General features: G+C 41.5%; 1 protein-coding gene across 2 annotated transcripts; it reads left to right on the forward strand.

Moving 5' to 3' along the window:
- Nucleotides 1-28,148: 28,148 nt before the first annotated feature.
- LOC110738077 (NEDD8-activating enzyme E1 regulatory subunit AXR1-like) lies at nt 28,149-53,054 on the forward strand. Of its 2 annotated transcripts, XM_021918445.1 has the most exons (14): nt 28,157-28,524; nt 29,391-29,563; nt 30,135-30,298; nt 33,208-33,318; nt 43,181-43,260; nt 43,627-43,777; nt 43,953-44,046; nt 45,740-45,828; nt 47,909-47,982; nt 48,071-48,233; nt 50,146-50,231; nt 51,916-51,999; nt 52,081-52,261; nt 52,647-53,054. In XM_021918445.1, exons 1-14 carry the CDS (start codon nt 28,487-28,489, stop codon nt 52,728-52,730), a joined length of 1,572 nt encoding a protein of 523 aa, XP_021774137.1. In that variant the 5' UTR covers nt 28,157-28,486; the 3' UTR covers nt 52,731-53,054. The 2 variants fall into 2 exon arrangements, with proteins under 2 accessions (XP_021774138.1, XP_021774137.1); XM_021918446.1 differs by lacking the exon at nt 51,916-51,999 and having other exon boundaries at nt 28,149-28,524.
- Nucleotides 53,055-72,089: the final 19,035 nt, after the last annotated feature.

Below are 72,089 nucleotides of genomic sequence, written 5' to 3' on the forward strand. Positions count from 1 at the left end.
CCTCCAACGGTCAAGTTAGTACTTGATTAAGGAGTAATTAATGCGGAAATTAAAGTGATTGGGTCTCTCTAGGTGAGAGTGTTTAATGTAGGTAATCTGCTTTTTTAGCGTGATCAGCCTGTTATTCATGTAATCTCCCTTAATGAGGATTAAGGGAGGTATTTATAACTTTGGGAAACGTGCTAATCCTAGGTTTAGGTTAACCTAGGGCTGATTGGGCTTCCCTCGGAAGTTGGGCATGGGTGGCCGGTTTCTCCATTAGGCATGGAGTATGCCACGTGTCATGACATAATAGGTCCAAGGTGGACAAATAAGCGGGTGCCACGTGGCAAGCCCTGACAGTTCCAACTGAGGGACACTTGGCAGGACCTGATTGGCCCACGTGGCGCATTCCGATTGGTGGGAGCAAAATCCCGTAATCATTTTCCCCTCACAGGTGGCACGTGACTGGTCACGTGTTACCTGTGACAGGTGTCGCACTGTAACAGGCGACGGCTTGCTACAGGTGTCACTCGGCGAAAGGCCGAGAGATTCTCCCGCCCAAATTATGAATTTTGGAAGTGACCCTTCGCCTTCTCACTTCGCCTATATATAAGGGAGTGTTGACTTCAGTCATTCACACTTGAGAACTTTGTGAGAGAACATTCGGACCCCTGAACTTGCTCTGACATTTTGGACTCTTTTTGCCTACCGCCTGCTCTGACAAGCCGACTGCAAAGGATTTTCAGAACTTCATCAACCGTCACTCGTTCAGGTAACCGTCGGTTCTCTTACTCTTAATTTTCTCTTTATTCTTTTTTGAAATGGCACCACGGAAGCACACGACACGACCTAGGTTAGTGATCAGCCGGTCACCGGGGACGGCTGAATCTAGGACTAGGAGTGTCGCCTGCCCTTTTCTGGACCCATCTTTGCCCTTTATACAAAGTCCGACTGTATCTGTGTCTATGCAGAGCATGATGGCCAGAACAAAAAAGACTGCCAGGATCTCAAATTCAGACGGCTCCTCCCACAGGGTGCCGATTAGTGAAACATCTGACAAGGCGCCAGATGCGGAAGTGAAACAAAGCGGCTTGAAAGCCGGCAGTTCTGAGGGAGGAGTCAAAGTGACCCCTTCCCTTTTTACAGTTGACAATTCTTCATTATCTCCTGCTCCTTTTAAAGGAGAGGAGGCGGGCCCCTCCGGGAGAGGGGAGGAGTCGTCCTCTTCGGACTCGTCAGAGGACGATTCCGAGTCTAGCTCTTCTGGCCATGCTTCTTTGTACACAGAAGAGAAAAACAGTCGCCTGCAAGAGGCGAGGCTTTCTCACGCAGTTGAGAAAGGGGACGATTGGGCGGAGCCATCCGCCTCTTACCGAGAGCAAAATACCCCCTACTACTGCACGGTACCTCGGGGCCGGATCACGGCCATGCAAGAGAAAGTGGAGAGCTTTATCGCAAACCACACAATGGGCCCCGGCTTTTTAGTGTTTGTGCCGGATCCAGAAGACACAGTCGTCTGGCCGGCTGGTACCAATTATGATAGCGCTTGCTTTGGCTGCTACGAGGCGGCCATCAAGGCTGGGCTGCGCTTCCCACTACATCCGGTTGTTCAGCGGATCTTGGATGGGTATGAGTTGGGGTTATGGCAGTTAGCCCCGAACTCCTAGGTCAATGTACTCGGCTATGTGGCCGGGTGCGAACTGCACGGGGTGGAGCCGAGCTTCGAGGCTTTCGCCCACATGAACTACCTCAGCCGGACCCCTAAGGCATGGCGGTACCGGCTGGTATCAATTGACGAGCCACAGGGGCTACCTCATGACGAGAGGTAAAGCAAACAAATGGAAGGACTGGCGGAGCACCTTCCTCATCATTGAGAGTTCAGACACAGAGCAGAACAAGCGCTTCAACAGGTGGAACAGGAATCCGCCCCTTCTTGCAGGCGGCCGCAGCATGCCGCCTTTTCCCCCCAAGGCTAAGAAAGAGATCCTAGATAAAGGACTCTTCAAAGTAGAGTCGAAGGTGAACTCTACTTCAGGGGTACGAGAGCAAGTACCCCTGCACTGCGTCCCGAGCTTCAAATGGCTCTACGACGAGTACTTTTTGGCCGCCTGTGGCCTCAGCAGTCGGTGCTCAAGAGGTAGCCGGCCTGTCGAATACTCTGTTGTTCCATGCATTTCTTGTTATGACTTTTATTAACTTTGTTATTTGTTTTTGCAGCGGACGCCATGAGCAAAATTACCGCCTCCAAGACTGCGGCGGCCATGTTGCGGGCCTCCATCATGCAACAAGCTTCAACCGACTCCCCCAACAAGGGGGCACCCTTGGTGGGCTTCGAACCTTTCACCCTCTTTTTGGAGTTGTTTATGCATATACTGACTTCTTCTTTTTTAGACGGGCGCTCCAAGAGCTTCTTCTTCCCAACAGCCGGACCCCAAGGCCCGGAGGACGACTGTTGCGAGCTCTCCTGGTTCTGCCAGGAAACATGCGGCGGCTGAGAAACAGCCGACCACTTCTTCTAAAACTCCAGCTGGGCCGCCTAGATGTATGAAGTTGTCCTTGTAAATTTTAGACTTGCTCCCTTTTTTACTAGGTCTAATCCGTTTGTTTATGCTTGATGCAGCCGGCCCTCAGGGGCCTGACTTGGTCGAGGTTGCCAAGTCTATGATCAAGGCCGTTCCTCCAGCTGAAAGGGAGGCGGTCAGGGGTGTCGGCACCCTTGACCTAGACGGGATTGCAGGGGTCCTTGCATGAGGTATACTTAGCATATTTTTGAGTATTTGAATTCAGGACGCCTGTTTTCTTTTTTGTTTGGAAACTGACGCCTGTTCCCCTTTTTACTTAGGCCCTGCTCCGAGTGAACGGCCTTTGCAAGCCGCTTGACCGGAAGAACAAAGAGGTAAAGGCTGCAAAAGCTATGGCCGCCTCTGACTGTGATAAGGCAATGTTTCAAATTGCCCAAAATGAAGTTCTGACCATTGATATTCTTTATTATCAGGCGCAGGCTACCGCCGCTATCCGGGCTCAGTTAGAGGCGGCCCAGAAGAGGAATAGCGAGCTGGAGGCGACCATCAACAATCTCAAGGTCGAGCTGAGACCTCTTTGCCAAAAGATGTCCTCATACGAAACCTTGGAGAAATCCTTGGCGAGCGTAAAGGTACGCCTGGTGACCCAGGAGAAGAGTCTTACTCAGGAGCTCTCGAAAAAGGCCGAGCAAGAAAAGAAAGAGCTGGTCCGGGAGATGATGGAAGACTCTGCTCAAATCCAGCGCATGACTTGGGGCCGCCTCTTCCCCAATGCCGACTTTGCCTCATGGGAAAAAACGTACCGCCAGTGTTCAGATATATATAATCAAGAGATCCTGGCGGCTGCTGAGGAAGATGCGTTGGAGGAGGCGTTGGAGGAGGAGGAGCCGGTAGTGGCGCTTGTGCCGCTTGGGGGTAATGCATCAAAAAAGGATGCAGCTGAAGCCGAGTCCAGCAAGAAGAGTGCTGACCAGGCGGCAGCTGCTAATATTGAAGATCTGCCCCCTTCTTAAGTTTTATGTCTTCTTTCCACGGCCTGCGTGCCGTTTGTTTTGTATTTACCCGGCCAGGGGGCCGGGGCTCTGAATATTTTGCCGGTCTTTAATGACCGGCTTCTTTTTAATGAATTTTTTGTTTTGCTTCAAATTTGTTCAAGTATTCTGATATCCAATTGTACACTACACCGACTGTTTTACATGGCCGATAGTTGCAGACAGGTACGGATAGTTAGTCACGCCGCCTATGCCCCTGGACGACTGGTTGTCTGTTTCTAGGCTAGACGATCAGTCGACCATTTATCCAATCGGTATTCGAAACCATTTTAAAGACTGGATTCCCTTTAGGCAGGCGGTCCTGTCATTTGTAAAATTAACCAAGTAGGAAAGTGGTTTGACCAAGTAAACATGATTGTTACCTAGTCGCCAAGTAACTGAGTAGTAGAGGTATCAAGCGGTGGGTACCGGTTGTTCCCCTTTATTCGCCAATGTTTGTTGGCTTTTAACTCATAGGTTGTTAACCTAGCAGGAGTAGTGGTTGAGAGCCCCTGTTTGCTAAAAACAGGCGGACGACTCATACCTTTTAGGCTCCATACTAAGTTTGAGAGAGTGACTATGAGTTAACTTTGGTGTTACTCAGTCGCCGTCACTCCTGCTTGAGTAGTAAAGGTACCAGGCGGCGGAGGCCGACTGAACCTTTTGATTCGCCAATGTTTGTTGGCTATTAACTCAAGAGGTACCCCCTGCATTTATCCCAAGTAATACAGGCGGTCATCTGACTCAGATGTCAACTGCTACCACTGGTTTGGTTAGTGATAGAGTTATCCTTGTCTCATAAACGGCTACGTGGTTGCCCTTGGGGACAGTCGTATAGGTGCCATGTAATTAGTTTATAGAGCAATGTTCCACCCAAAAGGGAGCTGCTCTCTGCGACGAATTTCATCCGGAGGGATGCCGCCGGACGCCTGCTATGATGTTGGGACAGGTCGTATTAGTTTTGAAGATTTGATCAGTTGGCTTGGCGCCTGGTCTGATCATTCGGCCTGTGGCCTTGGTTAGTTCTTGGTGAACGTAGGTGCTAAGTAGAAGGAGGGTAGCCGCCTGTTAGGCACAGGGTCGGCCAGGCCCTGATCATTTTTAGTTAAGGGGGGTGGTCGTGTGTTTGGAACCAGTCGGCCCTCTTTTATGGAGAGTAGCCGACTATATGTCTAGACAGCATGCCCCTATGGAGAGTAAAAAACTCAATGGAGAGTAGCCGACTGTAAATGTACAGACGACATGCCCCTCTGAAAATAGAGTAAAATACTCTATGAAGAGTAGCCGACTGTAAAGGTACAGACGGCATGCCCCTCTGAAGATAGAGTAAAATACTCTATGGAGAGTAAACGACTGTAAAGGTACAGACGGCATGCCCTTCTGAAGATAGAGTAAAACTCTATGGAGAGTAGCCGACTGTAAAGGTACAGACGGCATGCCCCTCTGAAGAGAAAATTAAACATGGAGAGTAGCCGACAGTTTGTTAGTAAGCGTGCCCCTCTTAGTACAAAATTGAATATTAAGTACGCAAACTTTTATTAAGTAGCCCTTGACTATTTACATCATTCAAAAGAAATATTTCTTAAGATTATCTACATTCCAAGTTCGAGGCAACGGTTGTCCGTCTGGTGTTCCCAGACGGTAGGTACCGTCCCTGACCTCTTCACAGATTCGGTAGGGTCCTTCCCAGTTGGGAGTTAGTTTTCCAGACTCATTAGCCCTACCAACTGCTTCCATTTTTCTAAGTACAAAGTCCCCCACTTTGAGTGGACGCCTGTGTACTTTTTTGTTATATGATCTAGTCATTCTCAGGCGGTAAATTTCATGGCGCAAGACAGCATTGCCCCTCCTTTCAGGAAGTGAGTCTAATGTCAGGCGCATGGCTTCCCAGTTTGTCTCTTCGTCATATAGCATTACTCGAAGAGTCGGCTCGTAGTGTTCTATTGGAAGAACAGCTTCCGCACCATAAGTTAGGAGGAATGGAGTTTCTCCAGTCGCCCCTTTTTCAGTCGTCCTAATGGCCCAGAGAACATGTGGTAATTCATCCGCCCATAGGCCGCCTGCTCGTTCAATCTTTTTCTTGAGACCGTCTGAGATGATTTTATTAAAGGCTTCTACCTGGCCGTTTGCTTGTGGACGGCCGACAGATGCAAAGTAGTGTGCAATTCCTTGGTCACCCAACCAGCTTTTGAGAACAGGCGTCTCAAATTGGGGACCATTATCAAAAACCATAGACATGGGAACCCCGAACCGAGTGATGACATTTTTCCAAATGAATGAAATTACATCCTTCGTCTTGATTCCCTTTACAGCCTCCGCCTCTACCCATTTAGTGAAGTAGTCGACGGCAACAAGTATGTACCTCCTTCCGCCTGTAGCAGGCGTATATGGACCCAGAATATCCATGCCCCACTTAGCAAACGGTAGTGGGCTATGAATGGTAGTGAGGTCAGTAGCCGGACGGTGAATTAGCTTGCCAAACCTTTGGCACTTGTCACATTTTTTCACCATCTCCATTGCATCTGCTTCTAAAGTAGGCCAAAAGTAGCCCTGCCGCCTTGCCCCTTGAGCAAGCGTCCTACCGCCTATATGGGAAGCACAGTAACCAGAGTGAAGATCGTCTAGTATCTCTCGTCCCTTTTCTGGAGTAACACACTTTAAGAAGGGTTGAAGGTACCCCCTTTTGTGAAGTTCTCCCTTTATTATTTCAAAACCGGTTGCTCGTTTTTTCAGTGCTGCCGCCTGTTGATGATCATCCGGCAGGGTACCATTTGCCAGATATGCCCTGATTGGATCCATCCAGGTTGAGCTTCTGTCTAGGATTCCAATAGGGTCTTCCTCGATGCTTCTCTTCTCCATTACTTCCCAAAAAACAGTTCGAGGAGTATCAGAGGAGGCGGATGATGCTAATTTTGACAGTGCATCCGCCTGGTTGTTTTCTAATCTCGGCACTTGGATCAGATGGAAATCCTCAAGGGAGCCGACTTCTTGTCGGACCGCCTGTAAATACTTGATCATGGCCGGATGGGTTGCTTCGTATTCGTCATTGTACTAACTCACTATCAATTGTGAATCGGAACAGGCGTCTATTTTTTCTTGCCCCTGCCGCCTTGCACATGCGGATTCCGGCTAGTAAAGCTTCATATTCTGCCTCATTGTTTGAGGCCTGAAAACTGAAGCGTAGAGCATACTCGTACCTGTCGCCCTCCGGCGATTGACATATGACGCCTGCTCCACAACCATTTGAAGTAGAGCTTCCGTCCACATATACCTTCCAGACTTGGTCTGGAACTTGAGAGTCAGGGGGACGAGTCATCTCAACAATAAAGTCAGCAAAGGCTTGCCCCTTCACTGCTTTTCTAGGCTCGAAAGAACTTCGAGGCTCTGAATTTCTATGGCCCATTTGATCATTCGGCCTGACGACTCCATGATGGTCAGTGGCCGCTTGATAGGTTGATTTGTATACACGACGACTGCATGTGCCAAAAAGTAGGGCTTCAATTTTTTAACAGCCATGAAGAGTGCAAGACCAAATTTCTCCACTAAGGGATACCTCAACTCGGCATTTTTCAGTACGTGACTGACAAAGTAGACCGGAAGCTGACAGCCGTCTCTTTCAGCAAGGAGAACAGCGCTTAACGCATGATCAGAGACGGCCAGGTACATGTAGAGTACTTCTTTGGGCAAAGGGCTGACCAGCCTCGGCAAGGAATGCAAGTGAACTTTCAATTTCTGGAAGGCGGCCTCAGCATCCGGCCCCCATTCAAACCTTGCCTTTTTCTTAATTGCCTCGAAAAAGTATAAGCATTTGTCGCCTGATCGGCTTAGAAATCTTCCCAAGGCCGCCAGACAACCTGTTAACTTCTGAACCTCTCGGATGGTACGAGGTGATTGCATGTCAATGACCGCCTGCACCTTCTCAGGGTTCGCCTCTATTCCTCTCTGATTGATAAGGAATCCGAGAAATTTCCCAAACTCAACTCCAAAGACACATTTCTTGGGATTGAGCATGACATGGTGCCGCCTGAGTGTGGCGAAAGTTTCTCGGAGGTCCGACAGATGATCTTTCTGAAGTTTAGTCTTGACAATCATATCATCAATGTATGCCTCGACGTTTCTCCCAATCTGATCAAAGAACACAGTGTTTATCATTCGCTGGAAGGTAGCCGAGGCATTCTTAAGACCAAACGGCATGACCGTGTAACAGTATAACCCCTGATCAGTGACGAAGGCCGTCTTCTCCTGATCTTTCTTCCATAAAGGAATTTGATGGAAACCAGAGTAGGCGTCCATAAAGCTCATCAAAGCATGGCCGGCTGTTGAGTCGACCAGGTTATCAATTTTAGGCAGAGGGTAACTGTCTTTAGGGCACGCCTTGTTTAAGTCTGTGTAGTCTACACACATTCGCCAGGTGTCATTCGGCTTTTTAACAAGCACCACATTTGCAACCCAATCTGGGAAGTAACATTGCCGAATGAACCCTGCATCAAGTAATTTTTTAACTTCGGCGGCTGCCGCCTGACTTCTTTCTTCGCCATGGTTCCGCTTCTTCTGCCGTACCAGCTTCTTTTTCGGATCCACAGCCAGTTTATGTACCGCCAGATCAGGACTAATGCCTGGCATTTCATGGACTTCGAATGCAAAGATGTCCTTGTATTCTTTCAATAGTTTGTGAAAGTCGTCACCTAGGACTCTCAGAGAAGTCGTCCCAACTTTGACTGTTCGGTCAGGACGCGAGTCGTCTAAGATCAGGTCCGTATGCTCACCAGCCGGCTGAGGGCGGAATTCATCCGACCGCTCCTCTGCCAATGATTGCTATTTTCTGTCTTTTCTTGCGGCCCCTGTCTGGGATGCCTTTCTCTTCTTGCCGCCTGCTTCTTGAACAGGCGCACTCTCCTTGACATTGTCAAGGTCTAGTTTTCCACCACTCGACCCAGTGGCCATAACAGTGGGCTTGACATCCGAGAGATAGCACTCACGGGCCATCCTCTGATCTCCCCTTAGGGACCCGACTGTTCCATTATCCCTCTCAAACTTGAGCAACATAAGAGATGGGATTATAACAGCCTTGGAATTATTCAGGGTTGGTCGTCCCAGAATCATGTTGTAGGCCGAGAGTTCTTTTACTACCAGGAACCGGACTACCTTGTGTCGTCCTTCCCCTTTTTCGCCCAGGCGGATGGGTAAATCCACTCGTCCCACTGGGTGGACGACTCCTCCTCCAAACCCTACTAAAGGGTGGGATGCCGGATGTATGCAATCAGTCTGATATTTTAGTTTCGACAGACATTTGCTACTGATGAGATCTGAGGAGCTTCCGGTATCTATGAGGATTCGGCCAACTCTCTGGTTGGCCACTTTACATTCAATAACGATAGGGTTGTCATGCGGCCCCCTTACCCCTCCTAGATCTTCTGCAGTGATGACAATCTCAGGAAATGAATATTTGGAGGGTCGTTCTTGGTGAACGGAATTTACATCTAACTGTCTGATATTGTCTTTGTCGCCCCTAATAGTGGGGCCGCCTCCTGAGAAGCCGCCTGCAATGGTGTAGACGACTGCATCATCTGTATCGGAGCTGTCGGCCTGTTGATTCTTTTTGGCCGACTGCTTTTTCGAGGAAGTGTTCACCGTAGATTTCTTGACATAAGTGTCAAGATCACCTTGCTCAGCCAGGCGGTCCAGATACCGCATGAGACTGATGCATTCATTGGTGTGATGACCAACATCTTCATGATAAGCACATAATTTTTCTTGGTTCCGATTGTTTGCAGAACCCTTCATGGGGACCGGCTTCTCAATTGAGATTCGTCCCTTGATTTCCTTTAGGATAAATTGGCTATCCTTGTTAAACGCATACTTTGGGGAGTATGGTTTGTATTCTTTTTTCTTTTTCTGGGCCGGCTGTTTAGAGGAATCAGCCGCCCAGACCTCTTTTCTTTTCTCGTCTTTGTTTGACGACTGTTTCTGTCGTCCTTCTCTTTTGTTGAACCTTTTCCCGTCCGACTGTTTTCCCGTACTACAAAGATCAGTCGCCTGTATATAGGCTTCCGCTTCAATCAAGGCCTCTTGAAGAGTCGCCACCCTCTTTCGGACCAAATCAAATTTGAAGGTCGACCCGTCTTTGAGACCTCTGAAAAAGTCAGTATAGGCTACTTCATCCGGTAACCCTTGAATCTGTATTCTTATCAGGTTAAACCGCCTGATGTAAGAACGAAGCCCCTCCTTCTCGCCCTGCTGAATTGTTCCTAAATCAAGGGTCGTCTTCTTCGCAGGGATGTTCATGGCGAAGTTGGAGGTGAATAAGTAAGCAAGCGTCCTGAAGTTATTAACACAACCAGTCGGCAGGTTGTCGAACCATTGTTATGCGATTCCTTTGAGAGTCGCTGGGAAACACTTGCACCAGGTGGGATCATCCAACCCTTGAAGGTACATCAGGTTGGTGAATGCCATCAGATGGTCTTCTGGGTTAGTAGTGCCGCCATAGGCGCCTACTAATACATTTTTCACTTCGGCCGGCTGAGCGGCTTCAGTAATTTCCTTGGAGAAGGCCGACGGCTGTTCACCAAGTCTAAGCAACCGTAGCTGCCAGTCCATAGGTTGGACATTTTTTGCTGCATGTCCACCAAACGGAGGTGGCTGTAAGAAATACTGTTATTGCGGTACAAACGGTAAGTTTGGTACCGCCTGGTCGCTATGATAGCCGGACTGACGGGAGGTGCCGCCTGACGGACTCTGACAATCGGTCACTGTTCACTGTTCTTCTGCTCTAGCAGTAGCCGAGCCTCTGTGTATGTTTTTCTCGACCCGTCCGCCTGAATATGACGAACAGGTTTCCTAGTTCCTGGAGTAGGAAAACGGTATTTTGTGAAATCAAGGGCAGTCGGCTCCCGCTTCCTAGATTTAGGATGAGGAGTCGCCTCTCGCCCTTGAACTGGCTTCCTCTTCTGTGAAGTGGAGGGTTTCTTAGCCGACTGCTCCTTGTCCAGAACAGGCGGCTTCTGTTTGATCAACTCTTGAATTTCTCCCTTGAAGTCCCTCATGAAGGTCATGAGTTCGTTCCTTGTGATGGGAGCAGACCCATCAGTCGGCTGCTGCCGAACAGGCGGTGCGCCTGCTGGCTCACTTCCAGTTTGAAGATGTTCCCGTTCTCTCCTTTCGGTCTGACGGGTACGTCGGGCCCTTAGGGTCCCGTCTGAAGCTGTGTGAGCTTTAACTTCAAATTCATTCTCAGTATCGTGGTCCGACTGAACTTGAGGGTCGTCTAGGGGACGCCTCTCTTCAGGAGTCGGTACAAACGTGGATGCCATCTCAGAAGTACTCTCTCCACAGACGGCGCTAAATTATTTCGGGGTTTTCTGATGTCCTGCGGGAGAGTTACAATTCCGAGACTGGAACCGGACGCCTGTACCTGCAAAACAACGGAGACTCCTGGTGGTGGGAGCTCCGCCTCCAACGGTCAAGTTAGTACTTGATTAAGGAGTAATTAATGCGGAAATTAAAGTGATTGGGTCTCTCTAGGTGAGAGTGTTTAATGTAGGTAATCTGCTTTTTTAGCGTGATCAGCCTGTTATTCCTGTAATCTCCCTTAATGAGGATTAAGGGAGGTATTTATAACCTTGGGAAACGTGCTAATCCTAGGTTTAGGTTAACCTAGGGCTGATTGGGCTTCCTCGGAAGTTGGGCCTGGGTGGCCGGTTTCTCCATTAGGCATGGAGTATGCCACGTGTCATGACATAATAGGTCCAAGGTGGACAAATAAGCGGGTGCCACGTGGCAAGCCCTGACAGTTCCAACTGAGGGACACTTGGCAGGACCTGATTGGCCCACGTGGCGCATTCCGATTGGTGGGAGAAAAATCCCCTAATCACTAAGTAGAGAGAGAAAGTCTAAGAAAGAAGGTAATCTAATAATTCCGTACAAAATCGTATTTAAACGTTTTCTTAAACAAGAATTAAAACTAAACTAAATCAGGTCTTCCATAAACGCACGCCTGTAGGGAATAATTTCAAGCCTTTAAAATCCCACTAGCTTGAACCCCATTGTGATCATACACTAAAGTACAGTGGCGTCCAAAAGGGAAGAAGATAAAGCAAACGAGTCGCCAACAAGTTTTTAAGGAACTTGTAAACCGTTCACGAGGTGAAGGTTACACCCCTTAACGATCCAAGAGATCGTCAACTCCATAAGGTCATGAACCAAATAAGGGTTCGGGGATGATGGTACAAATCCAACCTAAAAGAGATTGAACCTGCCCTAATAATAGGCCTCTACTTTATTCTGCTCGTGTTCATGTGTGCTTTCTGATTAACATGCAATCAATAGGATTAACCCTAAACCTGTTTAATCTATGTTGGTTGAATATAATACACAAATAAACTATTATTGGCGATCACTTGAATTATAATCATATTAACCCTAAACAAGATTATTAATTATCTTATTAAGCGTGATTACAAGTACCAATTCCCTTTAAACATGCATAAAAGGCGTGATCAAGCAATAACAATAAAAATAATGTACCAAGCAACATAATCAATAATAATTATCAATAATTATAATCGTTATCAAAATAATAATAATAATGATATTCACAATCATCATAAATTATAACAATTATAATCATAATCATGTTCATGTTAATATTAAAGCATAATAAAAATAGCAAGATCCTAGGCATGATACTAACAATATTAATAACAAACCCTAGCATGTCACTAAGCGATAAAAATCAAATCTTTAACCCTAACTTGATACTAACATGAATAAATATTAGGAAGAGAATAAAAGGCATCATAGCAATCATATTTAACATTAAAAATACCTTAGACATGATACTAGGAATATCATAATAACAATATAAACATGATTTCTACATCATAACATCAATTAATCAATTAAGTACTTACTTTGATGCCTCGTACCTTTTTCTAATAACAAAATACACACGTTAGTAACTTCAACGAAAATAATAATCAAAACAATTAAATTAAATAATTGAAAGAGAGATTTGGGACCAAACCCTCAGAAATTATAACCTTTCACGTCTAGGGCGAAGGCAATTTCGAATATGGCTAGGTGTATCTAGATCTTGTGAATGCGGAATTTTGTATGAAAAAGCAAGAAAGAATTGAATGCTAAAGAGTACTTGAGAATGAGAGAATTGGTGAATTGGTGAATGTAGATGTCGATGATAGATGATGAATTCGTGAATGAAAACGGGGTTTTTAATACGATATTTATAGAGAAAATCAGCCAAAAAAGATAATTTAAAAAAACTGGATTTCAACATGATATGTCTGTTTTATATAGTGTTTTACCCCGTCCCGTGGTCATTATTAGTAGTGTTTTCTAGTGTTTTCGTAGTTTTGGTTGAGTTTTGCAGGGAATTGCACCTTTGGAGCATTTTCCCGGGATTTTTATGAAGCAACTACGAGCATTGGAAGAACACGACCACTTATGGAGCCCAAGGCCGGTTAGAGCCATCGAGCCGGTGATTAAGGGCTCGGTTATTTGGATCATGAAACAATTGGACCACGTATTCGAGACCCGAGAGGAAATATGGATTGGGCCAAGAAATCTAGCCCAATCGAAGTCCAAGCCTTGGAGATGAAGACCGGGCCCGATCGGGCAAGCATACGCCCGATCGGGCGGATGCGTGCAAGGGCAGGATGCGCAGCAAGCCGAGGCGCGCCCGATCGTGCGAGGCTTAGCACAATCGGGCGACGCAGCGAGAAGAGCATGCGAGAAAAAAGGCGCGCCCAATCGGGCGCGTGTTTCTGGAGAAGTGTTTTTGACGAGTAATTAGTTTCTAATTAGGAGTTGTTTTTAGTTTTGTTTAAATACGTTTTTGTACGAATTAATGGGGACTACTTCTACTTCTTCTTCCTTAATCTTTCTCTCTATACTTAGACTTCTCTTTCTAAACTCTCTCTCAAAACCTTTGTGTTTGTTTCTTTGATTAATTCCAGATTATTTTGGTAACGATTTCTCTTCCCTTAATCTTAGTTATTTATTTTATTCCTTTCACCATGACTTATTTTATTGCTTTGATTGGTTTAGTTTTTAATATGTGTGAGTAGTTTAATTTCTAGGGTTTATGGGGATCTAATAAATAATATGAAGGGGTAATTTGTTGTTGTTGATTATCAATGTTAGATTAATTTCTTATTGATTGGATTAATGCTCTGTGACTAGATTAGGCCTATCTTTTATGCATGAGTTTGACAATATTGATTCAAGAATTGAGAGATGAGAATTAATGTGTAGGTCTAGTTTCAATAGGCAAGTTAATTTATAAATGGTTAAGTCAAGATTCGAGAGATGAGATTTAATATCGGTAAATTAATTGTGTGATTGTAATACGTAGCGAGAGCCCTTTACAATCTGGTTAATTGATGCATTGATGATTGACTATTATTGATTATTGGTATTGCATGATAATTTCTTATTGGATTGTTTTAATGTTTTACAATTGCGGCTTGTAAAAGTATAGCAATATTAAATTAATGAATCGAGTAGATGTTAATTTGATATTAAAGGCTATTTTCAATAAGAACTTAGATCTAGTAAATTGCGAGAGCCTGTTAGATCTATGTTGGTTAATAAATTGCAAGAGCCTGTTAATCATGTTATTTATGCAATGTAAATGATTGATTACCCTATTTTACCCCGGAGTATTATTTATTGGTGAACCTATGCCCTATATCCTTTATATATTATTTTCTCCCTATTCCTACTCTTTTTAGTTTAGTTTCTTACTCATTCATAAATATTGGTTACTTAAATAATTTAGATTATAATATTTAATTAGGAGTAAAAAGACTTGTTTCCCTGTGGAGATCGACCCTACTTCCCTATCTTCTTAGTTAGTGATTTAGGTAATTATTTTTTATTAGGGGATACGACTTTACCCTGTCAAAAATTGGCGTCGTTGCCGGGGAAACGATTTTATTTTTATTTCTGATTGTTTTTGTAGTCTAGATTATTTCTCTTTTGTCTCAGAGAGCGTTAGTTCTCTGAGACAAATCTCATATTTGCTTCTAGTTTTTGTTTATGCCCAGGTGTTCCAGATCAGGTTATATTCCATTCGATCCTGAGATTGAACGTTCCTTCCATAGACAGAAAAACTTCTACAAGCAAATTCTGGCGGATTCTGGTGATACTAACAATAATCACCGTGATCCTCCAACTGATTCTAGCGATTTAGAAGCATCATCAGACACAGAATCAGAGATGGCGGTTCCAAAGAAGCTTAGTGATTATTCACAACCAAAGCTTACGGATTTTCCACATCTCACCCCTACTCCGGCTCTTGATGGGGTTCAATTCGAAATCAAACCCCAATTTATAACGATGATAGAGAGGAAGCAATTCAGTGGAGCCAAGGGTGAAGACCCGAATCTTCACATTGCCGACTATTGTCAATATTGTAACACCATCAGGCAAGCCGGGGTCACTCAAGACCAAATCAGAGAGATTCTCTTTCCCTTTTCTTTAACTGGAAAAGCTAAATTGTGGTTTAATGGTTTGAATATAACTACACTTGGTATAACTGACTGGAAAACTCTTGTTTTAAATTTTTATAACAAATATTATCCTGCAGAGAGAACAGCAGTACTACGAAGTGCGATTCAGAACTTTGCCCAGGAAGCCGATGAATCTTTATATGAGGCTTGGGAAAGGTTCAAGGATTTACAAAGAGAATGCCCTCACCATAATTTAGCACAATGGCAGTTAATCCAAGCCTTTTATAACGGCATTGGAAATTCTTCTAGAATAATTTTAGACTCTGCAGCTAGTGGGAGATTTATGAATCTTAATGTTGATGATGCAGGTCACGTTATTGAAGACATGGCGATACACAATTCCCAATATGGGAATCCCAGAGGATTTGCTAACAAGGGGAAACATAGTGTCGACTCTGTATCCTTTTTGCAAGCTCAACTGACCTCTATTTGCCAAAAATTAGATAATCTGAGCACTGCTAATGTAGCTAATGTTTCTGCAATTAATAATAATTCTAATGAGGCTTTTTGTGAAAATTGTGGTATTGTAGGTCATTGGGAGCAGGATTGCAGGAGTTTCGTGGATCAAGTTAATGCCTTCCAAGCTTATAGGCAGAATAACCCATACTCCAACACTTACAATCCTGGGTATCGGAACCATCCATATCTTTCCTACCGGAGCACCAATGTTCAAAATCCACCACCAAAAGAACCACAGGTGCCACAACAACAGCAGCAGAAATACTATCATCCCAATGCTAGCCAGAATAATCAACCACAACAACCCCCCTCATCTTCAGACCCTTCTTTGGGATAAATTAGAGCAATGTTGGTCAATATGCAAAAGCACATGGAGAGCAGAGATGCGACAATTGATCATATTCTAGCGCACAATAAAATTGTAGATAATCAAATTGCGCAACTCTCCGCTACCCTACGGTGGCAGCTCCGCCTTACTTGCGGCCACACGCACGGCAGCAGCCACGCGCGGCAGCACACGCGGGCAGCAGCAGCCACGCGCGGTTGTGCCGTGGCAGCAGCTCGCGGTCGTGTGCCGTGGGCCGTGTGTTCGTGGTCTTGGCGTGTGTGTATGCTTGGTGCGGTGAGGTGGCTAGCCGTAGTAGGCTTGATGTTGCTTATTTTTCCGTTTTATTTATTTTAATTACTTTTGTTTATTTTAATTAAAATTTTGGGAGGCTAGGCCTCGGTTTTGAGCGGCATTGGCAAAATTTCATTTTGACAAGTTTGGGTGCTACCGACTTAATTAATTAGATTAATTAAGGAAATGCGGAATTTAGTGGGAGCTTCAATTATTAATGACGTAAATTATATAATCGGTTAAACAACTTTGATTAGTTTCAATTAGGCGTGTTAATCGGATTAACCACCTAGATTAGTTACTAGTGCGCGCATTGTTTAAATGCATTTTATTTTGTTTTAATTTGTAAAATGCATGGGCCATTCACAAATAGTGAATGGATGAATGGAATATATATATTCTCTCTCACAGGTTTTATGAAATGACAACTAGTGGGACCCGACTAGGATAGAAAATACGGACTACGTGCCGTTTTGTATTTTTGTAAATCTAAATACGGTCTACGCACCGTTAAGTATTTTTGTACTTTAATATTTAGATCATTCCTAGTTGTAGACACTAGTTTTTGTATAGTTTGGTGAAGTCTTGAAGACGGCGTATCTTGGAAAACAAAGCCTTGAATTGCAAATGAAGACCTTTTGAAGATATGAAGATCTCAAGGGGTCATGCTAGTTGCCAATATGCATCTATAATTTCGCTTTATATTTTATGCTTATATATATGTGTGAATTATTCGTTAGATGCATGTTTAGGTTTTCTTGATGTTGCGATGATTAGTTAAGTTCACTTAAATCAACCAACATAGAAATCCTAGGTCCCTAATAATATTGAGTCAAACTTGCCTTTCCAAAACAACACTTACTAACCGAACGAGAGTGATGGTAGGCTACACCAAAGCGAGGTGTCATCACTTCTCCAAGGGGCATAAGGCACACCGGGTGTGCACGTTGGTTTTGGTTTAACTCATCGGTATGAGTGAGGAGTCCTCACATACCGTGGCAAAAGAGATACATCGTCAAACATGCATTAGATGCGACGATTATCTAACCAAGAGTGGCTTAGAGCCATTAGCAAGGCAATGCTTACCCAAGAATATTGAGTGTTTAAGACAAGCCAAAGCATGCTTAACCACTCTTTGTTTCTTCGGATCTTGGAATCGCCTTATTTTCACAAAACAGGGACATATTTTACGTGGGAATAAGACGTTAAATAAGTATTGAAAATTTGCATGAATAAAATTCAATCTTATTTAAGTATTTTGAATGGTTTTTCATTAAAATTCTTTCAATTGTAGAATCATGTCTTCAACCCCAAAAATCAGTTTTTATTGCGCTCAATTCTCGACAAGGAGAAGTTGAGTGGTACCAATTTCCTTGATTGGCAAAGGAATTTGCGCATCGTTCTTATGCAAGAACATAAAGAGTATGTCCTTGATGAGGAAATGCCTGACGCTCCCAATGAGGATGTAACTCAAGCGGCCCTTAACCGATGGCAAGTAGCCGATCGGGATGTCAAGTGCGTAATGCTAGCCACTATGTCTCCTGAACTTCAGAAAACCTTCTTCGAGAAGGAATCGGCCTATGAGATCATTTCTGAGTTACAGAATATGTTTCAAGAGCAGGCTCGAACTGAAAGGTTTGAAACCCACAGGCAGATCCTTGAGACTAAGCTCAAGAAAGGAGAGCCAGTCAGCCCACATGTGCTCAAAATGATCGAATTATTTGAGAACATAGGAAGGCTTGATGCGGGGTATTCAACTGAAATGGCTATTGACATCATTCTCCATTCCCTTCACAAAGGCTATGACCAGTTCAAGATGAACTACAACATGCATAGCATGGAGAAAACCCTCACCGAGCTTCATGGGATGTTGAAGCAAGCTGAGCAGATGCTCAAGGATGAGGGAAAACATGATATTCTCATGATTAAGAAGGGTAAGCCGTTCAAAAGGGCAGGCAAAAGGAAGAAGGGCTTCAAGGGGAAAGGGAAGAAGAACTTTCCGCCTAAGCCGAAAGCTACCAAAGACAACAAGGAGAAAAAGGTAGCATCTTCTAAGTCTGATTCCGAATGCTTCTATTGCAAGAAGAAGGGACATTGGAAGAGAGACTGCCTCAAATTCAAGGAAGATAAGAAGAACGGAACCGTTGCTTCTACATCAGGTATTTACGTTATAGACTTTAACTTCACTAGCTCGGCTTCATGGGTATTAGATACCGGATGTGGCTCACACCTTTGTTCCAATTAACAGGCACTAAGGAACACTAGGAAGCTAGCGAAGGGAGAGATCGAGCTCCGGGTAGGAAATGGAGCAAGGATTGGTGCTATTTCCATAGGATCTCTTAGTTTGTCTTTGCCCACGAGGCTAGTTTTGGAACTTGACAATGTTTATTGTGTTCCCAACATTACCAAAAACATCATTTCAATTTCGGCGTTGGACGCCAAAGGTTTTGAATTTCGAGTTAAAGACCAATCATGTTCATTTTATCTCGATAATGTTTTATATGGTACGGCACATTCAGAAAATGGTCTTTATGTGTTATCACTAGACAAGGAAATTTATAACGTTAATAATCCTGCAAAGAAAGCAAAGACTACACAGTCTAGTCAAACTTACTTGTGGCATTGTCGCCTTGGCCACATTAACATCAAACGCATCAAGAAACTTCTACAAGAAGGCATTCTTGACTCATTTGATTTAGAATCCTTTGAGAATTGCGAAGGATGTTTATTAGGCAAGATGATAAAGCAACCATTCTCCAAGTTAGGAGAAAGGGCCAGTGACTTGTTGGGACTAATACACACCGATGTATGTGGACCAATGAGTACACCCGCAAGGAGTGGTTATCGGTATCTCATAATCTTCACGGACGACTTTAGTAGATATGGTTATGTCTATCTAATGTCGCACAAATCTGTATCGTGTGATAAATTCAAAGAATTTCAAAAAGAAGTTGAAAACCAACTCGGCAAGAAAATCAAAGCGCTTCGATCGGATCGAGGTGGCGAATATTTGAGCCAAGAGTTCGATGACCATCTGAAAGAACATGGAATACTTTCAAAATTGACACCTTTGGGAACTCCTCAATGGAATGGAGTATCTGAAACGAGGAATAGAACCCTGTTAGACATGGTCCGATCTACTATGGGTCTTAGTGAACTTCCAATCTCTTTCTGGGGACATGCACTTTTAACTGCGGCACTCACTCTAAATCGTGCTCCGTCAAAAGCAGTGGAAAAGACTCCATATGAATTATGGACAAGAAAACCACCAAGGTTGTCTTTTCTCAAGATTTGGGGATGCGAAGCATATGTCAAGAAACTCATTTCTGACAAACTTCATCCGAAATCTGACAAGGTTTACTTTGTGGGTTATCCAAAAGAAACCAAAGGGTATTACTTCTACAACAAATCCGAGAACAAAGTGTTTGTTGCTCGTGATGGTGTCTTCTTGGAGAAGGAGCATCTCTCCAAAATGACAAGTGGGAGGAAAATCGAACTCGACGAAGTTCGAGAGGACGAGAAACAAGGACAAGTTGACAATCAAAGTGCTTACCAAGCAGCTGTTAACATTGGTCAAAGTCAAAATATGCAAAGTCAACCCGACAATGCAAATGCTCAGTCCATTACCTACGTAGGTCGACTCGGCCAAGATCTCAACCTGATAGATATCTTGGTGTTGTATTAACCGAAGATCTGGACATCCTAGTAGTGAATGGAGATGAGCCGGCAACCTACAAGCAAGCTATGACGAGCCCCGACTCTGCAAAATGGCAAGAGGCCATGAAATACGAAATGGACTCCATGTTTGAAAATCAAGTATGGGACTTGGTTGATTTACCCGCAGGTTATACACCTATCGGATGTAAATGGATTTTCAAGATGAAAACCGACAAAGATGGAAATGTATTTATTTACAAAGCAAGGCTGGTAGCAAAAGGTTACAGGCAAATTCATGGCGTTGATTATGATGAAACCTTTTCTCCAGTAGCTATGCTTAAGTCCGTTCGAATTCTTCTAGCGATTGCTGCATATTACAATTATGAAGTATGGCAGATGGACGTCAAAACCGCCTTCCTCAATGGGATTTTGGAAGAAACTGTGTATATGACACAGCCTGAAGGTTTTTTTCGACCAGAATAATCCTAAGAAGGTATGCAAGCTTAAGTCCATTTATAGATTAAAGCAAGCAAGTAGAAGTTGGAATCTGCGATTTGATGAAGCCATCAGTGAGTTTGGTTTTATCAAGAATCCAGATGAGTCTTGTGTCTACAAGAAGGTCAGTGGGAGTGACATCGCCTTCCTAGTCTTATATGTCGATGACATTTTGCTAATTGGAAATAGCATTCCATTGTTAGAGTCTATAAAGACTTGGCTCGGGAAATGTTTTTCAATGAAAGACTTGGGAGAGGCTCAGTACATATTAGGCATCAAGATCTATAGGGATAGATCAAAAACTATGATTGGAATGAGTCAGAGTACTTACATCGATAAGGTACTGGCTCGATTCCAAATGGAAGGAGCCAAGAGAGGGAACCTACCCATGTCACATGGCATAACCTTAAGCAAGAAGCAGTGTCCAAAGACACCTGATGAGCGAGAAACGATGAGTCGAATTCTATATGCTTCGCTTATTAGATCGATCATGTATGCCATGATATGTACTAGGCTTGATGTATCGTATGCCTTAAGTGCTACGAGCCGATACCAATCAGACCCAGGAGAGGCGCATTGGACTGCTGCCAAGAATATTCTAAAGTACCTGAAAAGGAACAAGGATAAATTCCTGGTTTATGGTGGTAAAGATGAATTGGTTGTTGAGGGATATACCGACGCAAGCTTCCAGACAGACGGAGACGACTTTAAGTCACAATCAGGATACATATTCTGTCTCAATGGAGGAGCATTTAGTTGGAAGAGTGCAAAGCAAAGCACAACTGCTGATTCTTCAACTGAAGCCGAGTACTTGGCAACATCTGAGGCAGCCAAGGAGGCAGTTTGGATTCGCAAGTTCATTGATGAACTTGGTGTTGTACCCTCCATCAAGGGTCCAATAGACCTCTATTGTGACAATAATGGAGCTATTGCTCAGGCTAGAGAGCCACGAGAACATCAGAAGGTCAAACATGTCCAGAGGCGATTTCACATGATTCGAGAATGGAAGTTAGAAGGTGAAATCAGAATTTGCAAAGTTGGAACGGATGACAATGTAGCCGATCCACTTACTAAACCTTTTCCTCAAGTGAAGCACAACAAACACATTGAGGCAATGGGAATCAAGCATGTCATGAACTGGCTTTGAATTCCATTTTATAGTGTTTTAATCAAATTTTGAACAATGTTGATGTAAAGCACCATGATGAACCATTCAGTTTTAGAGTAATTAAAATTTTCGACACTCCGTCTCTATTTAATTGTGGTTTAGAATTAAATAATGAGTTCATTCGATTTTAATAAATATTCAAAATAGGGTATCAAGTCAATGGCTTGGATAAAGAAACACCTATTAAGTGAACATTGAATATTTTAATCGAAAATTATCCCTAATCAAGGTCATATTTTGTGGACGATTGATGACCATCAGAGATTAGTGTGTAGTATGATTTATAGCACCGTTTCTTGTGCTATGAGGATATAAATCATTTGCACAGGTATTGGTTTAGAACCATACTGGATCGACCTATGAGGATACTTTAAGAGATTTAAAAATCGTCATAAGTATTTTCTCATTATTACTATCGAAACTCTTTTCCTTTGACCATGAGTAGTGGGAGATCTCTTGTTTGAGTACTGGTCCGCTTTGGTATCCGCCAAACGTCTGCCGTAACTGGGGATTATAAAGACAGATATTGGGCGGGTGAGTCCTCTTAGTAAGAGAAGCTACATTACAAGACTGGAAATGTCCCCCTACTAACAATAGGGAACATGTCTTGTTGTTTACAAGGCCTCTCGAAGAGCAAGACTGTGAAAAATGCATGGACGTGCTCAGATGGATTTTAGAAATCATCTGCTTATTAAGTGTCAAACTCGGATTTCAAGAAACACTTTTGGACGTAACAGAGATGACTAGTAATCTTACTCTGTAGTTCATGAAGAAACATGAAGAGACATAGGATAAGGGCTATACACTAAATGCACACTTGTCCGGAAGGACAAGTGGGAGATTGAAAGGAATAGTATCCTTCGAACAAGTGTATTATTCTGATAGCAGGTTCAGAATTATTAGAAAGCTAATATATTCAGTAAGGTCAAGTGATCGGAATACCTGGGTGGAGGCCGCTTCCGATCAGTAATATTAATATAATTAATATTACAGCTTAATCTTGACTGAACCCTTCGGGTCACACCCAAGCAAATATATGCGAACCAACTCGACGAATTAATTCGGAAGAAATTAATTCGTCGCCCGAGTGTTAAATAATTAGACGTCGGTAATTCGAGCTTAGAGCGTCGAAACCGATCGTCGGAAGTCGAGTCTAAAAGATAAAAGACGAGACGCGCAAAATAATAATAAATCAACAATATTCCCGAAAATACCCCTAGCATCGGAGTGCCCCGAGCATCCGAATGCTAGGGGAAAGACGAGCCGGCGCACCGTGCTGGCAGCCATGGCCAGCCGCGGCTAGGCACAGCAGCAGCCGCGCCGCGCCACGGCAGCAGCCCCAGCAGCAGCCCCAGCCGCACCACGCCACAACAGCAGCTGGTGCGGGCTGGGCTCGGGCCAGGTGCGGGCTGGGTGCGGGCTGGGCTCGGGCCGATCTCAGGCTCGGGCTTGGCTCGTGGCTTGGCTCGGGCCATAGGGCCGTGAATAAGGGGAAGGTTGGAATATGGGAGTAAGTGGGGTTTCCATGTGGCACAAGGTGAGGGAGGATGGGGAGCAAGTTTGGTCCCCATCTCCAAGTGGTCCTCACCTACTCTCTCATGTATTCTTGACACTTGTTGATTTATTACTAATTTGCTTAATAATTTTATTTTAGCTTTAAAATAAAATGAAAAAAATCTCATTGTCCCACATTGATGGGAGAGATTTTCATACTCCCATCATTCCCTATAAATACCCAACTTTGGGCATTGGAAATGATGCTTGAGTGGGAGTTAAAAAGAGCATTCCATAATTTTGGGAAAACTCTTAAACTCATATAACACTCGGGTTTTGGTCGAACCTCGCTAACCCCCAGGTAGTAGACCTTAAAGTCGTGTTCGCCTTTTTGTGGGTGGATACCGTCGGAGGCGCGGCGCTTGACGTGCTCGTATTTTTCAAGTAAGAGCCCCGGTTTTTGGGCGAAGCTTGCTTCGAAGGTATGATTCGTTATCTTTTCTTTGTGATTATTTATTTATGCTTTATGATTTTAATTATTGCGAGTGGTTCCTTGGGTCGGGGTTTGTTTCCGCGGTGAGTCGGACTCACCAAACCCCAACAATTTTCATTCTCCTCGTCCCCCTCCTCGTCCCCAAAAGAGCCTGATGAGGATCCGGCCTCTTTGCCATCAACATAAGCCTTGTTCGCCTCCTCTTCAGATAAGTTCAGCATTGAAATCCTCGTTTGCTTGATCAAACTTGGATTTCCAGGTGCTATAGTCAGCACCCGGCTGTACCGCCTCCCATGCCATCCGCATGATGGCCTCATAGTCTTCCATCATTTGTTTGACAAGGGCCTCCTTCTCCTCCTCAGCTCGGGACCGGAACTTGGCCTTCAAATGCTTTTCCTGGTTCGACAGGCGCACCTCTAGGCGGCCAACCCGCTCCTTGGCCCTCTCGGCCTCTTTCTTGGCCTCTTGAAGAGGCTCAAGCTTTTCCTTAAGACCTTTAATTTCGGCCTTAAGGTTAGTGATTTTGGAGCAAGCCGAATCCAAGTCCTTCTTTACCTGCAGGTTGGCATCCGCCTGGGAATACATCATATCAAGGGTCAGAAGCTCATTTTGAGCAATTTCAAATTGAGCTCGGTCTAAGGCTGACTCGGCTCGAGCTTTAGCGGTTGTTACCTCTTTAGACTTCTCCTGGATTGGCCTTCTTAGCCCCTGGATGCGCAGCATCGCCTGAAAATGAGAAAAGAGCTGAATGGTCAAGACCAGTCGGATATGTGCTTAAATACTACGAAAATTAAGCTAACTTTTTACCTCACAGAGGTTCCTCAAGATGGCATCCAAGTTAAGGGTGCCGACTCCTCTTACGGACGCCTTGTCCTCTGGGTCAAGCGCCCTCAGCATCTCCTTGGCCATCTGGACAACAGTTGGCCTTTGCACAGGAGCTGCAAAATTAAAGTTAGTCAAAGAAGTTCTAAGAAACTATCTTGACGTAGAAATTCAGTGAAGGCGCGGTTTATACCGAGCTGAACCTCCTCCTCCTTCCCGTAACGCCTCTTCTCTCCTGCTGAGCCAACAGTAGTGCTCACCCTTCGATGCCTGAGTAGCATCTGGTTTGCTGACCTCCCTGTCAGCTTCGAGAGTAGAGTCGTCCCCTCTCTTGGGCTTGTGAGCAATGTGCTTCCGGTTCTTGCCGGATGCACTCACATCACCAGCCCCAGTTGTCTGAATCTTGGGTTGGGACTGCTTGGAGGGAGAGGGCCTGGTAGAACCACTCTGCATGAGCAAAAAGAAAGGCGTCAGAAAAACAGGCGGGCAAAATTTAATCTTTGTTGAAAAATATACCAAGTGTCATAAATAGCTACCTTGGGAGTCCCGACTGTTTTCTGCTCGTCACTCGCCCGATTAAGGACGTTCGAGCGATATTTTGCTGCAGAGACGGCAGCCGGTTTCCTTGTTGCCGAGACCTTTTCCATAGCTTTGTCTGCACCAAAAGCAGGAGTTAGACTTTATAACCAAACATTGAAAAGCAATTTAAAGGTTGCATAATTTCAGACGGCAGACTACCTCTCGGCATCTTAGAGCTCAGCCCACAAGCGGCTAAGAACACCCCATCTTCCAGCCACTTGTAAAGGGGAATGTAGCTCTGGGGGACGACTATTTTCTCCCCCTGCTCATTTGTCCGAACGGACACCTTGAACAGACCCCGGTCAAAAATTTCCTCCTGGGCCCGCCTAGGGAGAGGGGGCAAGGCACTCTTGCCAGCCAGGAGGGGCGGATCCTTGTTCCACCTATTGTATTTTTAGGTCAGTCGGCTATCAGAGGAATGGACTATGTAGAACTTTGTACTCCAGTCCTTCCACTTGTTCTCCTTGCCGATTGCCATCATGTACCCCTTGCAGGTGGACAAGGTGTACCAGCCTTTGCCGCCCTTAGCAGGCGCTCGGCTGAGATAACGCATGTGGGCGAATGCCTCAAAGCTGGGATCCACCTCTAGCATTTCACATGCGGCAACGTACCCGATGATATTAATCCATGAATTCGGGACAAGTTGCCAGATACCCAGTTGGTATCCGTCCAGTATTCTCTCCACGACCGGATGGAGAGGGAAGCGAAGACCAGCCTGAAGGACCGCTTCGTAGCAGCCGAATGCTTGGTCCTTATAACTGGCCAAGGTCGGCCAGGTTATCGTATCATCCTTGTTGGGAACGGACAAGGAAAAGCCATGACCCATTACGGTCTTGCGCTTGAAATTGGCAAGACCGGATGTCATAGAAGCCCGCTTGCTTTGCGGGACATGGTGATAGTAGGGGGCGCGTTCCAAGCGCCTAGAAGCACTCGACTCCGCCCAGCCTTCTCCCTTTTCCACTAATAAGGATTCCCTTGTAGTGCTTATCTTTGCTCGGGCCTCCTCTGAAGTAATAGAGGCATTTTCAGAAGATGACGAGGCCGAATCGTCATCAGAGCTCTCCCCAGAGTTAGGGGACTACCGGCTGGGGCCAGCAGGGTCCTACCCTAGACTCTCCTCCGATGCCTGTTCCGAAGGCTCGACCTGGTATTGACTGTCGGCTTCCCGCAGTATAGTATCACTAGGGGTGCCGCTTGAAGAAGGGGAAGAGTAATAAGTTGGAGTTTGGGGAAGGTCAGAAGAAGGGTTTGGGGGGTGCTCAGAAATTTCACTAGCAGGCACCCTAATGGAGCCGTCAGAGTTGACAGTCTCACTGTCTGAATGGTAAAAGGAACCATCCGGCCTATATCTCCTCGTTGTCTACTTTGTTCGGGCCATCGTGTCCTGCAGATGCACAGATACTGTCGGATTTGGAGATGTACTTAAAGGAAAGTTCTCGAACGAGCATTCGACACTCCTAGTTCTAGATTCAGCCGTCCTTGGTGACCGGCTGATCGCTAACCTAGGTCGTGCCGTGTACGTTTGGGAAACCATTTGATAAATGAAAAATGCAAGAAAGAATAAGTAAAAGAAGAGAGCAGGCGGTTACCTTAGAAGAAGGTATTACGAGACGCCTGGTTGGCTGAAACAGACGGACAGAAAACCGAGCGTCGGATGCTTGACAAGTCTAGGTCTTTGAGAGTCTTTGAAAGTCAAAAGTCCAGAGATTCTCCAAGATTCGCAAAGGTGTGAAAACAAAAGGGGAGTCAAACCCCCCTATTTATAGAAAGGGCAAACCCTAATTTTTCCCCCCAAAATGTAATTTGAAAATCCGGCCAGTCGGATGATGACACCTGTCACATGTGCCATGTACAATGCACGTGACCCCTATGAGGGGCAAATTATTTGGGTTTTTTACCCGGCCAGGTAGCCCAATCAGAAACCGCCATGTGTCATTGATAAAGGTGCCATCTGGGCCTTTGAGATGGTGACACGTGGTAGGCGGACATTCTTCTATTCTAAAATGATTGATGATCCAGCATTGACCATTAAGAGGGCGACGTGTGTCACCCTAAAAGATGCCCAAAAGCCTTTTGGGCTCAGTGACACGTGTCACTCAGGCATTGCCTCTGGAATGGCGGCCTTCAAGGGCCCAAACCTTGAGGCGCCGTTTTGCGGCGTGACCTAATCTCTAGGTCACCAGATCCTAGGGAGGGCACACTTTTCAAAAAGACCCTATAAATAGGGACAATTTCTACATTTATGACAGAAAAAATACACGCAATACGAGACAACACGTCACTTTCATATTTATTACAGAGCTGTCGTTTTCAAGGAACAGACAACACTTTACCTGAGCTTGAAATCTGAGCGGATAACTTTACTTCCGCACGTTTTACTCCGAATACTTACTAACTTAATCTTCGGAGGCGGACCACCGACCATCTGGCGGTCCGTTTTCTTTGCAGGTACAGGCGTCCTTTGCTGAATCCAGTCTCAGTGTTGTAACTCTCCCAAGGGACAAAAACCCCCGAAACAAAGATGATTCAAGATAAACAAACCAATGCAATCGAAAAATAATACGAGTAGTTCTTTGTAACCAAATTATTAATACTGTGAGACTCCTTGTACTAGTCCCAAATTAATTAATGAGGATTGAAATGATATGACATTCTTGAAACGTGTGATTTTATTATTACAAGATCAAAACCCATGATCAAGATTAATCTCCTTCTAATTTCTTCCCAAGATGCGACACAACAAAATAATAATGAGTATAATTTAGCACATTCAGTATATAACGAATTAATCATTAACCTAAGAAATCAACAATAAAATTTACATATTGATTAGAGCTTTGGTGCTGATACCGTGTTGTGAAATAAGGAGAAAGATGAGAGATTGAAAGAGAATAAGGTGTCGTTTGGTTGCTATGGGAAATTATTTCCCATAGAAATTTGTATTTCATGGGAATTAAATTCCTACATCAAAATAATGGGAATTGTATAAAGTTGTTTGGTTGGCATGAAGGAAGTCGCAAAATCATGGGAAGTTTGACTTACCTAAGGGGGGTTAGGTAATTAACTTACCATGTTTTGTGGGAAGTCACAATTCCCATGAATTTGCAATTCCCTCATTTACACTTTTAATTGTCAACCAAACAACTCATGTATTTTCAAATTCTCATGATTTTCCACTTCCTCCATTTTCTTTGTGTAACCAAACAACCCCTAAATATGTATATTATTCCATATGATAAGGTGTATATATACATACAATATATTAGGGTTTGATTGGATAAGAATATAAAGATAATGGATATCCACAAGTATTTAATAACAGTTTTTTTTTTGTTTTAGAGGGGTGAGCCAGGTAACTTATACTTCGTTTCAATAAACAAAACTAGTCGCTCACTCTCTCAAAGTGTTTTTTGCTCCACCATCGCTCAACACCCTCATTCCGGCAACGATTACAATTTGCATTTGTTCTTTGCTCATCTAAACCAAACGCATATACTGCTTCTCACGCACGGTCGCACCCGTGTTCGAGTTCGAGTTCGAGTTCGAGTTCAACACATTACAACATCTCAAAAAACTGCGTTACAAGCAACCCAAAACCCAGGCCTTGCTGCTTCAAGCTACCCGATTTCTATAATCAATGGCAGAACCTAAAGTCAAATATGATCGACAACTTCGGTATTACATCTTCTTAATTCCATTATTCTTGAATTGTTGTTTTTATTGACGAATTTTGAGTTTGTTTGTTTTTTTTTTAATCATTAGGTGATTGAGCATCTTTGGTGTTGTAAATTGTTGAATTGCTTACATGTTTTGTTCTATTCTTATTGAATTTTCAATTGGGTATTTGGGTGTTTGCTAGAAGATTTGATGATTTCATGGTTGATTGTGCTCATAATTTTATACAATCTGCAATTTAAATTCAATTTCCTCTTATATTTCCTGGACTATTTGAAATTTTCGTTGTTTATTTGCTAGCATAAATATCTGTTCTTTTAACCTTTACAAATAAAATAAAATTATGCTGTGTATTATTTAGGATGAATCAGTTTTATTGTTTAAATCAAGCTCACATCTTTTAATCAGTTATAAATAGTTTCAATTAGTAAAATCAGTTTTTTGATAAATATTAGTTTTTGATAAAAATCAGTAAATATTAGTTTTTGATAAATTTGATCATTAAATCTGAATAGAACAAATACACATTGAATGAATAATAATCAAGTATTACTCAAAGTCAAGTTTTATTGGAAAAATAAAGTTCAATCAATAAATTAAATTGAAGTTTCAGCAAAATTAAGGTGAAGACTTAAGATAATAAGGCCAAAGAGGCGTTTAGTTGAAGAGTAAGGAATACTTAACTCAGATTCAAGGTTAACTCATTTTTCACCTCGTACCATTTGCTATATTGATGTGCAAATGTAGGCATGCTTAACTTTGTATCCTATACTTGAGACCAATGTTGTGAAAGATCTTATTTCTATTGCAAGTTCACAATTAGTTTGCTGAGAAAGGCAAGAGGTAATAGCAATTACTGGCTGCAGGATATGGGGTGAGCAAGGACAAACAGCGTTGGAAAAAGCGACTGTCTGTTTGCTGAATTGTGGACCTACTGGGTCTGAAACTTTGAAGAATTTGGTTCTTGGTGGGATTGGCAGCATCACTGTGGTTGATGGATCAAAGGTCGAACTTGGTGATCTTGGAAATAACTTCATGGGTATTATTCTATCCCTTTTTGAAAATTTTGTATCCTTCTTTGCCGTGTGATACCTTCTTTTAGGTGCAACTGTCGTAAGTAACTGCTTTGTTAAACACAATTTTGTGTTAAAAATTATATTACAGTTTCTGGACTGATGACAAATTTGTCTTAGAATTTAGCTAATCTTTGATCTGCGGTTTTCATCTTGTTATGCTTGAAGCTGCTAATGTCCTGGTTTAACTAAATAATTCTGTAAGTATACGAAGTTTTTAAAAATTGTTAATAGGAAGCATACACAAGGCACCATATCAACATTTAGGGCTCTTTGTTGTTCTTTGCTGTAATGCATTTTATCTCTTACATTTTGTTGGTATACATTTCTCAGGATTTTGGATGTATGAGTAATTTGTCTTTACTGCTGTAAAAACTGTTCAATACTATTTTGCTTAAGCTTTTCCTTTCCTCATGGTAGTTTGATGGTTCATGACTATTGCTTCTCTTTATATCCGTGTGTTCTGAGTAACAAACTTCCTTTTCTTTTCTATTTAGTATACATTGGCTTTCTAATTGTTTCTTATGGGATGTCTAGTGGATGAAACCAGTCTTGGTGAATCAAAGGCAAAATGTGTCTGTGCATTCCTGCAAGAGCTCAATGATGCTGTGAATGCAAAGTTTATTGTTGAATTACCTGAGAAGTTAATTGAGTCAAATCCATCATTCTTTTCACAATTTACCTTGGTGATAGCTACACAGGTATGCATTCTCATCCAGCTTTTAATTGTGCTTTTTCTTGATCATCAACTATTAAAGAATGATTTAAGGTGTTTCTTGAGCTATCAACTAATGTACCTGGCATAACATGCTTGTTATGGATTTCCATTTTATGTTTTCTAATCTTTTGTTTGTAGGCACATGTTGTGCAACTGTCTTTATGTAATGGTGTACTAAAGTTATTTTTTATTTTTTTTAAGATTTACATAGCATCTCCTTGTACAATATATTTGCAAATTATTAAGAGAACAAAAATTAAAGTAGAAAGAAGATATCCATTGAAGGTAAGTAAAAATCAAAAGCTACGAAACAAGTTGCTGAAACAAATACACCTTAGTGCATAGAGAATGGATAGGAGAAGAAAGAGGGGTGTGAAACATGTAACATATTAACATCCTATTGAGTAAATGAATGCATGATAAGATGGACATTATTTTGTGTTAGTCTGAGACTATTTTAAGATTTTACCCTATGTTTCATGGACACAAGTTCGAGTATCCAATATGGGTATGGACCTGAGTATCAAATACGTCATTTTCAAAACTTAGGACACGGAGACACCATATTATCTTTGGACACGGGTCAAGATACAACAATAAATTTTTTAACATAATAATTTTAAATATACAGATAATTAGTCTTGTTTGGGGAGAGAAAATTTTTATTCAATTTTACCATTAAAGAAGGTGAAGCCTTTTACAACCATTACCCTACTACATGGAATCGTGGACTACAACACATGATTTTCAACTTCTTGTTGTGCATACCAAAAAAAAAACCTCATTACTTTTACAAGCTTACAGCTGTAAACATTAAAAAAAATAAAATTATCCCTTGTATTATTTTACTTTAACAATTTACCAACAGGAAATGAGATTAAAATGAAAAAAAGTAAAAGACCTTCTTCCTCTCCCTCTCTCTAAGCTTCATTCATGGCCACCATGAATGTCCCAAGTTCCCGACTCCTCTTCTTCGACAACATTGTTGTACCCGACCTGATGACGTATCCGAAACGGATTTCATACCCGGGTCTGTGTCAGGTCGTGTTGACCCGGGTATGACTATAAAAATGCCATGTTCATGTAACATAGATTTTACCTACACTAGAGTAATTTGTATCATTCTGTTATAATGCCTTTCTTCTCTGTTCATTCAAGTCAAAATCATGAAAAGGCCTGTGAGTCAAAGATAAGTGACACTTATTGGAAATGAAGACTATAACTATGAAATAATCCTCTTTATTCAATGGGTAACGTAAAGGGTTGGTGCTTCTTTAGTGATATTGGTAAATATTTATTACCATAGATTTATTGACCTAAGGTTAGTGACAAATGTTCCGAATGTTTACACAAAATCCCACATTCAACTAGGTCATGGGGCCTATTCACGCATAGTGTAATTTAGAAATTAATTATAAAATATATTTCTTTAATTGAGCTAGCTAGCTTAAAGTTTGTGTACAAGATGAGGAAATATAAGTTCAGTAAGTTTATTTAAGGGTTATAGATTTTATATCATGAGATTCATGATTAAAAAAAAGTTAGATAAGAGGCAATAAGTTCATATATAAAATCAAGGGGAAAACGTGTGCAAATCATTGAAATGAACAAGGGATAGGAAGTGCAAAGGCCTTTAAAGCTATTGAAGCTAGAAAATTGAGTTGGTTTACCGGTCTGCTATGTTGGTGATAACTACTAGCTGGCTGTATGTTGACACCGGAGTTCTCAAAGGCAGGGAGGGGGAGAAGAAAGGGGGGGGGGTGGAGAGAGAGGGCAGAAATTTGATCAGTAATTTATGAATTCGCAGCTGGCATCCTCTTTACAACTTTGTTATGTTATAATTTACCTATCAATCTGTGTGAGATGGATGTGATTTTTCATTTACCATGTTAAACATAATAATTAAATATGTACTTTTGTGCCGCATTGTACTGATTTTTGTTGCTGTATCATGTTGTCAAAATTCCCTAACCACAATCACATATCATTTGCTTTTGCAAGGGTTTGGCTCTAGCTGTTTTCTACTTTCCCAAAATGTTCTAATTAGTTTTCCTGAAATATTGTCTTCCCACTTTTTAGACAGTTAGATTTATTCAGTTTCAATACCACCATCACCACCACAAAAAATAAGGGCCACCATTCCTATCCACAGTTGCCACTTTGATGGATGCAATAATGGTGCTGTATATAATATTTCTGTTGATGTAGAATGTTTTGTTGTCTATTGGCCTATATTGGCTTCATATTGGCTCTTAGTTGTTTTGGCTGACACATGATGGAACTTTATAACTTAGTGAATAAAGATTCTGCAATTTGGTAATTAGATACATCTCAGTTGGCACATTTCTTATCAGCAGTACTTGAAACCATCTCAGCCAGCCTAGCTCTTTTCCACCAAAATGGACTCTATTTTTGTCCATGCCCCTATCAAGAGCCATTTATGCCCTGTAACCTAATCTAAATCACTTTCCCTCCTCTGCACTTACCCAATATCATTTCTGTAATTTGAGTACTGTGTGCAAATTGCAATGCAACTAAGTATGAAAATCGCAGTTCATGATTAGCTTGGATTACATGGAGCGAGAGGAGGAATTTTTTTTAATGACCTAATCTTGCACTTCATCTTATGCTAAGAAGTAAATGTCTAATTGTGGTCCAAAGTGAAGGGTATTGATGTGTTGAATGTTGGTAATAGTTAGTAATCATGAAATGTTTGAAGCTATTTTCTTTTATAAAGTTTGAAGTTTGTAATTCTCATATACCTTTTCTGATGATGTATGCATTCAGTCTCACTTATTGCTTATGTTGGTTAAACTTTTGGTATCAGTCCTTGCTGTATGTTAAATTATTGATGTTGTAACATATTCCTGAAAAAGTTACATTACCGTACAGTTGGTGGAAGACAAGATGATAAAGCTGGATAGAATCTGCAGGGAGGCTAATGTGACGTTAGTATATGCTCGATCTTATGGCCTAACTGGCCTTGTACGTGTTAGTGTAAAGGTAAAGCTTAGAAGTTTTGATATTTATGCTGTTTATGTATTTATCTAAAGTGTGCTAACTTCTTAAATATGCATGGATCCATTTTTTGGTAAAATCTCATTTATACCATGGTAATGTTCCATGGTATAACTTTTTGCTAACATCTAATGGTATAAAATTTACCGTGGATGGGAATACTCATGTAGTGGATGATGATTGGTATTCTTATTTGTGGAATTTTCATTTAGTTGTTTTTGGATTGAGTAGCCTAAATTTGAAATATATGTAAAATTATGTGTTAATTCTGATGGTGTTTTTTTTTTTTTTTTTTTTTTTTTGTATAATGCAATTGTTTTTTCTGGTCGCACCTTGTCTGTGTTTGTTTTGATTGCATATTTGTTTTCCAATAGTTGACAAATGTGTTTATTTTATATATGTATCAATTAACATTTCATTAACCATTTATTTTGGTTTTGAGTGGATTGAAAATGATTGGAGTCCTTCCATTATCACACCTGAAAGCTAAATTTCAAAACAACTTTTCCCTCGGGAACATGAAAAACAATTATATACTCCTGTCCGAAAATCATGCATACACTGTTTACTGCATTAATTTTAGGCGATAAATTGTGGTTGGATGATCAATTGTTAATTTAATATAAAAGTCGGTGTGATGGTAGTTAGTGGGGAATCAATTTAGTTATTTCCCTACCTTATAAAAAGTTCAAAAGAACTCTTATGAATAGTGTGATGACTTTTTTACCCCTAAAAATGTTTATTTACCCATATACCCATTTATGTCATATTAACTCTTATGCTTCCCGTATTTGTTTCTCTTCGTTATTCTTCCTTCCCTTTAAACTTCCCACATTTTCCTCTCTTAAACCCCCCTTTCTCTCTCCTTCCTCCTTTACTTCCCTACTCTCTTTCTCTCCTCCATTGAAGCGAAAGAGTATTCCATTAAAGCGCCTTCGGAGCTAAGCCACATGAAGAAGAAGAGGAATAGGAGGAGATAGTATAATTTGATGTCGAGTTAGAAGACAAAACTATTTAACCTAATAATAATCCTCCTCAAGGGTGCAATAGATCGGGCTAGTCCATCCAAGCCATCCAAACCAATTCAAGTCTATGAAAGGAGAAGGCACAAAACAACAAAAGGCAGGAGCAGTAGAGGACAAAAGAGAATTTTCTCTGAGTTTTGGGTGTACAACACCCAACAGAGCATGACAGGTTTCTCTAACTTGGGAAAAGGGTGACTCAGTATTTAAGGGGAAAGCAGGGTTTTGTAAGGGTATGCCAATTTTGATGTAATCACTAGACTAGAAGTAGCCGTAGCATTTCTTCCGAGACTCCGCCTTTAAGTAAAATAACACTAGCAGTAATTCTTGTAGTCATCTCTCTATTATCAATCAAATATCCTTAAGCTTTCCTCTTATATTTGTGTGTTGCCTTTGTGAGTACTGTTTCATTGACAGGATTGAATTGAGTCTATAGCAATTGGTATCTCAGCACTCGATCATGGTGACTCAAACACTAACCCAACGAGCTAACGCGACGGATGATAAATTTGGAGAAGTTGAATCCAGATTATAGACCATGGAGGGGAAGTTCGACTTACGGGAGGCTCACCTTAAGAGTATTGCCGAGAAGCTTGGAACGCAAGAAGCCACCATTGAAAGGGCGGTTTAGACAGAGGAAGCGGTAAGCAGTGTTGCACGGATTCATCAAATGGCTGCCATCTCCCTTACTGAATACGTTTCGGGGACGGGTACGGCCGGGAAACGTCCCTAAGGCGTCCCCTTCAAAAGTGGTACAACAAGCCAATTTGGGGACGGCTAGCCTCTTGATCTTCTGACGTTTCCTTAGAAGGTCAGCCTTTTTTTTTAAAAAAAAAAACCCCAAATTAGTGAATTACGAACCTAATTTTCGATTTCCCCCAATTTTCACAAACCCTAACTATTGCAAACGACAACTCCCTGGAGGTGCGACCTGATTTAGTCGTGTGCGGCGATCAAAGACCACCTGCGACCACCCCGACACCGGCGAGGCTTCGACCTATAACTGTTTCTCTTTCTTCTCTATGTTCTGCTTCTATTTCTCTTTCTTCGAACTTTTTTTTTTCCCTTATTTCTTTGACTTGAAGTCAGTGACTGTAGATGGAAGATTGGCATAGGTGTATAGAGAGCACTTTCTTTCTTCTTCTTCTTTTTTTTTTTTTCATTTTAAAAGGTACTCACTGTAATATTATTGATTTATTTTTTTAATGAATTATTTTAAATTTTTCTTCACATTTTAGGGATTTATATATATTTTTTGCCATAATCGTATTTAAAATTTTGATTTTTCCGTATCCCGTTTCCGTACCCATACCCGTTTTTGTCCCCATATCCGTTTCCGTGCAACATAGGCGGTTAGAGGAAACACTAGCAAGAACCACCAAGCGACTAGAAGAGAGAATCGATCGATTCCGAATAGAGCACGAGAGGTTAGCCTTGATTGAGAGGGAAAACAATAAAAAATTTCGTGAAGAAATGAAGAAGACGGCAGCCGGAGGTCAAGCAGGCCACCACTACAACCGCAACCCATCTTTGAACCATTTCTCCACCTTGATGGCGAAAATAGTCGGGTTCAAGGAGAGATGAGATTCGCAACACCCCAGTGAGGAACAATCGGGGTTGGCGGGGTGAAGGTATGGGAAAGGAGGAACAATATGACAACACAAACGGACTTGGTGGCGGTGGCGGCAACGACGGCCACTGGAAACACAAGAAGCTTGAGATGCTGCTTTTTGAGGGCATTGATTCAAATAATTTGGTGTTGAGGGCTGAGATGTTTTTTGAGTTTTATTAGCTAACCAAAAGGGAGAAGCTTGAAGCTTTCGTGGTGGCCATGTATGGCGCAGCCCTTAAGTGGCTTCAATGGGAGAAGAAGAGGCGTTTGATTGGGGGTTGGATCGACCTGACACAGAGGTTGTTGTATAAATTTTGGCCATCTCACACCGGTTCGTTATACGAACAATGGTTGGCAATGGAGCAAACTGGAATGGTGGAGGAGTACAGGTGAAAGTATATAGAGAGATGGCAACCCCTCTGGATGGAATTCCCGAATCTATGATGTTGGGTCAATTTTTAAACGGGTTGAAGAGTGAGGTGAAAATGGAGTTATGGTTGTTAAACCCGTTCAACCTTAAAGGGGCTATGGAGTTGGCTGGTAGGATAGTGAAGAAGAATAGGGTTTATCAGTCCAAGAGGTTGAGCCCAAGTGGGCCGGCCCAACACGTGGGAACAACTCTTCCATCCAACAAAATTGGTGGGTCAGGTACAAACATAAGGGGTACTTAACCACTCCTACCCAGCTAAGAATTGGCCCCAACCCACTGAATCCCATGCTTCTGTGAATAAGGCCGTAACAACGGGAATCTCCCAAGGAAGGAGTTCGAATTTCATGAGAAGTAGAGGTGCAAGAAAAAAGGGCGAAGAATTTATGTTTTTGATGTGATGAAGCCTAACATGTGGGACACCGATGCAAAAGGAAGGAGTTCAGCGTACTCCTAGTGGCCGGAGAAGAACCATCGCAAGAAGAAGACGAGGAGGAGAGCGAAGAAGCGGTTGAGGTGTCGCTTTGCTCCGTCATCGGGATATCTAATCCCAAAACAATGAAGTTACGGGGGGTAGTGGCCGGAAAATCCGTGGTTGTCATGGTTGATCCTGGGGCAACCCACAACTTTATCTCGGCCAAATTGGTGGCGGAGTTGGCCGTATTGATCTCGAAGGGAGGTGAGTTCAATGTAGCTCTAGGTAATGGCGAGGTAATTAAAGGGTACGGGGTGTGCAAAGGGGTTAAATTGAAACTCGATGGTGGAGTTGTCGTGGTAGAGGAATTTCTGCCATTGGAGTTGGGAAGTGCCGACGTCATTCTTGGAGTACAGTGGTTCGAGAAATTGGGGGCGGTGACTACGAATTGGAAGACTCACATTATGAAATTTCGTATGGGGGGAATGCCAATTACACCTACAGGGGATCCTTCTCTCGAAAAGGCACAAACCACTTTAAAAGCCATGATCAGGAATTTGGTGAAGGAGAAGCAAGGGTTAGTAGTAGAGTTAAATGAGCTAAACGGAGAAAAAGGAGGCGCAACCGAGCAGCCACCTCCCACCTCGCACCTCCCTGCTCTCACAGAATTGTTGCGGAGCTTTCAAGGAGTATTTGAAATGCGAGTGGGTTTACCACCTCATAGAGACCACGAGCATTCAATTATACACAAAACAGGGAGTGATCCCATAAGTGTCCGACCATACCGGTACCCCTAAATCCAAAAAGATGAAATCGAGAAGTTGATTCTCGAAATGCTAAAAGCCGGCATCATTAGACCTTCGACGAGTCCTTTTTCTAGCCCGATGATTCTCGTGAAAAAGAAGGATGGGAGTTGGCAATTTGGTGTGAATTATAGAGCCTAAATTTCCGATTCTGGTCTTTGATGAGTTACTTGATGAATTGCATGGGGCTAGGTGGTTTTCGAAATTGAACTTGAAATCCGGTTACCACCAAATCAGAGTGAGGCCAGAAGATGTTCATAAAACGGCGTTTCGTACACACGAAGGCCACTATGAATTTCTTGTGATGCCTTTTGGGTTGACTAATGCGCCGACAACATTTCAATCCCTTATGAATGAGGTTTTCAAACCTTACTTGAGGAAGTTTGTGTTTGTATTCTTCGATGATATACTTGTGTATAGCAAAGACGAGGAGGAACACAGGGAACATGTGAGAGTTGTGTTGGAGTTATTGAAGAAGCACGAGTTGTATGTAAATTGGAAGAAATGCGAGTTTGGAAAGGAAGAAGTGGCTTATTTAGGCCACGTGATATCCAAGGAGGGAGTAGCTATGGATATGGAGAAGGTGAAGGCGATTATGTTGGGAGGCTTTCTCGGTCTCACGGGGTATTATCGGAAGTTTGTATTTCGCTATGCTCAAATTGCGTGACCTCTCACTTCACAATTGAAGGAAGACAATTTCGGGTGGTCTAGTGAGGCAGCCCATGAGTTCACCACCCTCAAAACAGCCATGATGACAGCCCCGCTTTTGAGGATGCCCGATTTTCAATTGGAGTTTGTTGTTGAGACGGATGCTTCGGGGTATGGACTTGGGGCGGTGTTGATGCAACAAGGGCAGCCCATAGCATGTTTTAGCAAGCTTCTTGGGGTGAGAAATCAAGCCAAATCCATCTATGAGAAAGAGTTGATGGCCATTAGCTTGTAAGTTATGAAGTGGCGGCATTATTTTCTAGGGAGGCATTTTTGTCATCCGGACCGATCAACAAAGCTTGAGGTTCCTCACACAACAACGTGAAGTCGGAGGGGAGTATCAAAAATGGATGAGTAAGTTGATGGGCATGGACTTTGAGATACAATACAAGCCCGGACCATCCAACAAGGTGGCCGATGCCCTCTCCCGTAAGGACAGCAGTGAGGTTCAATTGGGGGCCTTAATTTCAACACAAATTGTTGAGTGGGCTGAGCTAGAGAGGGAAATCTCAGAGGACCCTTGGCTCAAAGACCTTTGAGAGGGGGTTTCTTTTTAGAAGGAAATCGAGTGCTGTACAAGGGGCGTGTGGTTTTGCCGAAGACATCTAAATTTATTCCGGTTCTATTGGGTGAGTACCACCATACTCAGACAGGGGGTCATGTGGGAGAGGTGAAAACTTACTTGAAGCTCGCTGCGGAATGGTTTTGGCCAGGTATGAGGAAGCGTGTGGGGGAGTATGTGCAACAATGTGTGGTATGCCAAAGGAGTAAAGCATCACAGCAAGGGGCAGCAGGATTACTTCAACCATAACCTGTGCCGGAGGCGATTTGGGAAGAGATTTCAATGGACTTTATTGAAGGGCTACCTCCTTCGAAAAGATTGGATTCAATTTTGGTTGTGGTGGACCGTCTGTCCAAATACAGCCACTTTATCAAGCTTAAACATCCTTCCACAGGTGGCTGACATGTTCGTAAAAGAAGTGGTCAGGCTGCATGGGTTCCCACTCCCAATTGTCTCCGATAGAGAAAAGGTTTTTATGAGTAACTTCTGGATGGAGCTGTTTAGGCTGCAAGGAACACACCTCAAGCGTAGTACCTCGTATCATCCTCAATCGGACGGCCAGATGGAGGTTGTGAACAAGTGTTTGGAGACCTACCTTCGTTGCTTTATCACTAACCAGCCTAAGTCCTGGGCACAATGGCTTCCATGGGCTGAGTTTTCATACAACACCTCACCGCATACGGCCACTAAGATGACGCCATTCAAGGTGGTGTATGGGAGGGACCCCCCAGGCTGGGGAAGGTGAAGGGGCAAGCCACGGTAGTGGGTAATCTGGACGAAAGTTTGAGGGATCGCTATCTGATTTTAGATGAACTCAAGATGAACTTGAATCGTGCCCAGCAACTCATGAAGGAATCAGCAGACTGTAAGAGAAGAGATGTGCAATTTGAAGTCAGGGATATGGTATTCTTAAGGCTGCAACGGGCCATTTGAGATACTGGCAGCTCGTTACTACGGGCCATTTGAGATACTTAAGCGCATCGGCAAAGTGGCTTATCACCTGAATCTGCCGAAGGAAAGCAAAGTGCATCCTGTCTTCCATGTTTCCCAATTGAAGCAGGCTGTAGGGGACTCTCCAGTTCTGCCCACATTACCCAGCCAACTGACTGCTGACTTGGGGCTTGTGGTGGAGCCCGAAGAGATTTTGGAAGTGAGGCAAAAAGGAGAGGGGGTGGATCCTAGGGTCGAGGTGTTGGTAAAATGGAAGGGGTTGCCAACATTTGAAGCAACTTGGGAAGAGTTTGGAGCCTTAGATCAGCATTTCCCTCACTTCCACCTTGAGGACAATGTGACTGTCCCCGGGGGGGAGTATTGCAATAGATCGGGCTAGTCCATCCAAGCCATCCAAACCAATTCAAATCTATGAAAAGAGAAGGCACAAAACAAGTAAAGGGCAGGAGCAGTAGAAGACAAAAGAGAATTTTCTATGAGTTTTGGGTGTACAGCCACCTGGCAGAGCATGACAGGTTTCTCTGAATTCTAGGGTAACCTGGGAAAAGGGTGACTCAGTATTTAAGGGGAAAGCGGGGAAGCAGGGTTTCGTAAGGGTATGCCGATTTTGATGTAATCACTAGACTAGAAGTAGCCGTAGCATTTCTTCCAAGACTCCACCTTTAAGTAAAATAGCAGTAGCAGTAATCCTTGTAGTTATCTCTCTATTATCAATCAAATATCCTTAAGCTTTCCTCTAATATTTGTGTGTTGCCTTTGTGATTACTGTTTCATTGGCAGGATTGAGTTGAGTCTATAGCAAAGGGGCAGGGGAATAGGCTAGATATAATTCACTTTGTTACTATTTTCTTAAACACACACACACACACACACACACACACACACACAAACAAACAAACAAACCCACCGAAATCACTCCTTAGTGTTTTGCTTACCTCATCACCTAATTAGACATTTTTTTTTTGAAACTTTGTCCTTTAAAACATCTAAAGATTATATATTTAAAACATATACGTAGTATACAAGTCCAGATGACTCTAAGAAAATGCCGCGTGACTATTTTGCCCAACAAAAAAAGTCAATAAAAATAAAGATTAGTTATAAAAATGTGAATAGTATTTATATATTTTTAGGTGTTGCAACTAAAAGTGATAGAGGATGTATATTATAACTTACAACAAAGAGAATGAGGGATAGCTGAAGTGGTTAGAGTTCCCCTCCCGATTCCAGATTTCCAGGTGATGATCTTGGGATCGATTCTCATCACCTGCCCTTGTGGCTCTTTTTTTACAAAAAAATAAAAAATAATAATATTAATAATAATAAAAAAAAACTCACAATCAAAATGTGAATATATAGTGTGTATATATTTTCAAGTGTTACATTTCCGTATTTACACAAGGGTATGATTGTCAACTATGATGCACGGATACGGCAATCTTCAGCCGTCTCCCGTACCGCGGACGTATCGGGGACGGGTACGGCCCGGATACGTCCCCTTGAAAAGTGGTACGCGCAGATATTTTGGGGACGGCTGGGAGCAGCTTTGGGTACGTTTCGAGGACGAATTTGCTTCTTTTCTGACCCATTTATAAAAATAAAAAAACCCCAAATTTACTTATTTGATTTCAATTTCTCAAGAACCCTAAAAATTGAAAAAGCCAACTACAGAGTGCGACCACGATTCCTTGGATAAATCGCCCTAGAAATTGTATGACTTCGTGAATTTTCTTCGACTGACCTCCGCATCGACTGAATTATAGAAAAAATATTAATTTTATAAATGAATTTTTCGCTTTTACAAGAAAAAGATAGTGAAAATGAGAGAGAAATGGAGAACCTCCATTAAAAATCGAGCTTTAGATCTAAAATTTTGAACTAGGAGAGAGAAGGTAAGTGGGCTAATATATTATTTAGTTTTATTTAATTCCCTCACGTGGGTACTGGGTAGGTGGGAAAAGTAGGCTGCCAGATTAGTGGAAGTATATACTAGTAAATACTCCGACTTCGTATAATACTCATATATGATTATATGGTGAATAAGAAGGTAAAGTGGGCTGACATTTTTTAGATTTTTTTTTTTTATTTTTTTTTTTAACTTTTTGTTTTAACTTTTTGTTTTGATTTACTGTTGCTTGTAGTCAGTAGGTGGTTTTTTTTTTTTTTTTTTTTTTAACACCTATTTCTTTTAATTTGTAGTGCAACTATTTATGGAATAATTTTTTTTTTAAAAAAAATCTTTAAATGGATTTTTATTTTAATGATTTTTTTTGCCGTATTCTTGCCGTACCCGTTTCTTGGAATTTTGTTTTTGCAGTATCCGTATCTGTATCCGTACTTGTTTTTGTACCCGTATCCGTTTCCGTGCTACTTAGATTGTCAATGACTTATTACTTAGTGTATTGTTCTAAAGCCCAACCAATAAGTTTTAGGTGTCACGAGTCTCATGACAAGCTATTACAATTCGACCATTAAAACTGATTATGTGAGCGCAACGAGTGCGTAGGCTACCTAGTTTAATGAAAAAGTAGGTGTGGTATAAAGATTGTGGGCCCAAAAGGCCAAAAGGAAGGTAAGAAATAGTTCATGATTGATGATTTGATGGAATCTTACTGAAAAAGGAAGTGTTCAAACTATAGTGGGATGGGTAAAGTGGTAAACATGGAAATTGTTCAAACTATTCATTGGATGTACGGAATAGTACTTGAATAACTTGACACTAATCCATCTATTTTCTCTTTCCAATGATTACCGCAGCATCACCTTCCTTACTCTCTCTGTCTCTCAATTAATTAAAATTTCCCCACCAAAAAGCATCCATAGCCCAGGATTGCTGGCTGTAGCAGGTTGCAGAAAAACTGGTTGTGGTGGGTGGTCTAACTTATGTCATGGACTTATGGTGGTTACGGACAAAGGAAGTCCATGGTGGAGGTTGAGGAGAGAGAAAAGTCATTAGGTTCTTGGTGAACACTTTCGAAAAAGAAGAAGGGGATAAACTGAGGAAATAAATAGAGCATAAGTGGTCTTTTCCTGCTTTAATTGTGTTATTTTGAGTTCCTTGAGAGACTGTTTTAAGAAGCTACAAATTGTAGATTTCGTTTTTAAAGTCTCCAGAAGTCATTTGGGTTTCTTGGGAGCCCAATTATGCTTTTACTTAGCCCTGTTTGGAACTGGGATTCAACTAAAAAAAAAACTGTATGAGCCTGGTCAAATGGTCTCTAAAAATGCCAACTTCTTACTACTGCTGCATCCTGAATCTAGTGAAGTAGAGTATTTTGCAATAAAATTTGTGGAAAAAACTTTCTTGTATTATGACCTTACTATCTTTTTGCTTGTCTTTGTATCAGGAGCACACTGTGATTGAATCTAAGCCTGACCATTTCTTGGATGATCTTCGGTTAAATAATCCGTGGCCAGAGCTCAAGAGGTGGTATTTTCTTTTGACTTAATCATGTCTCCTAAATAAGCTCTACTGTATTGCTTGTGAATGCATAATTTCATGATTCTTGTAGCTATGCAACCATGACATACTTACATTATATGTGGCTTAATTTTTGATAAGTTGTTATATAAGAGCTAGAAGTCTTAATTTTTGACAGACTTACAATCCTACATTTGTACATGTTCATGAGTCACATCCCCTTGGTGGCACATAGGAAAAAAAAAAAAAGAAAAAAAATAAAATAAAAGAAAAGGTGGCATTAGATTTAATACATGGTCTTGTTTGGGTTGGGTGATATATGAATTATGATTGTCATTTTCTATGCTAAATGCTTATTGTTTTTGGATACAGGTTTGTAGAATCTATTGATATAAATGTGCAAGATCCGGTTTCTCACAAGCACATACCCTATGTTGTGATTCTTGTAAAAGTGGCTGAGGAATGGGCTCAAAGTCACGGTGGGGCCCTTCCGTCAACTAGAGAAGAGAAAAAAGAGTTCAAGGTTTGATTATTGTCAAATTTGATTTGTAAAATATATTTTTTGTAATTACTTGACATTGCATTTTGTTAAAGAATTCTTCCTTATTATCGTAATTTTCTGCTTATTTAATTTAATTTTGATTTTTATATGAGATTTTTCTTTTAATAGTCTTTATCTTATCTATAACACACCTTAGGATCTTCTCAAATCAAAGACGATTGGTCTTGATGAAGATAACTACAAAGAAGCTGTTGATGCCTCCTTTAAGCTCTTTGCTCCTCGAGGAATCGGTGACTAATTACTTCTCTGCTACATCAATTGTTTTTGCTACATGAAAAATATTGTATACTATTGTACTGAAATTGAGATTACTGTTTTTCATTATGCTATGCCACACTGCCACGTGATGCAATAGATCTACACCGGTGTGTATATGTATGTAAATATTTTCTATTAAAAATCCTAGCTAGTAATGAGGGTGTTATTGTTTTCCATAATATGGTGTTTATGTCATGGGTCCTAGGTGGCGTGACTTGTGCGATCACACAGGCCCCCAGATTTTTGATGTTTAGTTTTATGTGATATATATAAATTGGTGGATCAATGGTTAAAACATTGGGCCTATTCTTGTGAGATCAGGAGATCTAATATTACTTTATACATCATTTGGCACGCAATCTCTCTTTCTCTTTCTCTCTCTCCCCCGCACCCCACACCTAATTTTTTTTCCCTTGTGTGTATGAGCTTTGAGACCCCTGCTTCTCGAAATCATTGTTGATCTGCTGGGGATTGAGGTAAAGATGCTACTTACCTCTCCAGATCTGTGATATTTCTTGTAAACTAGACAATTAAAAAATTAGTAATAAACCCACTAATCTATCACATTGTCAGTGCAGCAACTGCCAATAAATTCCTTATTTTCTTGATTGATTATTTTTAATCATCTCATGTTGTTCTTTATGTTCATGCAATTGACGACTGTTTTCTTAATTTACTGGAATTTGTTAAGTTCTTATAAATTGTGTATTTATATTTTAAGTATGAGTTAAGGGCCCAATTTTGAGAACTTGTATAGGGCCCTTTTTAAGCTTCTTTCCTACAGAGTCAATAGAATTATGTTTGTTTGATGAATGAGCTTCTGGATGTGTCTATAGAAGGTATTTGTCGTGCCTACCTTTGTAAAGTATAAATTATATGTGCAGTCTGGTTTATTGCTTTGGTCTGTTATAAATTGGAATTTGATCTAAGCTTTGCATTGGTCTCTTGAATTTGTGTACTGTAGGGTGGATATAATAGTAAATATCTTCTCTTGTTTTGCCCTTTTTATGGAAGGTTTTGTTGAGGTTATTAGGTCTTTCTAAGTTGTGCCCTGTTGCCTGTTAGTTATGCTTCAAATCTGTAAAGAATTTGTTGGGCAAGCCATTGTAGGGTTCTTTGAAAAGCTGTTTTTTCAGGGATCATGTTCTTCCATTTATGTTGGTTTTTTTTAAGCCCTCCGATTGGGTATTAGCTCTGGAAGTATGATGTGAAAATGTGAAATCTCATGATTGTATTTTTGAGTGATTGAAAGGCTTTGAAAAATTTATTTATTTATTTATTTTTTGTTTAGGACACCTTATTCTGCTGTAAATAGCAGTAGAATTGTAATTACCAAAAAATTTGGTTAGAAATAAATTTTTGCTCATTGTACGACCAAAAATGAACTACCATGTCTTATTTCTGATATCTAGAATCTAGATCCTAGGAAAAGAAAAATGAAGAAATAATGGAGTAAGACATGGGTGGCAGAAAGTAATTGGCCAAATCCATGCAAGGACCATATATACATAAAGACAGTCTGCCACCATACTGATCAGATATACAAACACATATGATGTCAGAATTAGGTCTTATATAAAATTTCTTGTTTGAAATTTGATTTTTGGATTAAAAGTTTAGTTGGTTCAATTATTCTTATGAGCTGTATCTCTTTTCAACTTATAGGTCCAAATCTGATGCAAATACTGAAAGACAGTTGTGCTGAAATTAATTCCAATTCATCTGATTTTTGGGTGATGGTGGCGGCCTTGAAGGTTGGTAATCTGTTGAGTTGTTTCAGAGACAAATACTTTCTATGTTTTTGACTACCTTATCTGTATACTTAGAATTAAATTATAATCATATGCTTCAGTTCATATTAATATTTTGTGTTTTTTTTTTGAAGAATATTAATATTGTACTTAAGTTTTGCTGTATATTTGTTTGTGAAAATTATGCTATGATAAGATAACATTATATTTTTAGATTCTCGATCTTGCATCCTGGTGTTCAGGTAGGTTTATAGACAACTATTATTCTTTTCCTGTATGTCATCTTCTGCTTGATGTCACTCGCTAGTAGTCAAGAGCTTCTGACTGCTACCTTCTGTAGCTAATTCAACTTGGCATTTAATAGCTGTATTGTTAATAGACGTGATGCGTAGAAGGTCTCTAGAGCCTAGGCAAAAGGTCTATTGAGCCTAGGTGCAAGGCATGTGCCTTGGGACACAAGGAGCACGTATCTACCACTGTATTATTATTCTGCTAATGAGTTCCGTATCAAAATACAATAAAATTAAATTTTGTAACTAAAAAACGAGAAGTTATGTTATTTATTTTAAAATTATGCATAGGCTCACGTCCCACTGTGTACTCACATAATTGAAAAGGGAGAGAAATAGTTAAATATGAGTCACGTGAATATAATGTCATTGCCTAGTCAGGTAAAAAGGTAAGAAAAGGGCTGCTGGTAGTCTGGTACAGGGTACTCACAGAGAAATAGAAAGGAAAGGAGAAAGAGAGAAATGGTAGATCAGAGAGGAGGGGAAGGGATCAAGAAAGAATGAAGGCAATAAAAAGACAGAGACAATGGATAAAGAGGTATAAATGGAGATCAAAGAAACAGAGGGTAAGCGACATATTTTGAAGACAGAGAATATAAACTACTTGAATAAGCTTGACCAGAGATGACCACTGGGGAAGATGATGTTGACAATCACCAGAGATGTCTCTCTGGCAAATTATCTCTGTCAGCAACCACTAATATGTCAATCACTTCCAATCCGTGCCTTACACCCTTTTTTCTGTATTAATAAACCAAGCTTTCAATTTGTGGGCTAAAATGAAGGCTCTCCATGCAATTCATTGAGGGATTTTGCTCAAAAATGCATCTTAAAAACTGGATATGATCTAATCCTAGTTTCCTCCTTTCGCATCTTAACGATATCCATATTATAGGCTTTGGTGATATATTTTCTCATTCTTTGTGCTCTTGCAGAAAACTAATGTTGCACATAAGTGAATTTATATTCCCTATCTCAATTTTCCATGGCTTATTAACGTGAATCTAGGAATAAGTTAGATTGTATCTCGGACAGATTTACTTATGTTTATCATTGCACTTGGCACTAGCATATAGTACTTCAGGCATTCGAGGGGACAGATTTACTTATGTTTATTATTGCACTTGGCACTAGCATATAGTACTTCAGGCATTCGATTAGATGGTTGTGTTCAATGATTCCTTACTCTTAAATCTTGTTACTTAATAAAGTGATACAAACTAACATATGAATCCCAAATAATATTAGTGCCTAATTATTTATTGCCTGGCCTCATACAAAATGAATAATTGGGAAATGGAGCTCTAAAATTGCATTATGCATTAGTGGCTGTTTGGAAATTGTCTTGTTTTCAGTGCTCTCACTTTTAGAGTTGATGAGTTTAATTGTGCAGAGGGAAATAGAGTAAATCAGATTTTATTTTTCTCGTAGACAGAGTACATAAATTCCTGAACATGTTTTAAATAGAAATTATTTGGATGGAACACTCTCTATCTCCATATATAAGTCTGCCATATATTATTAGAGGCTAGAAAAACCATATGACCTATGTACATATATCAATGGTTCTTGATTTTGTGTTGTTTTAGTTGCTGTTTGTTTGAGATTTTTGCAGAATATATAAGTCTACCATATATTATTAGAGGCTAGAAAAACCATATGACCTATGTACATATATCAATGGTTCTTGATTTTGTGTTGTTTTAGTTGCTGTTTGTTTGAGATTTTTGCAGACTCTGTATATATTGCATCCTTGCTTTTCTTATTCTCTTTTGTTTAATGTAATGGTGCAGGAATTTGTTGCTAACGAAGGTGCTGGTGAATTTCCGCTTGAAGGATCAATTCCTGATATGACATCTTCAACAGAGTAAGTAACAAATTTATTGAAGCAAAATATTCAATTAATATTCATTGTGGCAAATTTGTTTTGCTTATTTCTCTTCATTTCCCGTCAGGCAATACGTGAATCTCCAAAAGGTTTACCAGGCTAAGGCTGAAGCTGACTTTCTTGCTATGGATAAGCGTGTGCAAAATCTTCTGAAGAATATTGGTAGAGATCCGCAAAGCATTTCCAAGATGACAATCAAAGGTTTTTGCAAGAATGCTAGAAAACTCACAGTAAGTATGATAAGATTACTTTTGCTGTTCTTATATTTTGTAAGCATCATGACTGACTTCACTTTTTGCTTGATGTGCCTGTTGCTGTTTCACCAAAGGAGTAGGTTATTGTTTGATGTGCCTGTTGCTGTTTGTGTCACTAGACTGTAAATTATCTTGCTTTGAATATTGATGCGTGTTTTGCTTACACTTTTCTTCCTGATTGTCTCTCACTACACTCTCAATTCCTTAAAGCCTCATTGTATTTTTTAATTTAGAATTCATTGGTTACTATGTAGTTCTCATAATATATAGTGGGAGAACTACATAGTATTATCCAACTTAGCTGTATTATAGGCCTTCCTGAGGTCTATTATCATCATGCAGCTTCTTTGAGTTGTATTTTTCCTGTATTGTTTTTGAGACCTTGACATACTAGGACATTATTCATGTTACATCTACCAGCCACAAAAGCACCTTGGGGAAGAAATTTTTGCAGTTGAGAATAAAATAGCTTTGTTATGCGCATATTAGTCATATATGTCGCAGTACATTAGGCTATTTGCCTATAATCTCCCACTTCATTTCAAATTTTTGAACCATAGTAAAAGTGCTTTTGTTTACAGCGTCTAGCATCTTTTAATTTTGAAAAGTTTCCACATTTGCTCCTGTTATATTTTTACCAATAATTGACCTAGTTGCTTTAAAGGAAATCACTGCCATAGTCATCTTTTTTGATCCTGGTGCTTTAGTTTGAGGAATATATTAAAAATGGTATCATTAGTTTAATTTTAAGTAGTCTTCAATCAGTAAAGACAGTTTAATAAAGTGTGTTGATCCTCTACAAATTTGGCTCTTAACACTACTATATCTTGCTTCACCTTGCTTCTGTTACCTTTTGCTTGATCCAAGAAATCAGCAGAGTATTGTACATAAGTATGTTGAATCTTCTGATAATCTGTGACCCATTCACCCTGTTCGTTCCTCTCTGCATTGATTTATTTTGTGATGTTCCGGCTTTCATGCTCTATTTAGACACGAGTACTACGTATTTTCCTCTCTATTAACCAGGCAATTTATATTGTGACCTTTTGTTGAAAAAGAAATATTATAATGATGAAGTTCATTATAAGCTTGGCCTCATGCCTTTGTTGGCTAGTGCAATATCCCTAGGGTTAGCATGTAATTTCTCTTGTGCCATCAACAATTCCTTTAAAGCCCTTGTATCAGTGACTTGAATATTGTTAAAGCCTTCCTGATTAAGCTTCTCAATATCTTCTTTAACAGCTTCATTTTCTAAGTTACTTGATACGTTTATGTCCTGAGACTTGCCTCTTCTAAGATGAAATAATTATGTTTATTAAATTGGTAACTGATTCCTCATTTTATAGCATTTGAATCTGGTTTAAAAATTAAACTTCATACTGGACTGTGATCAAATTTTCCTCAACATAACCTCTGTAGAGGCACCACTCATCACTTGCATTATTCTAAGAGGCACCTATATAAAGAACTAGATTCCCTTAATTAGGAGCTTGTTTGGCAATAATGTGGTCAGAATCCAGGTCCAATATGATTCTTTACTTAGAGCCACCTATGTATAACTAGATTCTGTACTCTTTTGTCAAAGGCTAGTTTTCTAATTTCTTATTCATCATGTTATTGTTTTAACTTTATGAGCAGTAATACTGCTTCCCACCTTTAAAAAATTATTATCTTAGGCTCTTAGCTTCCTGAAGCAGCTTCTTTTAATAACTGTGCATATTTCTTCTTGTTAGAAGCTGTTATGTTATTCCATAAGTTGGAGATCTAGCATGATTGAGCCCATATATGTAGCATAGTAACATTGTTTTCATTGAGGATCCACTAGATCCAAGAACCTTTTCTTTTCTACTCCTATTTTTCTTGTGTCTTTTATACTTTATTTTCCTAGGTATGCAGATACCGGATGGTCGAAGAGGAGCTCAACACTCCTAACCTTTCCGAGTTGCAGAAGTATTTGACAGATGAGGATTATAGGTATTATTTTTGTCGTCACAAAGCAGTGTTTTTGTACTATCTATCCCTTGCAATCTGAATACTTCTGGAAAAATTGCTTTGCATTTTTAGTGTTACTCCCTTTGTTTCAAAATAAATGCCCTAATCAAACTAAGCCATGCATCCCAATGTAGAACTTTGACCAAAACTATCATTAATTATCAATAAGGATAATTATAAAAATTTAATATTTGGAAACTATATGTTGAAACGATTCGAACAAGTACCCACGTGATTATATTTTTTCTTATATACTTCATTTTTTAATACTCTCAACACTCCTAGCAATCTCTCACCCTCATTTTTAAGTGTATTAAATTATGTAAGTCCCATTTTTGAGAAGAATTATTATTGGTGGTCTTTATGCCCTATGCTTATTTGCCTGACTCTTTGTTTTAACCTTTTGTTTATAGGTGACAAATGTGTTACTTTCGTAGAGCTACTTTGATTTAGCGAGTGAACGGTAAAAAAATTGAGTTTAAGAAATAAAATTGTCTAATAAATTTTAAGAACTTATTGAGACGAATTAAATAAATTGAATAAGACATCTCTCAATTATATAATTCTTGTATACCTTATATATTAAAACTAATTTAGGGTCTCTTTGATACTTTGTATTAAATATTGATCAAATTCCAAATAGGATAAACAAACAAAAATGGAGAAGGTAAAAGATGGTTTTAAATATTGAAATAGACATCTTTTTATTTGCAAATAATTGAATTTAGGAGATTCTAGAGACAATTTTAAGGCTTTGAAATCAAATGGGGTAAATATGTAAAATAATATTTTTAGGGATATGAATGTCCATGCGTGATTCATAAGAAATTTGTTATACTTTTTATAAGGTATATACCGTTTAAAAGTGTGTGTTGCAATTATTAAAAACGGAGGAAGTATGAATCATTAACATTGGTCAAAGTGGATTATGTAAATAGTGCAAAAAAGTCAAAATGGGGCATTTATTTTGAAACTTAGGGACTAGGGAGTAAGGAATTTATGGCCGTGGGCCTTATAACTTTTTGTGTATTTTGCTGTGTGATGAGCTGCTGGAGCAATACAATAAAATTAAGTTTGTTGGAGAACTCTGGGTGCACAACTGCTATTTACTTGCCTTATAAATAGCATGAATAAGACTTCGATAAGACAAAAGAGTGGTGGATGAGTTGTAAATATGAACATTGGTATAAAATACCATTAAATAGGTAAATAGTATCATTAAATAGGTAAATAGTACCATTAAATGCTTTAGTACTATAAATGTTTTTCTAGTGGTACAAATAAATACTACCTCCGTTAAATGTTATGTGCAACTTTGGAATATTTTATATCTCACAAATAATACCTCAAAGTTGCACATAACATCTAACGGAGGTAATATATAAATTGTACATCAAATATTGTACCACTAATGTTACCTATGTATAGTACTACTAAGACAACCTATATTTTAATAGTATAATATACATGTATAATAGTACATTAAAAAATACAACTTTACCCATAAAATTTACAAAAATTATCAAATGTCATGTAAATATACCAATTAGCCCTCCTATATGCATTCCAAATAAATAGCTGCTATGCGCCTAGTTGCATTCAAGTTTATCATTATTCTTTTCCTTAAAAATGCTTGACAAATTCCCCCCCCCCCCTTTCATACCAGCATGGCTGTTGGGTTTTACATCTTGTTGCGAGCTGCAGATCGTTTTGCTGCCAACTATAATAGTTTTCCGGGCCAATTTGACGGGTAACTTTAACTCTCTGGAATAGGTACATGTCGTTATAATTTAGTAATGGATCATAATGTTGCAACTTCATCTTTTGGCAGAGAGATAGATGAAGATATATCACGTTTGAAGACTTTGGCTGTAAGCTTATTGACCGACATGGGCTGCAGTGGCTCAATCTTGACCGAGGATCTCATTTATGAAATTTGCCGGTTTGGAGCTGCAGAGCTCCATGCAGTCTCTGCTTTCATTGGTGGGATTGCTTCACAGGAAGTGATTAAGGTATGCTACATTGGTCTAGTATTTATGGTTTTATTCTGTTATTGTCCAAGTTCCATAGTGCCAAGAGTTCGATCTTATAAACTATATGAGTAGAGGAACTTGAAAGCTATGACTTTAGCATTTGCTGGCAAGTCAAGCTCTATGGCTTCAAACTCTGTTTTTCCTTTGAATGGTTTCTCAGATCTGTTGTTTATCATGTGCAGTTCTCATCAACAATAATAATAAGTAAAAAAAACAACCATCCATTATAGAATGCATATCACACCAGTTTCGGCTACTGCCATATTGAATTTTCTTCGCATTAGCTGTTGCCATCATTCTGATTTGCTGTTGGGGCATATGCGAAAATATTGTGTCTAACTAGTCATTTTTTTTGTCCATGCAGCTTATCACAAAACAATTTATTCCTATGACTGGAACGTTCATTTTTAACGGCATTGATCACAAGTCTCAATTATTGCTCTTATAGTAAGTGTTTACGCAAGAGTAGCAGTCACGTTGGCTCGCATTTTGGCTACCATTATGTTGCATAATGTGTAGAAAAGCTTAAAGTATACTGTTATAGTTGGGCGATTCCCAAACTTAGTTGATCAATCTTTTGTAGCTTTGGGGATACTGGAATCCTGCATTCCATTTTAAACCAACTCTCTCGTTTTGTTGGAGATGCACAAACCCTTCATTGTAATTAGTGCTCCGTAATATATATACTTAACAAGATACCATCAGATCTCATGGAAAGTTGAGAGCTACTACGTAAAATTTATGACTAGAAAGTTGTTACTCTTATACTTTACTAGTTTTGTGCTCCGTGCAGTGCACGGGTTGATTATTTAATTTTAATATAAATTTTTAATCTGGGATAACTCATGACCCAACCCTAATAAAATTTTATTAGATTGTGAATTATATATATTATTTTAACTGATTATTATATATTATAAAGGGATGTTTTACGCTTTGAACTACTTCCTTCGTTCCAAAAAATATTATGATACAAAAAAATAAATTTATATGATAATTTTTGTATAATAATTTGTTTGAATAAAATTATAATTCAATTTGTACCTTTGAAATATTGGTATTTTATCAAAAATAAAACTCCAAACTAACAATTTTATCATAAAATTCTATAATTTTTTTTATCTTATGAATTCTATTTAAATCTATCCAACGTGGCGGCGCCACTTGGCGAAAAGTTAGAACGCCAAGTGTCACTGCCACATAATCTGGATAAAAGTTTAGCTTTATATATTAGTTACTAGTTTTGTGCACGGGCGATGCCCGGGTTGTTTATTGAATTTTAATATAAATTTTTAATCTATATGTCAAATTTTAAAACATATCATTGATACGAAATTAGTTAGGAATTGATGTGTTTTTGTGATGATTTAAACTATATAGTAGGCATGTAATGACTAATAATAATAACATTGTGGAAAAACATTTCTTGACCCATAACCTGAAATAATGACCCTGTCCGAAATGACTCGTGACCCAACCTGATTGACAGGTCTACACACAGTAATAAAATTATATTAGATTGTAAAGTATATTGTTTTAATTGATTAGAATATATTATAAATAATGGATGTGGTGCATTTTGAGCTAATTCCTTTGCTCCAAAAAAATACTATGATACAAAAATTAAATTTATATGATAATTTATGAGTGTTATAATTTTTTTAATAAAATTATAATTTAATTTGTACATACGAAATATTGGTACTTTATCGAAAATAAAACTCTAAATTAACAATTTCATCCTAAAACTCTATCTAAATTTGATTGAAAATAGAATTCTAAATTAAATTTTTTATCCTACAAATTGAATTATATATAATTGTATCCTACGTGGCGCGACATTTGGCGAAAATTTGGAACGCCAAGTGTCGTTATTTCGTCGTTTGGCTACAAGTTTAGCTTTATATATTAGTTACTACCTTCAATCCAAATTACTCGCAATTTTGGAATATTTTATATCTCACAAATAATACCCCAAAATTGCGAGTAATTTGGACCGGAGGTAGTATATGATATGATTTTATTATTTTATTACTGTTAAGATTCCTATATTATCCATACAATCTCATTTGATCATCCTTTATGATTTGTAAGTAAGGAAAAATATAGTATGTGGATCTAGTTAGGTTTGTTTTGATATCTACTTTTCAAATACAAAACTTTTTATACATTTTTAGTTGATATGTTACCTTTTTGGGTAAGTTTACACCTTGCATTACTAGTTTATCAGTGTCTCTAATTCTCTCTCCTCTTTTTAATATATGTACCTAAATTAAACGTGTTAGTTAAATAGAAACGGAGGAAGTACTAAATTAGAATTTAAATTTTAACATATTAATGACCAAAGTTATGCATTAGCGAGTGTGAAATCACAAATGGTGCATTCAAAGAAAATGGAGGAACTATTATTTTGGTGAATTGTTAACACATCAAATTATCATTTTTTTTTAATTCATAGTTCATGGTACTTAGATTTAGATTTTTTTATTTTTTTTTTATTTTTGTGTACAAACAACTTTTGCTTAGTTTTCCAAACTTTTGCTCGGATTTAGATTTTATAGGGTAACAAGCAGTGGCAGATTTTCAACGGAGAGGGGGCACCAATATCTACCAACATAAAAGGATATAGACGTTTTTTTTTAAAAAAAAAACTTCTATTCATTCATAGAGGTAAATTCATAATGTAATAAAAAATTCCGATCATCTACTGAAAAATTTACAATTGTTCTCGTCGAGTTTTCATATTTTGGAATCGGTTTACGATAGCAATAATGCTTACATTCAAAAACAAATCTTTTTCTAGACTAGTAACCAAACAAATCATTCTACAAATGATCTCCCATGTTATTGTGCAATTTGCTTTTAATTTGAGTCATTCCTGCTCTTTCAAGACTTGCTGTCGCCATAGGGAGAAGCAACACTAACTTCAAAAGCAACAAGTTTCATGGAAAGCTTATTATGGTTCTTCAAATTCAAAAATCTCTCATCACTTTTTATATACACAATAAAATTATTAAGTGAATTGTTCCTAAAAGAAATTTCAACACTCGAAAATTCATTGGGATAAAATTTTGCAAGTCGGATCAATTTGTTAATGTCAAAAGAAGAAAATTGGTTAATGGGATTGAAGCCAGACATACATATAAGTAATTCCTTACTTACCTCATCAAACTGATAATCAAGTTCTTGCAATTATAGATCAATGACACTTACAAAATTTCAACTCGAAAATGGTGAAGATTAGTCACTTGTGGCCTACCACCATGAAATTGTCGTCTCCCTGGGACAACATACTTTTCCTCCATGTAAGGAATTTCAATGTCCTACTTAACCATAAATATGGTTACTTTTTCCAACCATCATCTCGTAACTCTTGTAAATTTCTCTTAGTTACATCAACCATTGTCATTGCATTCACAACATCTTGATCACTTTTTTGTAATGTCATGTTCAACTCATTTGTAATAGAAAATATACTCTTCATCAAATGTGCCACAAAGATAAAATCAAATGTCATCAATAAGTGAGTAAGTGACTCAGCTTTATTCCTATCAACACGATTAGAAATAGCTCAATGTCGTCAAGTGACTCAAGCATCGTGGGATACATATTAAGCACATTCAAAATGGTTCTAAAGTGAGAACCCCAACGAGTATCACCAGGTCTACTCAAGCTACGCTCCTGATTTAAACTGGTTCCCCATTCAAGTTCACCCAAAGTGCCTCCGCAAAATGTTCAACATGTTTTTGTCGAAGAAATTCTTTTCTCTTAGGTGAACCACCCACAAAATTCAAGTTCACCCTGATTTAAACTGTTTCCCCATTCAAGTTCACCCAAAGTGCCTCCGCAACATGTTCAACATGTTTTTGTCGAAGAAATTCTTTTCTCTTAGGTGAACCACCCACAAAATTCAATAATGGTGCAAGCACATCAACAAATAGCCACCCATAATCGGCATTTTGTTGGGTTTCGAAAAGTCTGACTTTCTGTGGAACAAAACCCGACCCCAAGACCCGCTCACAATCAATATAACTAAATGACATAAATAATAATAAAGAGAGGAAAAACCATCTTGCCCTTGTCGCGTGCTTCGCTCACACTACAGAGCTCTTACTTGAAAATTCAAGTCTTTCAATTGCAAAGACCTCCTACGGTATCCACCCGCAACTTGACCCATCGGTCTCTTACTCGGAGTTTAGCCGAGTCAGACCAAAACACTACTCGATTATTATATTAACTTTAGACACCCAAATGTGTCTCTCCAAAACAAAACCCAGTGATGAATACCTTTCATGTCATTTGTTATCGAACAAAGTGAAAGTGAGAAAAGTCTAGTGATGAGGATATATTTATTTAAAATATCTCTTCTTTCTATTTTTGAAAATATTTCTTTTCTTACCCTATTTATGAAAAACGTGCATTCCATTTTAGTTTGGTTCATGATATGGGTCCAATAATAGTGTCGTTGGATGGAGCTTGAAAAGACCTTTTCAATGATATATTATAAGCCCAATTCCGATGAATAATGAGGAAGTTATGGCCAATATACTAAACTGGGCCCAAACTGGATTTTACCTATGACCCAATGATCATGTGGAGGGTCTTTTCTCCATATCTTCCTTGGCTATTAATACTTGATTATATCCGGCATAGCCGTCCATGAACGATAGGAGTGCATGGTTTGCTGTGTTATCGACCAAAATGTTAATGTGAGGTAGAGGGAACCCATCTTTCGGGCTTGCCTTATTGAGGTCCCTGTAATCAACACACATTCTGACCCTTCCATCCTTCTTTGGAACTGGAACCACATTTTCTATCCACTCTGGATACTTGGATACTTTGATGAAACTTGCAGCCAATTGCTTTCTGTTTCTTCTTTGATTTTTAGAGCAACATCCGGTTTCATACGTCGTAGCTTTTGTTTGACAGGCTTCATACCTGGAATAAGTGGTATCGTATGCTGATCTATATTCCTGTTAATTCCTAGCATATCTTGGTATAACCAAGAAAATACATCAAAAAATTCACTAAGCAAGTTAATTAGCTCTTTGCGTTCATCTTGACTTAGTGTTAATCCAATTTTTACTTCTTTGATAGTCGTATCATTGAAAATATTAACTGTTTCTGTATCTTCAATAATTGTTGTTTTATTTTTGTGTTCTTCCATTGCTTTTATTATTTCTTTGTCGTTTTTATCATTAGCAAAGCAATATTGATCAGGGTTAGGGGAATGACATGCATCGTAAGCAAAGGTATTCATTTTATTGAATTCATTGGTCATTACATCAAGGAGGGGAAGGTCAGCTGCGACATCGTCGAAATTATTTGGGACAGAAAGAGAAGGCTCAACAAGATACTCAGGATTGGATTCTATAGCAGAAAGAGGGTCGGCCTCAGACCTTAAGGACTCATCTACAGACTTAGACTCAGACTCGGACTCGGACCCAAACGACTCAGACTCATCAAACATATGACCTTCACCAGTAGTTATTTCCAACTTCTCTCCGCTTGGCGTAGTGATCTTCACTGTCTTGCGCCATCACTTTGAGTTATTATCAGCCAGTAGTTATTTCCAACTTCTCTCCGCTTGGCGTAGTGATCTTCACTGTCTTCGCCTTCACCGACAAAGTCACAATCGAGGAACATCTCGAATCCTGGTTCACGCTTCCCATCGTGGACGAAAGGCTCAGGGAATTCATAGCATGGGAAGTCATCCCCTTCTTTGATATATTGGCCATTGAGGGTGAATAGATATGGATCCATGGCCATTTTCGTCTTCATGATTCGAGCATTATTGCGAGCTTTCATTTTCAGGAGGGCTTGTTTCACATCTTTTTTTGTTGGCTTTAATCCCAAGCCAAAGGTATCTTTCTTAAGTGCACCAGGATGGCCCCAAAGTTCAGCCATTTTCTTTTTGAGTCCGAGGGTCATTCCAGGGAAATGCCCTTGCTTCTTCATAATGACATTAACATTGGTATTTGAATAAGGATCGAAGTCGAGATGACACTTCTCCTCTTCTTCGATCATGAGAACATCATCGAGTGAAAACCCCTAAAGATATACATCTTCTTAGTCATGTTCGACATGGACGATGGGAGTATCGATAACTTGAATGCGCATGGGGGAGGCATCAATGGTAATTGGAACCCCTACAACTATGGCTTTCACTTTCTGGTGCAATGACGATGGGATCGCCTTTAGCTCATGAAGCCAAAGACGTCCTAACAACATATTGAAAGAAGCCTTAATGTCCACCACCTGAAACTTGGTGCGACGTTCAATGGGTCCAGTAGTTATGTTTAGCATGATAGTACCCACGGCTTAACGATGAGTATTATCATAAGCGCGAATCCCTTGAGTAGAGGGATTCAGTTCTTCATTTTTTATGCCCAACTTCTTTGCAGTGCAGAGTGGGCATACATTGATTGCAGAGCCATTATCAACCAGGCTCATAGGAACATTCATCTTCCTACACACCACAATGAGGTGTAAGGCCTTGTTATGTTGGTCCCCTTCCGGGGGCAGATCCTTGTCAGAAAAGGAAATCAAATTGCTAGTACTTGGCAATTCAGTAGTGAGAAAGTTGACCAGTCCTTGAGGAGTCATATCATCATCAACTCCTATTTTCACCAGAGCATTCATCACAACCTTTCGATGCTCGTGAGAGGTGGCCAAAAGCTTCCATACATTCATTTTCACCTTGGTCTTATGTAATTGTTTGACCACATCATTGTTCACAAGGTCGAAGGGATCAACTATTGGTTGTGATTGCGGTGGAGGTGGACTAGGCTGTTGCAACCATCCACTTCTGGTGAGAACCTTGACCTCAAGGTCTTCCCAAACATCTTCACTTTTACCAAGAGACGAACATGCTGTATCTTTGAGATCGACGTCTTCATCGTCACTATCCCAAATTCCATTCACTTCTTCATAGCTCGAGACAAATTCAACTTCCGGCAAAGGTTCATTCACAGGTTGAATTAGTATTGACGGGTCAAAGGAGACTTTATCTCCCATGATAACCAAAGCATTAGAAAGAGGACTTGTTTGAAGGTTAGGCTTCTTGCCCCCTGGAGGGACAGGAAGTTGATTAGCATCAATCAGGTCTTGGATCGCATCCTTCAACCTCCAACACTTCTGAGTATTATGACCCTTTCCATATGAAACTTGCAATGAGCATCGGGGTCATAGCTAGCGGTTCTGTTCTCTGGTCGAGGTTCTGGAAAAGGTCCAATTGGCATGATCAGTCCTTGAATATGCAAGCGATCAAAAGCACCATCATAAGTCATTCCCAAAGGCGTGTAAACCTTCATTTGCCTTTGGAATCTTTGAGGAGGAGCATTGAGGGCTAGCATATCATTGATATTGATATTGTTGGTACCATTATTAGGCTTGGAAGACGAAGAAGAAGGAGTGTCGTTCTTCTTGTTTTTCCAAGTGCTGTTGTTATTATTGTTGCTACCAGCAGTCTTCATCAGTTCATCTTCGATATTGATTCCAATATCTTATAAAGCTTCAAAGGTACTCAAAGACAGAAACTTCAAGTGTTGCTTGTACTTATGAGTCAAATTAGCAATAAACAAGCGAACCATCTCTTTTTCCTTGGGGGATCCACCAAGAGCGCAGCTGTTTCCCTCCACCTGCTTAAATAAGTGGTAAAGCCTTCATTCTCTTTCTATTTGATAATGGAGAGTTCACGTTCAGAAGTCTTGGCCTGGATGTTACACATGTAACGATTCATGAAACTTTCAGCGACATCCTCCCAGGTCGCAACATGTTTGGATTCCAGAGAGTAGAACCATTGTTGACAGGCATGCTCTAAGGAAAGAGGGAACACAGTAGGGAAGAGTGTCACATCTACTCCCTTAAGAGCCATGGTCGCAGAAAAGGCCTTCAAGTGGAAAAGCGGATTATAATTAGGCTTGAACTTGGGAATGACAACAGTGGAAAACTTCTCAAGAAGCTTGTCCCATATGGACGAAGAGGTGATAGGTTGCTCCACATAAGTGAACTCTTCAAAGATCTTACTCATTTGTTCATTAATCTTGTCCATTGCAGCGGCAGTGACATTGTTCTGATTGTCTTGCTCTACCGTGTTGACTCTAGTTGTTTTGGGTGTTTTTGTCCCTCGGGAGAGTTACAACACGAAGACTGATCCGGTGCGGCCTGTACCTGCAAAACAAACGGAGACACCGGTTGGATGGTGCTCAGCCTCCGACGAACAAGTTAGTAACTTGAAGGGAGAGAAAAAGGTGCGGAAGTTTAGGTGGGTATCTGCTCGGATTCCAAGCTCAGATGTCTCTATCACAGGGACAGTTTGTAATAAATGGTAAAACGTATCCTCTAAAAGAGGGGGATCTCCCTATTTATAGGGTCCTCAGGATTTGTGCCCCAGATTAGGTCACTGAACCCTAATCATTGGTGGGCTGCGCCGCATTGCGGCTTTCTCGGGATTTGGGCCTGAAGCCGCCATTCCTCCCAGGTTTTTGGAGTGACACGTGTCAAGTAGGGGTAGGTCCACCTTGGGCCATCCTGGGGCTGACACGTGTCATCCTCTGTTTGGACCACGTGGCGAGGAAAAATTACCCTAAACATTTGCCTCTTATAGATGTGACGTGGCACGCCACATGGCATCTGTGACACGCGTCACGCTCCGATTGGTGGTAATTTTACCGCCAAAGAGTAACCGTTCACCTTCTGAGTAAATTACGGGAATTCCCCTGCATTTACCCTCTATATATAGCCGTTTCATAATTTTGTACGTTTACAAAAATTTTCAAGAGAGAACTTTTAGAGAGGAGAAGTCATCTGTTTGAGTCAAGCGCAAGCAAGAAAACTCGTTCTTCGTCAACCCAGCCGGACCCGTCTATCTTCAGATATCAAATCTAAAGGTACCGTCTCTGCCTTTTACAGCTCTTTTTCTTGTTTCACCGCTTGTACATATTTCTTGCAATAAATAGATGCATCACCAACACACACGGCACAACCTAGGTTAGAGTCCAGCCGGTCACCAGGGACGGCTGAGTCTAGGACTGGGAGTGCCGTCTCGGGGTGTTGGGACCACCCTTTTGCTTGGATTTCGACCATTTATGTGTCTGTGTAAGACACAATGGCTCGCACTATGCAGACGGCCCCCGATCCGGACTATAGAAGCGAGGGCTCAGGCGGTCAAACGCTTGAGGGAGAAGCGTCTGGTCAGAGAAACCAGACGGCTTTGGAGAGATCCCCTCTGCATGCCCCTTCAACTCCCGCAGATTCCTTTTTGGAAGAATGCGACCAAGATGGCGATGAAGCCGTCTCAGCTCCTTTGCCACAAAATGAGGAGGAGACGGAGAGCGACAGCTCCGCCTCCACTTTCGAGAGCAGTGACGACTTGCCACCGCTTGAAGATAGTGAGGAGGAGGAGAGGAAGAAGTGGAGTGAGAAGGACGACCCCTTCAAAATCCACGTCTCAGCCAAAGACAGGGGTCACATGGAGGAGAACTTAAAAAGATTTAAACAAATGCACCTGTTAAGAGACGGGTACAAGATCAGAGTGCCGCCTGAGGACGACACCATCGCCTGGGAAGACGATCAACAGAACGCCAACAACTACTTCGGATGTTATGAGTCGGCGTTCAAGGTCGGTCTTCGCTTTCCCCTTCACCAGGCGGTGAAGGAAATCTTGAGAGGCTACGACCTCGGAGTCTGGCAACTTACCCCCAATTCTTGGGCAAACATCTTGGGGTATGTTGCCGCCTGCGAACTCCATGGGCTCCATCCCGGTTGGGAAGCTTTTGCTAAGATGCATTATCTTAGCTGAAGCCCAGGCGGCTGGAGGGCGTGATACACTTTAACCACGTATCCCCAATACATGATGACCTTAGACAAGGTCTCCAAATTTGACGGCTGGAAGCACAGGTTCTACCTGATGTCGGCTCCCAATAGGCGGGAGAACTACGAGTTCCGCCAATACAATAAGAAGCCCGAACTGATGGGCCGGAAGTGCGCTCTTCCCCGGATCCCAGATGAGGACTTCGACAAAATAATTGAGGCAGATTTTTTCGGCCTCATAGACGCAACCTTGTCAACTGGGGAGACAATAAAAGTCCCCAAGAACAGGATCCCTAAGAGCGCCTGGTTCAGGGACGAGTGTTTCTTAGCCGCCAGCGGGCTAGGAAAGATGTTTACTAAACGTATGCGCCTGAGTTCACATCCGCCTGTAGTACTTCTGTATCAGAATTGCTTGATGATGTATTAATCAACTTTTTTCTTTTTGCAGAAGAAGCTTTAAGCATGTTGCAGACGGAGAAGACACCCACGCGGTCCTCTTCAACCATCCGCAACAAGCTTGCGGAAAAACAGGCGGCCGCAGTTAGGGCCAAGGTAAAAAATGCTTGACTCTTCCTTAGATTGGCCTCAAAGTTTATTATCTCCGGATGTTAACTTTAACTTGGTTATTTTCACAGGGAGGAGAGGTAGGAAAGACGTTTGAGAAAGATCTCAAACGGGCCGGGGAGGAATCTGCCTCCACCCCTAACAAGACCAAAAAGTCTGCCTCCGCCTTGAATCCTGGAGCCTCAGTCAGGAACCAACAAATGCGGATAGGGGGCGAAATGAGAGGATAGGCGGAAGTCTAAGCCTCGACCTCGTCAACCCCCTATCAGCAACTGGGGGATTCACCACGCCTGCAAGCGGCTCCTGCTTGGCCGGCTCTGAAGGTAAGAACCCATTTGAATCCCCGCCTGAGCTGGGGTGGCCTTTTCGACTGAAATCCCACTCCCAACAGACGTCATCCTCAGACGGTCGGCAACAGATAGGTGCTGCCTTAATTTTGCACTCATCACCTGTTGATTATGGTGCAGATAAATCTCCTCGCTGGCCAGATGTCTAGAGGGATGCTAAGGCCATGCTGGAGGCGGTGAGCAGGAAGGACAAGAACGCTATCCCTGGGATAGAGACGTTCAACCTGGAACGAATCCTGTCCCTTCTGGCTGAGGTAAGATACTTAACAACTTTTTCCAAGTGCTTTACTTCGCCTGCATTACTTACTTGATTTGTTTTTCCAGGCTCTGCTGTGGGTAGACGGGCTCAAGCGTCCTTATTCCCGCAAACGAGAAGATGTAAAAAGGGCCAAGAAGTCCGCCACACATGCTGATAATGTTGCTTTATACTCCACTATCGTAAATGACTTGAAACTAAAGCAATCACAATGACACAGGGCGTCGAAAATCCAGCAGCTGCAGGCGGATCTGAAGAAGGCCAACCAGTGGGTGAGCGACGCTGAGACGGTTCAGAAGAAGGCGGAGGAGGTCCAGAAAAAGGCTGATGAGGGCCTCAAGAAGGCTGACGAGGCGCTCAAGAAGGCCTAGGCGGACCTTGGCACTCTCCAAGGTGTTTCTGAAGAGAACACCAACCTGAAAGCCAAGGTTGAGAAGCTGGAGAAGGAGGTTGCCCAGGCTCAGATAAACTTTGCAGCAACTCTGGAGGAGGAGCAAAATCGCCTGGTTGCTGAAAGCGATGATGACAACGACACCCGCAAGAAGATCGCCTGGGCTGCCTTGTACCCAGACAAGGATTATGACATCTAGGCACTGGCTCACAAGTAGGCCGAGAACGTGGTGTACTTGAGAGAGAAAGGTGACCCAGAGCCTGAGTCCTTCGACGCCTGGGCTAACGCCAACACTGAGCTTCCCACGCGTGAGCTACCTAGTCTTGGTGAAGCGCATGATATTCCCTCAGATGATGAGGAAGAGAAGGAGGACCAGGAGGAGCCGCCTGTGGGCCAGAAGTGATTTTCAGCGGCAGTATGCCAACTCTTCTTTTTTTTTTTTATTTTTTCTTTAATCTGCGGCAGTATGCCAAAAAATTGCTTTTCCGGCCTGCGTGCCGAGTATTCTTGTATTTACCGGCTGAGGAGCCGGGTAATCAACAATTTCTATCTTCTCCCGGACGGGGTCCGGTTAACATTTGATCCACTACAACCGTTTGGTTGGGTGGACTTTTTATGAATGCACCGAATGAGTCGGTTTTGATCATTTTGCATTTATGTTTGGATTTCAATTTTTGCATTTGTGCGTATATGCCTGATTTTTGTCTAACTTATGAAAAGCATGCGGCGATTTTTTGCCTAACTTATTAAAAGCCGGCTGTCCTTGCCCCTGGGCGGCTGTGTGGTTGGTTTCAAATCAAGTTGGTTGAATGACTTGGGAACGTCTGATGCTGCAAAGAGCATGATACGTTTGTAAGTCAATCAATCACAATAGTGATTGCCCCAAACCAAGTGCACAGCCGTACACCAACAGGCGTTCCAATCTCTAACCAAACGGTTTTTCTCCGTCTTGGTAGAGATTGCATAGCCATTGCACAACTCTTTTGCCCCAATTGGGATAGAAAGTGCAACTTTGGAATAAATAACCTAAGTGAGAACTTCAGCCGGTTATCGACTGATGCCTAGGGGAATCCGGTATTCGGTAACTTGATCGTTCTTCACAGATCATTCTGGTCAGACGGCTATGAGTTGACCAATTTGGTCGTTCAATTTTTGTCGTCTACATAGGTACGTAGAACTGACAAACAGTCTGTTCCTGAACGATTGCACTCGGAGGGGTGTCGCCGGACGCCTTTGTCCATGTTGGGATAGGCGGTTTTATAAAATATGCAACCATCCAGCCGTTTTAGACTTTGGTCTTGTTTAGGATTGGTTGTATAGCCACTAAGGGTTTTTGTGCTTAGTTTTTTATCGGAGCATTGGCCGAGCATTATTACAACATTAAATACACTAACTGTCGAACTTAGTTGGTTAAACAAAAAAGCCTGTCTGGGTATTACCCAGACAGACAGGCAATTATTAAATCATACCAAGTAAAAAACTTAGTTAAATAAACAAAGGATCCATATGAGAATTACCCAGGCGGTCAAACAAATGTAACCTTTACTAAGTATCAAACTTAGTTAGGTAAATGAAGAATCCGTCTGAGTATTACCCAGGCGGATAATAAAAAAACAAAAAAACAATTTTGCAAACAAAGTCTGAATTCTCATTAATTAACTCACTGTTTACAAAAAATTTACATTCTTAGAAGTAGTACTTTTTCAAATTGTCTATATTCCAAGTTCTAGGCAGGCGTCTGCCGTCTGGAGTTTCCAGGTGGTAGGTGTTGTTTCTTCATAAATCTGGTAGGGACCTTACCAATTTGGAGTTAGCTTTCCCAGCTTATTGGCCCTACCGGTTGCCTCCATTTTCCGTAACACTAAGTCGTCAACCTTCAAGGGACGCTTTTGTACTCTCTTGTTGTAATATCTGGTCATTCTCAGATGGTAAATCTCATGACGCAAGGCGGCATTGCCCCTGCGTTCTTGGAGTGAATCTAATGCCACGCGCATTGCTTCCCAGTTTGCCTCTTCATCATATAGCATGACTCTGAGAGTCGGCTCGTAATGTTCAATGGGCAAGACGACTTTAGCACCGTAAACCATGAGAAATGGGGTTTCACCGGTTACCCCCTTTGCTGTTGTCCGGATGGCCCATAGGACATGGATTAGCTCTTCTGCCTAAAAGCCATCGGCTCTTTCAATTTTCTCTTAATGCCGTTTGAGATTAGTTTGTTGAAGGCTTCAACTTGGTCGTTTGCTTGGGGTCGGCCGACTGATGCAAAACAGCTTGAGATCCCTTGATCTCCCAACCAAGTTTTGAGCTGAGGCATCTCAAACTCAGGACCATTATCGAACACCATAGACATAGGCACCCCATACCTGGTGATAATGTTCTTCTAGATGTAGGAAATTACGTCTGAGGTCTTGATGTTCTTAACCGCCTCAGCCTCCACCCACTTGATAAAATAATCAACAGCCACCAAGATGTAGCGCTTTCCGCCTGGAGCAGGCGTGTAAGGACCTAAGATGTCCATGCCCCATTTTGCAAACGGGATTTGGCTATGGATGGCCGTCAGATCAGTAGCCGGACGGCAAATAAGTTTGCCGAAGTTTTGGCACTTGTCACATTTCTTCACCAACTCCTTGGCGTCTTCCTCAAGAGTAGGCCAAAAATAATGTCGTCTGGCTCTGACGGCTAGGGACCTGCCGCGTATGTGGGAGGCGCAGAATCCCGAGTGCAAGTCTTCGAGAACTTCTTTCCCCTTTTCCGGGGTAACACACTTCAACAGAGGCTTCAGAAACCACGCCTTGAAGAGTTCTCCATTTCTCAACTCGAAGCTTGCAGCTCGTTTCTTCAGGACGGCTGCCTCCTGTGGCGAATCAGGAAGTGTACCGTCTGAAAGGTAGTCTCGGATGCCATCCATCTAGGTAGAGCTTCGGTCAAGAATTCCATTGGGTTCTTCATAGATGCATCTTTTTTTAAGTACTTCCCAAAAGACTGACCGAGGCGTATCATGGCAGGCGGAAGATGCCAGTGTTGACAATGCATCCGCCTGGTTGTTTTCCGACCTAGGCACTTGATTCAGATGAAATTCCTCAAGTGCCCCAGCCTCTTCTTTGACTGCCTGAAGGTATTTGATCATAGCCGGATGAGTTGCCTCATATTTTCCCTTATACTGGCTAACGACCAACTGTGAATCAGAGTAGGCGTCAATTTTCATTCCCCCTGCCGCCTTACACATACGGATACCGGCTAGTAGGGCTTCATATTCCGCCTCATTGTTAGAGGCCTGAAACTTGAACCGTAGTGCATACTTATATCTGCCCCCTTCAGGAGACTCGTAGATTACACCTGTACCACAGCCGTTCTTCATAGAGCTCCCGTACCAAACCTGATCAAGATTATCCGGAGCCACCGGACGGGTCATTTAAACAATGAAGTCGGCAAACGCCTGACCTTTCACTGCCTTTCTTGGTTCGTAAGTGATTTCAAGACTTTGCATTTCAATAGCCCATTTCAACATTCTCCCGGATGACTTCAAGGTGGACATTGGCCGCTTGAGTGGCTGGTCAGTGTAAATCACCACCGGATGTGCCAGAAAGTAAGGCTTCAACTTTTTGAATCCATATACAAAGCAAGGACAAATTTTTCAACCATGGGGTACCGGAGTTCAACATGTTTGAGAACATGGCTAATGAAGTAAACCGAGAGCTGAACGCCGTCTCGCTCAGCAAGGAGAACGGCACCGAGAGCATGATCAGAGAAGGCTAAAAACATGTACAACGTCTCCCTAGGCAAGGGACTGACCATCTTAGGTAGAGAATACAAATGTTCTTTAACTTTTGGAATGTCGTCTTAGCATCGTCCCCCCATTCAAACCTGGTCTTCTTCCTGATTGCTTGGAAGAAGTAAAGGCATTTGTCGCCTGACCGGCTGAGGAACCTCCCCAAGGCGGCCAGGCAACCGGTGAGTCTCTGAACTTCCTTGACAGAATGGGGTGACTTCATGTCAATCACCTCCTATATCTTTTCGGGGTTAGCCTCTATCCCCCTTTGATCAATCAGGAATCCGAGAAACTTCCCAGACTCAACACCAAAGACGCATTTCTTGGGGTTTAACATGACCTTATGCCGCCTAAGGGTGGTGAACGTTTCTCGGAGATCAGCAAGGTGATCCGCCTGTTGCTTGGATTTGACTATCATGTCATCAATATACGCGTCCAAATTCCTCCCAATTTGATTAATAAAGACCGTATTAATCATCCGTTGGAAAGTGGCAGGCGCATTTTTCAAGCCAAACGGCATCACAATATAACAAAATAACCCCAAATCATTGACGAAATTCGTCTTCTCTTGATCTTTCTTCTAGAGGGGTATCTGATGGAAGCCAGAATAGGCATCCATAAAGCTCATCAAGGCGTGACCAGCTGTAGAGTCGACCAGAATGTCGATCTTTGCAAGCGGGTAACTGTCCTTTGGACACGACTTGTTGAGGTCTGTGTAATCAACACACATGCGCTTGGTCCCATTCGGTTTCATAACAAGGACCACATTGGCCACCAAGTCGGGGAAATTACAAGGCCGAATGAACCTGACATCTAGCAGCTTTTTGACTTCGGCAGCTGCCGCCTGACTTCTTTCCTCACCGTGGTTTCTTTTCTTTTGCCGGATGGGCTTCTTTTTGGGGTCCACGACGAGTTTGTGGACAGCGAGATCCGGGCAGACGCTTGGCATCTCTTCCACTTCAAAGGCAAAAATGTCTTTGAATTCTTTCAGCAGAAGGTGCAAGCTTGCACCCAGAGTAGCATAAGCAACCGTCCCAACCTTTACCGTACGCTCTGGACGGCTGTCATCTAGAGCGAGATCAATGTTTTCACTAGTCGGTTGGGGACGGAGCTCGTCTGACCGTTCACTGGTCAGTGATTGCTATTTGTTCTCTTTCTTCACCTCCACCAGCAGAGGTGCCTTTCTTTTCTTCCCGACTGCTGGTGGGGTAGGTACTGGCTCGGCATCTTTGACATTGTTAAGGTCTATTGATTCCTGGCTGCCTGGGGCCACATTATCTTTGACGGTTGAGAGGTAGCACTCTCGGGCCGACTTCTGCTCCCCATTCAAGGAACCAACAGAGCCGTCATCCCTCTCACACTTGATGAGCATGAGAGACAGGATGATTACCGCCTTGGCTTCGTTGTAGGTTGGCCGATCAAGGATAATGTTGTAGGCGATTAACTCCTCGACGACCAAGAATCTGACGACAATATGTCGTCCCTATTCTTTCTCTCCCAGCCGGATGGGTAAGTCAATTCTCTCGGCTGGGTAGACTATCCTACCCCCAAAACTAACCAAGGGGTGGGTGACCGGATGCATGCTGCTGACATTGTATTTCATATTTTGCAGGCACCGGAGGCTGATGATGTCTGATGAGCTGCCAGTGTAAATAAGGATCTGTCCAACCAGCTGGTTGGCAACCTTACATTCAATGACGACCAGGTCATCATACGGATGGCGGACGCTGCCCCTGTCCTTCTTAGTGATCAGGACGTCTGGGAAGGAGGAGCTTGCAGACGCCTGTTCATCATCATCTTTGTCCATCTTTCGAAGATGGCTCTTGGTGCCTTGGATGGTAGGGCCACCACATGAGAACCCGCCTGCTATTGTGTAGACTGGCTCCTTGTCGGTATCCGTGCTACTAGCAGGCTAGGGGGTAGCCTTGGAGGACTGTCCGTTGTTCTTCTTCTTTGCCCCGGCTGGGGACTTAGAAATGTAGGACTTTAACATCCCCTTGTCAGCTAAACGGTCCAACGCCCGTTGAAGGCTGAAGCAGTCGTTGGTGTCATGGCCAACTTCCTCATGGTATTGGCAGAATTTGTTTTTGTTCCTTGATTGAATGGAACTTTTCATTGGAGGCTTCTCTAGGGACATCCGGTCCTTAATTTCCATGAGGATGGAGTTGTAGTCCTTGTTAAACTCGTACTTAGGGACGTACGGTTTAAATTCTTTCTTTTTCTTCTGGGACGGCTGGCAAGAGTCACTAACCGCCCAAATTTCTTTTCTTTTCTTGCTCTCTTATTTATTTTTAGCCGGCTGAGCAGGCCAACTGTCTTTCTGCCTGTCGGACTTCTTGGAATCCGACTGGCTACCAGGCGAGCAGAGGTCGGTTGCTTGAATGTAGCTTTCCGCCTCCCTCAGGGCTGCCTGTAAAGTGAATGCCCCTTTTCTGACAAGGTCAAACTTAAAGGTCGACCCGTCTCTCAGACCCTTAAAAAAGTCTATAAAAGCTACCTCATCAGACAGTCCTTGAATCTAAATTCTAATCAGATTAATCGCCTGACATAGGAGCGCAGCCCTTCTCTCTCCCCCTGCTTAATGGTGCTTGTGATATGCCGCCTGACCTCCAGGCTTGTTTTCTTAGCAGGGATGTTCATTGAGAAGTTGGAAGCAAACAGGAAGGCAAGCTTCTTGAAACTATCAATGGACCCGGCTGACAAGTTGCCAAACCATTGTTGGGCAATGCCCTTCAATGTAGCCGGGAAGCATCGACACCAAGCGGCATGAGATTGGTGTAAGCCATGAGATGATCTTCCGGGTTGGTGGTACCATCATAGGTACCTACCAATACATTCTTAACCTTGGCCGGTTGTGCCGCCTCGCTTATCTCCCGGGTGAACGCAGAAGGTTGTTCACCCAGGCGAAGCAGACGGAGCTGCCAGTCCAGTGGCTGGACATTGTGATATGCCGCCTGACCTCCGAAGAGGGTCGGCTGCATGAAGTGAGGGGGATACTGACTGTAGACCTGAGATGGTACATACAGTACAGTTCCTATTATCTGAGGGCCAGAATGGACGGTATTACCGCCTGTCTGGCTCTTATGCAGGGAAAGTGCATTCCCTGCAGAGGTGTTGTTGAAGCTGTCAGGAAAGTTCGACGTGGAAGCCGACTCAGACAACTGTTGATTTCTCTTCCGGTTGATGATTTCTCGGGCATCAAGAGTTGATTTTTTACTTCCCACCGGCTTTTGAGTCCGGCGTGTATTTTTGGTAATCCTCTTAGGAAGAAGAATTTTGGACCAATAAATGGTCCCGGCTGCCTTCTCTTTTGGATGAGGAGTGGGCTGCCGATCTCTGACTGACTTTCCCTACTTGGGCCAGCCCGGCTCTTAGTGATCAGTTCTTTAATTTCATCCTTGAAACTTGTCATGAATCTCATGAGTTCATCTCGGGTGGCAGGTGTTGATCCAGCTGCCGTATGGGTTTCCCCTTCCGGCTGCCCAGGGGGTCGATTTGCACCCGCCTAGGAGGCACCCCGCTCCAGAGTCTCTCTGGGCCGGATGCGCTTGGTTATCAGAGAGCCATCATCGGCTGTATAGCTTTCGACCAGAGGATCTTCATCCTCATGGTCTGTAAAGACTTCTGGGTCATCGCTCAGAAGGTTATGAGGTGGTACAGACTCTTGAACCATCTTCGAGGTACTCTCCCCCACAGACGGTGCCAAATGTTTTGGGTGTTTTTGTCCCTCGGGAGAGTTACAACACGAAGACTGATTCGGTGCAGCCTGTACCTGCAAAACAAACGGAGACACCAGTTGCGTGGTGCTCCGCCTCCGACGAACAAGTTAGTAACTTGAAGGGAGAGAAAAAGGTGCGGAAGTTTAGGTGGGTATCTGCTCGGATTCCAAGCTCAGATGTCTCTATCACATGGACAATTTGTAATAAATGGTAAAACGTACCCTCCAAAAGAGGGGAATCTCCCTATTCATAGAATCCTCGGGATTTTTGCCCCTGATTAGGTCACTGAACCCTAATCATTGGTGGGCTGCGCCGCATTACGGCTTTCTCGGGATTTGGGCCTGAAGGCCGCCATTCCTCCCAGGTTTCTGGAGTGACACGTGTCAAGCAGGGGTAGGTCCACCTTGGGTCGTCCTGGGGCTGACACGTGTCATCCTCTGATTGGACCACGTGGCGAGGTAAAATTACCCTAAACACTAGTGGTGAGTGTTTGCATCATGTTAGACAACATCTCAATTGTCTTGTTGATGTTTTCGATATCTTCCTTAGTAGCCATTGGTTGAAAGTAGACTGGAGATGGATCTTGTGGAGATGATTGTGGTGATTTCCTTGTATGCCTCTTAGGTATAACAAGTTGTTGAGGTATTAACTTGAACCGTAATAATCTACCCCTGCTTCTTGACCAACTGTTGTGACACCGAAACACACACCTTTAATGACCAAACTTAACCTTAACCCATCCGGAAAAAAAATTTATTTTTTTAGAAATGTTAAATTCTCTTTATTTTTTTTTTATTTTTAAAAAAATGGTAGGATACCATTTGACTTACTACGAAAAAAAATGACACACAAAAAAAACAAAACAAGACTACCCTAAAATACGGTCATGAAATGGTGCACGACTAACGGAAAAAGTGTGTGAACACGACATGTGGGTGATTAAGTGAA

The sequence above is a fragment of the Chenopodium quinoa genome, unplaced genomic scaffold (assembly GCF_001683475.1).
Source record: "Chenopodium quinoa cultivar QQ74 unplaced genomic scaffold, ASM168347v1, whole genome shotgun sequence".
NCBI lineage: Eukaryota > Viridiplantae > Streptophyta > Magnoliopsida > Caryophyllales > Amaranthaceae > Chenopodium > Chenopodium quinoa.

Coding starts and splice junctions, on each gene's coding strand:
- LOC110738077 (XM_021918445.1), top strand. CDS start 28,487: ATGGCAGAACCTAAAGTCAAATATGATCGACAACTTCG. Junction 29,564..30,134: donor TCTTGGAAATAACTTCATGG/GTATTATTCTAT, acceptor TGGGATGTCTAG/TGGATGAAACCAGTCTTGGT. Junction 50,232..51,915: donor TTGACAGATGAGGATTATAG/GTATTATTTTTG, acceptor CTTTCATACCAG/CATGGCTGTTGGGTTTTACA.